Genomic DNA, 71,522 nt, shown 5'->3' on the forward strand with positions numbered 1-71,522 from the left:
CTGCTCCTGCCCCCAGACCACCACCTCCCTCCTCCAAACTTCAGAGCCCTCGGGGACATGGCAATTTGACCTCTGAGCACCAGTGTTCACAGGGTATCGCGGTGCCAGCTATTCCCAAAACACCTGGCTGCACAAGCAGAGCAGGAGAACAAGCCAACATCCTTCCCAGAATAGCTCCAGCCAAATCTGTACAAGCGAATCGCTGACCCAGGGACCCCTGGAGTCAATGAGCTCTTTCGGCTGCGGAATCTCACACTGAGCACATAACCTTTACTTTTGCTGCGTTTCTGCTGGGTTTAACCATTCCACTGTAGTGCAAAATGGGGCTCTGATGGTGCCTGAGGAGCAGGTGGAGGGGGTCAATGTGGAAACATTTGCAGAAAAACTGCCTGTTCCAGGTCGTTTTTACCAGCATTTCGCATTTCCCTGGGTTACTTTCTGAAGATGGTTTAATTTCCTATGCGATGCCTGTATTTTGCTTGCATCTCTCCTTTTCAGCCCCCCTCAATGATATTCTGGTGCCTGCCTTCTCAACGGTAATAATAGCTGCAATATATTTAATAGCTACCCACTGCCAGCCTCTCTCAGCCTTCTCCATGGATTCCCCAAGGTGCCAGATGCATAATGCATTTCCCAGCTAGAAATCAGACCTCGCCAGGATCTGCCCTCTCAGAAAAAACTCCTTCCTGGCAGGTTCCCCAGCTCTGTGGGAATTAGCAGAGGCACACAGAGGTGGTTTCCTTTCTCTGCTTGGGTGTGAAGTGCAAGGCTTGGAGCTGCATCAGCTGCTGCAGACAAACAAGGCTGCCCCGCACCCAAAGCAGTGCCAGAACTGCGTGTCCTCCCTGCAGAGTCCCTGATGGGACACATCATCCTGTCCTCAGCCATCTCAGCCACTGGGGAGAGGAGCTGCAGGGATGGAGATGGGTGATGGGAGGGAGATTTTGGTATGAGAAACAGGAAAATGAAGAAAACTCTGCGGCAAGAGCCTAATTGCAGAAAATCTGTGAGATATTCCCAGAACTAACCCAACTAACACCTGTCAGAGGCCCTGGTCTGACCAGCTTTGCACTCTATCCTAAAAAAAAGCTGGATGTGACAGTCATGGGGGGGTGACATTCATCTTAAATTTTAATTCTTCAGGAAGAAGCAACTAATTTCGTCATTTATTTGACTTTCTATGCAAGCAAAGGATGATTTAATGCAATTTGCTTGTGTGAATTCCTGCATCTCCTGGTGTCCTTCAGGACAGGCTTGTTTTCAGAGGAGAAACTCATCAAATGACTCGATGAAGGTTAAATAATAATAATAATAAAGAAAAAGAAAAAAAGGGATAAGAAAAGGCCATGGTGGAGCTGGGAAATGAACCCAGGAATGCTGACTTTGAACTACATGAAACCAGTTGCACTACTGTAGCATACTAGGTAGTTTTGCTTGATTTTCAGCCACAGCTTTAAAGTTTGGCCAACAAAGTTAAGAAGTCAGGAAGGGGGTAATTTTTATTCTTCAGATGAGAAGATTGAGAAATCTAAGAGCCTGATGCTCACAATAACTTATTATTGCTCTTTATTTGATGGAGTGACTCATATAGCACATAGCTTCAGGAGCAGGTTTGGGGAAAGCTAGAGCAGAAAACACAGCCAGCTGTAAAAAGCTAGCCATTTCCTACACAGCATCGACTTCAAAAGAATAAAATAGATGTCTTCTCTTTTCTGTCCAAAAAGTCACTGCAGAAGCAGCTTTCTTTTGTTATCTCCCAATAAATGTGTCTCTGTAATAGTGGAATTTACTGCTGGGGGTGTGTGTTTCTCACCGCTGCTTCCCCTTACAAAGGAGCTAATCTATCTTGTGCTGGGAGAAGGCAAATGATGTCATGTTTCCTGTATTTCAGCCTCCTTTCCAGCTGCTGCAGAAAGGCAGGGCTCGAGGTAAACATTTCACTCTGCAAGGGCAGAGCAGGAGCTGCTGCCTCTGCCTGGGCAGGGTGGGTGCTCCAGGAGCAGAATGACGGTCATGGCATTTCTGGCACCTCCACGCCAGCCTGGCTTGGCTTTTCCTGCTGCTTGCCCCCTCGATGGGCAGCCCAAGCGCATGGGATGGACGGGAGGCAGCATTCCCATCCCCATCCCCATCCCCATGCCCTGCTCTGGTGGGGCTGAAGCCCAGCAAGGTGGGGCACTGCCCTTGGCACAGCCCCGTGCCCCGAGTTTGCCAAGCACCGCCTGAGCTGGTTCTCCTTCCAGCAGGAGAGCCCTTGACATTCATTAAGGCTAAATTCACTCTCACATTTTAATCAATGAGATGGAAAAAACCAACAAAACAGGAATGCATAAGCAAGTCTGACTTCTTTTTTTTTCCCCCCTTTCTATCAGCAGTCTAACAAGCCCAGGATAACACCCGCCCGCGTGCCGGATTCGCCCAGGCAATTATCACCAATGCAGATTGGATAATTATGCATGCAAAGGCCCGTCTGGTACCTGCCACACGCAATGACTCAATCCGTGTGCAGGTGCATGTGCTGCCTCCTCCCTCCTGCCGCCCACCCGGGGCAGCAGCTCTGCCCATCACGTCCCTGCCCACCCCCGTGTCCCCAAGGAGCGCTGGTGGCCGTGCTGTGCTCTCAGCCCTGGAGGCTCCTTGGCCTTCTGGGACCCTCTGTGCTGGGTGGTGGCAGATTCTGCAGGTTTTCCACTAACCCCCCTCCAGAGGCAGTGCTGAAGGAGGGGTGCAATCCAAAGCCTGGCTTTTCCCCACAGACAACAGACCTTCCTGTGTGGATTTACCCCCAAGAGTCCTGTCCCTTCCCCAGGATTGCTGCCTGCAGCCCCACGGCTCTGCTGCCTGCAGTTCTCCACTCTGTAATTCTGTCCTCTGCCTGTGCACCAGCAGAATATGACTTTCTTCATATATTATACCTTGAGTGCAATACAAGAAAATAAAAATGAGTAACAGCTTGTTTCCCAGCCCTGGATGGAGCAAAAATTTTGATGAATGGGCAGACTACTTGCATGAAAAAGAGCATGAATAATTTGTAATGAATAATATTCAAGTGTTACCTTTTTTTTCCACTCATAAATTGCTTGCAAATTTTTCCCCCCCGAGCTGTTAGTCACCAGAGCAAATTCAGAGCAGCTTGTTGGAAGCATTTGTTTTCTGCTGCTCTGAGCTGTGGCTAGATGTGCTGGTCACTCTGATGGATGGGGAAACTCATCCTGGCATGGTTCTTCAGGTGATACTTTGTGATTTCCAGGGCTTTGCATGTATTTTTTGTCACAAGCAATGGCAGATGCTGAAAAAGCTGTTTGTTTGCTACTGTTAGTAATTTATAAATTATTGCTTCCACAGGTCTTAACCAATATTGACAGAGACCCGGGTTAAGAATGAATTATGTTATGAAAAATATATGTAGATATTTATGCTGCTGGAGAGGCACAGTTCACCATTTCCCCCCATTTTCCTGGAGTTTTGCTGTTAAAAAATAACACCCCTCTATTTGTGGAGAGGTTTTGCGGAGGTGGTGGGTGAGGAAGGGAGCAATGGGGCATGGGTGAGGTATTCCTCACCTGTGGCACTACTTTTCCTCGTTTTATTAATACAGCAGGCTGCCTCTCCTGACCTGCTCCCTCGTGGAACATCTGGGAGTTCAATTTCATCCTTCCACCCCCCTGCCTGTCCTCAGGTTTGGGGAGGGACACATGATGGGTTACACAGGGGTAAGCTCTGTCTTTTCCATGTTTTCAGCTTTCCTCCCACCAGGCCAGTGTGGGACAGACTGTGGGGATGTGGGAGAGGTGTCCCCACTCTGTCCCCCTGTCCCTGTACATCCCTGCCCTGTGCTGGCAGCTTCACCCAGGGGAAGGACAGAGGTCAGCCCTGACCAGTGGGTGATGATTTCCCTGTGAGCTGCATCTCACCTGACATTTTTCACTTTGAAATTCGAATGGTTCTGAAGAAAACCTTTGCATCTGTGTAACCCTGCCCTGGCCTGGCTTCTCGGGGGGAGCTGAGGCCAGGAGAGGGTGAGGAATGTGCCAGGGGTGGCAGTGTCCTGACCAAGGTGCCCTGACCCATGTTCTGGGCATCATGAGGACACTGCAGTCTAAGTTATTTTGGGATCTCTCCCCCACCTCTCCCATTTTCTAGTCCTTTTCCACTGACCTCTTCTAATCAGCTGAGATATTTTCCTGTTTTCTTTTTTCCTTGAACTCAAAGCAGTATGAAGGAATGACCTCTCTTCCATGCACATGATTGCATTTTAAACTTTAATAGCTTCCATACCCTTTTCTAGGATGTGCTCTGCTCAGCTGAAGCTCTGTACATTGCACTCACATTCAGGGAGCAGCCAGAAGATGATGGCAAAGTACAGTTTCTGGATCAGATCTCCTCCTGCATGATGGACACTTCAAATTTAAGCTACACCTCTTTCTAAGCTGAACATATGCGAGGTTGAGGTTCCTCTGATAGAGCGTTTATTGACATTGTGCAGCTGTAAAGAGATCGGGTTTGCCTATAAAAAATCGGAACGTAATGTAATTAATGCTAATTAAGAGATATCTTAATAATGTGCAGTGATTTCTTAATAGATGCCAAGAGAATAGGCTTAAGGGGAGATAGGGAAACACACCCACAGACCTGCTTTGGCTCTGTCACAATCCCTCCTCTGAAGTGCAGAGGAATGTTTGATTTCTGGGTGTGTGTGTCTGGCATTGGAAACCCCAGCAGCCGAGATTACAGCAGTTCTGCTTATCCTAAACCGGGTATGGGGTTTTTGGATATCCCGAGTCTAATGACTGATTTCCTCTTAGCACCTCGTTACTGATCATGGCTTCTCTCGAAGTACAGGGAGATGGCTTTGGGTACATGAATGACCTGGGAAGAGTGCTTTGCTGACATGGATCCCACCCAGAACAGAGAAGTTAGAGCCCAGACTTCTTCCTGGTTGTGAGAAACGTGATTAGCTCCTGGGTGGATACCTCTGTTATGAACTTTGATGTTATGAACTTTGATGTGACTGTAGCTGTTCAAAGTGGGGTGAAAAAGAAGTGTGAGAAGTCTGCAAAAATCAGAAGAAGAGCTTTTAGCTTATAGATGTTGTCTTTTTCTCTCGTGGTGGAGTTGTTTCTACTCAGAGGTAATTAACTACATCTAGGACAGAGATGAGCTGGAATCCAACTTGCAGTGGATAAAACACTGGAGAGGTAAGCTGGCCCCCACAAGCTCCTCCAGAGCACCTCGAAGAAGTGGCTGGCTTTGCTTCCAGCCCCTGCTGAGTTCAGTGGCATCCCAGCCCTCACCAGCAGCCCAGCGCTGCTTCTCCTTTTACTGCTGTTCCCTGATTACATCAGGTTCAGCCCCTTGGGATTGCTTTTGATGTAAATCCAGCCGGGAGGGCGTGTTGGGGTGGGAAGTGAGGATATGAGCTGGAACCCCACCTTCCAGCGTGAAAGCCTAGCGCGGGGTTAGCGGCAGCAGACGATTCTCTGTGACCTCTGCTTCCTCTGCCATGAGAGTTTGCATTGTGCAGCCATGAATACATAATTCATTGCCACCCACCGGGGAAGTGCCCTGCTAGCACGGCACAGACATCCTCAGCCCGGCACCGCAGGAAGAAAGGAGGTGCTGATACGGGATTTAAAGACACACAGCTCTGCAGGAGGGATGTGGGAGACGGATTCTGAGTGGGAATGGAGCAATATGCCTGTTTGGCTGGATTTTTTTTTTTTTTTTAATGTAAGCATTCAATACTACTGGTGGTTTTCCATTATTTCAAACCACCTTTACCTCTTTTTTTTCCCCTCTGCAAACCGGAAAGCAGAAGAGCTGAGTCACCCCTCGAGAAGACATTTCCCACCACAAATGTTCTGCCATGTGATCCTGGCATCTCTTGCTGCTGGAGGAGGTCCTGCGTCACTCCCAGGCCTGGGTGAGGATGAGATTCCTCCAGTGGCATTGCTACGGCAAAGGCAAACTCCCTGCCTAGTCTTTGCTGCAGAACACGGAAATCCTCTCTGTTTGGAAGCATCCCTGCCTGCACTGAGACCTTGCCTTTGAAAGGTGATAATGTGAAAAGTATCCTGCAACGTTTTGCAATGAAGATCTATTTGCATTTGTTATCTGGGAGCCGTCCATCATTTCTAACTCCGTGACTTCTGGGTGACTCTTCTGTGCTTCTCTCTGGCACTGTGTGCCAGCTTCATGCCAATAATCTTGGATGACAGTTATAGAGGTCTGAATTCATCCCTCATTTCTGTTATATATTGCCTGTGATTTAAAGCCACTTAAATATATATTGCCTGTGATATAAAGTCACTTAATTCTCTTGTTCTTCATCTGTAACATGATCCTGCGTTTTTCCTCCCTGTCATCTGCCTGCTCTCTCTGCATCAGAGGGTGGTCCAGGCAGGGCTCTCTGGGGTGCAGGTGTCTCAGCAGACTCTTTGGAACCAATAAAGTACTTTAGGTGATTAACTTCTGGATTTGGAACTAAAGATATTTCAATTTTTCCCAGCTCACTGCTAACCAGACTGAGATCTTCATGAGATTTTCTGCAATATTTAAATCCCAATTTCTTGACTTCACTGATTTTGTGAGAATCTTGGCTCCTGGGTTCTCTGGATTTTTTTTTTTTTTTTGTCTTGTCTTTTAAAAGAACATCACTAGCACCAGAGCAAAAAAAGAATCTGAGAGAGATGTCCCCAGATGACTGGAATTTGCTATTTCTTCAAATACAAAGAAATTTGGGCTGATATTGTGACTTTCCCCAGGCTCAACTCCTCAGTCTTGTGCATGGGGATGGACCTGTGCAGAACCAGCATTGGAGCCAGGAGAGAAGCTGCTTTTCCGTTCTAGCTTGGAGCAGGGAGTCCCTTGGAGCTGACACTCTCCACACAAAATCTGAGTCTCAGCAGTTTCCTTTGGACAGCCTGCTGCTGTAGAGTTTGTATCTTAATAGATATTTCTCTGTTGTTGCCTGCTGCTACAATGCATATATTGGGTATTAAGAAATTCCATCTGGGAAAAGTGATATATACATATTTAATAAAAGTATTTTAGAGCCCAGAAAAGTCAAATCTCTCCATTCAGGCATCCCTCTGTGTGTTCCAAAACTGCCACAAGAGTTAAAGCAAGTTATGCATGCGTGATCTCCTGTATTAAAGGAGCTACATTCATATCTTCCATTCTCAGCCTCCGCCTCCTCCTATTCAATTTACAGTCTAGACTCTTCAAAAATGCTTTGTTATTGGTTGGCTTTTTTTTCTCTTGTGGGGAAAGGGCACTTGTGAGACAATGCTCTCAACTGGAGATTACAAAGAGTTGTTGCATGTTGGTGCATGATAACAGAAGAGGTTCCAGCAAGCCCCAATATGTAATAACTGCAAAGGCATAAATTGCATATGATTAAACCTTTGATGGTGGGCTGTTAGGAATTCCCAGTGCAGCGTGCCATGCTGCCTTTTACATCAGCCCTTACAAGAGCTCTCCCAGACTCGTTGGCTCCAAGGGGTTAATTATACATTATGGATTAAAACAACGAAGGATGCTCGTTAATACTCAAATCATTGCATGGCAGCCCTGGGTGACTCCCTCACTGCTGCTGCCAATTTGCAACACTCACCTGGGGCAAGACAGGAAAAGCTTGTCATTTCTCACCCCTTCCACTCTCTTTCCCTCCTCCTTGCTGTTTTTTTTTTTTTTTTCTCCATCTGCAACATCAATTTGCTTGTCAGGGTAGGTGACAGGTGAACAGCCTACCTGATTATTGAAATTGTAAGGTCAAAAGCAATTGGATCAATCTGCCATGGATGGCAATTTATGGCCAGTGCTGGCCCAGGCATGTACAGCTGAGGGAAAGGTGAGGCTGGCAGGGGAATCCTGATGGGAGTGATAAAGCAGGGGCTGATAAAGAGGGTCAGGGGGCCCGGGTTCCTTTCTTGGGGGGAAGTGCTTCATCCCTTGGTTTTCAGCCACAGCATTGGCTGGGGAACCTTGATGGTGTTCTCTGATGTACCAAGGAGCTGCTGGTTGTTGGCCCCTCCATTTTTTCCTTCTGACTCCAGAAGCTTGAGTGCCTTTTATCTGGCAGAAATCCATGTGGACATCAGAGAGGTGAGCTGAGATAATGTGTCTGTCTAAATGTCAGGTATTAAGTGGAGATGTTAGGCCATGAGGAACACTTCTAGAACTTCTGAGTTCTCTCTTGTTGCAGAAGACTTTAACAAGCTGAGTTAACATCTATAAACCTAGCATGAAGTTATTTCTTCAGCAGTTGCAGGCTTCGTAATTTTGTTCTGGAATAAAATTAAACTCTCTAGAAACTCTATTCTCAGTTTCCCCTCCTGCTCTGGGTAAAACCCACCCCACTGTATGATCACAAATTTGGACTTGTGCTCTCTGTTTATCCTGATAAGCTTTCCTACCTTCACCCTGAAGGGCACCAGCTTATCTGAGCTAGTGAGGCTCCCTAAACACTCACTCCAGATTTTGTGCTGGGCAAGTCTGGGATGCTCCATGTGAAACTGGAGTTGAGCAGCTGAATGATGCAGAAAACCTTGGTAGTAAATGTTGCATCCCAGGCCTTTCCTTTTCTCTCCCTTAGAATGGTGTGGGATTTGTCTGGAAATCTGCTGCCCTGGTCCTGGGGAGCCCCTCTGCTGTGGGTGTGTGTCTGCTGCTTGTGCTGCCTGCTGGCTCTGAACAGGAGTGATTTTCCTTATGCAGTTCACAGGATGGCTCTATATTGGTGTCTGTGTGGTTCCAGAGAGGATGAATTGAGTGCCAGTGTGTGAGGATCCCAGGGAATAGCTGGGGAGTGAGAATTAATCTTCTGGAAGTCAAGCTAATTGAGCAGTGATGGTGTTTCCGTGTCCACATCCCCACGCAGCAACTAATCCCTGCCAAAACCCTGGCACAGCCTGTCTTAGAGTCTTTTTTACAGACTGAAAGAATGTTTGATGGCTTAAGGAAGGGGAAAAATAAACAAACAAGAAAACACCCCAACTGGGGGGCAGCATATAGTAAATAAGACTTTGACCTTATCTGAAATACTTCCGTGCACTGAATCTAGCCAAGGACTCTTGAATAAAACAAACCTGAAGTTTCTAGGCCAAGTAGGTTTTGAGATATGGCTCCACGATAAATTGCTAGAGGAATATTTCAAAGGCTGAATTGCACCTCATTTTTCAAAGTCCCATATCTCACAAACACCTTGTCTGATCTGCCACAAACTTTGTCAATAAACTAAACCCTGACTACTGATTGTGTATGCAAAGTTGTGAGCAAAAAAAACCTGCATGAATCTTCACTGCTATCTTAAACACCCCCCTTTGAGGATACATCCCCTCCTCCCTTCAATACTGGCAGAGATTTTGGGGTTAATTAAAAAAAAAAATCAATAACCTTGTTTTCCTAGTAATCTGTTGCATGACATTATAAGGATTCAAATTATTTAATCATTTAATAACAGACTAAAGAAACTTTGCATGTCTATGCTTATGATTATTATTTCTTTTAGCATTGCTTGCTTCTAGTCTTCCTTTGGCTCCTAAGGAACTAGAGGAATCATAGATTTAATTTTTTTTATAGCTAGATCCTGCCTGGAGCCCCTCAGTTTTTCAGGGATAAAAAATTTCAATTACATATCATGAAATTAACAATTTCTCAGACTTAGGTATTTAATCCACATTCTTCTGTGTGACACTTGCAATAAATTTACAGAGAAATCATTGAGGAAATACCCACTTCACTGAAACATGAAGGAGGAATTTGGGATGTTCTCTTTTAAGATCTCAATAATCTGTTAATATGTTTCAATTCAACATTTCTAAAGAAACAAAAGTAACTGAGTTGTTGGAAGTGTTTTCATGTCCAACTATTTCAGCACTTGCATTAACACTCAAATTGAAATTCTATCCATCCTCATTATACAGATATAATCAATATCAGTAATTTCGAAGTTAGGGAATATCTTCATTAATATCCCCTGTTAAGTGGGCTTTAAAATCCATCGAGTTATTATCCAGCTATTATTTTGTCACAGTATGAGATTTACAAGTAATTTTTCAGTGTGTTGCTATGCCTTGCTAACCCACACCAAGCTGATAAACACCTAAGAAATCAGTGAATAAACAAGCATCACTTAAAATGCCTTTTTTTTTTTTTTGAACAGACATTATTTTTTTTTTCAAGCTGCTGCTTAATAGCAGCACTTCTAAGAAGAGCCATCACTCCGCATTCATCTAAAATACTATTGTGCTTATTTCTTTTTTTCTTAATGCGAGTTTCCTTTTCTCCCAGTTGGAGCTGCTGGGCTAACCCTGTCGCTGCTGATCCTCCCAGCGATGCTCCAGGTGTGGAGGTGGGACACAAACACCAGTTGCTGGAGATGCTGTGGAGCAGATTCAAGCTATAAAACCCACACTGGTGGGCAATGGCTGTTCAGAAGCTGGGCTGAAATAAAGGTGTTGGTGCTCAGGGGTCAGGGCTCTCCTCTGTGCTGTTGAGGTCCAACTGTTGCAGGATTAGAAGTGAAAACCACGGGGGAGGATTGCTGGTGAAGGCTCTGAGCAGCACGCTGGGGTTTGCTGCTGCCACCACCAAAAGCTCCTTCAGGTTCCCCTTGGGCTGCAGCAGCTGCAGAGTGACCATATGTGGTAGCAGAGGGGACCATGCTGGCAGGGTGCATCTGGAAATTTGTGTGGGAAACTGTCCGGCACTGCTGGTGAGATCCAAGGAAACCCCTGATGGAGTGAGTGTGTGGTTTTGAGGGAAAGCTATGTGTGAGTGGGACTCTGGTGACGGCCCCATCCATCACAAGCCCCAGCTCTTATCTCTGCAGTGCGTAAGAGAGATGGTTTATGAAAAAGCTCTGGGTGATTATTTGTTTTTTCTTCTCCTCTGCATATGTGTCAGGAGTTGCTTGGAGCAAGCTTTGTGTCTGTTGGTGGCATGTGAAACAGTATCTTCCAGGAAACTTCAGAAATATTTTATGAAGTGTAGTAATAAAAATATCCATGTGGTGCAGCCCATGCAAAACACTTTTGGCTTGGAGCAGTGTATGCAGTTTCTGTAGTGCACAATGCTTCCACGAGAAACACTTGCAGATGGATTTCATCTCCCTGTTATTTTAATATCCATTACTCAACCCCAGAAAGCTTTCCTGGGGTGGGTGTAGTAGCAGTTATCTGTGGCAGACCCTTCCAGCTCGGATCAGGGCTGGCCCTGCCAGGTTGCATCCAGCTCAGTGCTCCTGGCTCTGCTCCTGAAGATCCCCCAGCAGCTGATCCCATTGACTGGGGGTTGTGGGGCCCCTCTGAAGGGCTGGAGCTCCTGATGGGATGTGCAGGACTGTGGGAAAACCCCTCCGAGGGTGGTGGGAAAATCCTGCAAGGGAGGCTTTGCTTCCTGGGAGGACTCTACCAGAGGGATGGTCTGGACCACCTTTGAAGAGGAAAAGATTAGAATGCACTCAAGATGTATCAGCTAATTAACAGAGCTCAGATATGGGGTTTGCTTTGTAGCTTCTGCTGCCATGGCCTGTGAGAGTTTGCTACATGCTCGATAAGGATCCTCCTGTGGCAGCAAGTGCCAGCTCTTTCTGCTGGTCTTTTGAGGTCTATGAGATTTGGCAGGATGTGAGCAAGGCTAGTATGGCCAAAGGACAAACTGGGCAGTTGTTCAGGGTTGGCATTTCTGGATCTGATGAGGGATTGCATGCAAATTACCACTAATAAATGTTAATTACTGGGAGAGTACATATTTCGCTTGATTCCTTTTTGGCAGTTTGTGCAACGGTGTTTTTATATACATGCTACTTGAAACATTTGATTTAAAAAATAATAATCCCCTGTAATTACAATGGCTTTATTAAAGGTTGCAGGGCTTATATGATCTCTGCAGTAAAACTTTATGAATTCTTCTATCTAGATCAGTGATCTCCTGGCTCTTGCTCCAAAAGAGCAGGGTTTGCTAACCACTCATGGATTTATTTGCCAGCCTTTCCTAGTTTGGATCCCATGATTTCTAGTAACTGGAGATCATGAGGTCTGAATATTTTTGCCCAGGATGTCTGTGGGTGGAAGCCCAATTGTCAGCTTGACTTAGTCTAGGTGGTGACAGTGGAGGTGACTTCCCTCTGTACGGCTCAGCTCCCCATGATTTGCCTCACGAGCAGCTGGGACATCAGCTGAGTTTGAGCCAAGCTGCAGTGGGGATTCTCCCTGATCCTTGGGCATGGCCAGGCAGCCAAGTGCATCCCCAAGATGCAGAGGCAGCAAGGACCTGCTGCTCATGGTGCTGTGGGGGGCAGGAGGGGCACTGCAGTACCTTAAGCTCTAGTGGGTGCCAAGGTGTTGCTTCCAGCTCTGCTTTTGTGATTTTTGTGGCAAACCCAAGCCATGGCTCTGCTTTAAGAACTGGGATGACTCAGCTGTCTCAGCTGGTCAGACAAGATGCCTCACAGTCCAAGACCTTTTGTGCCCAGACTCAAAAGGATGATGAGGTTTAGGTTACCCTTCAGGGAACAGTGGCTGTACATCACCAACTCAGCATTGTGGGTGGGCAGGAGGAAAGTTCTGCCCTCAGAAAAGTTCTGCTCCCAGCCTTCCAGCACAGCCCCTTCTAAAAAACCTGTGCCCCAAACTTGCTGTTTTTCTGTTTAACTGTGTGACCTGAGAGCACCCCAGCTGTGTTGGCTTAACCGGGCTTATTTCTGTGGTCTGTTTAAGCAGTTATGTTTCCTTTTCATAACTCATCTGGAGGAACATCTGACTTTGTGAAGCTCTCTGTGGTGAGCTCGCCCTGGGCAGCTCTGCAGACAGGTCACACGTTGTGTTTGGCCGTGTTGGCACTGAGGAACACGCCAGTGACAGCAATTCAGAGCCCTTGTGCCCATTTCCACTGGAGCTACAATCACTGGCTCGGGGACAAGTTTCCTGTCCTGACTCATAGTTGCTGACTCATTTTTAATTTTATCTCCTTTGGAAAGGAAGTGGCACTTGGTCTCAGGTTTCTTTTGTTATTATTTTTGACGTATGGCAAAGTTTAATAGCTTTTGGTTCACACTTTATTTTTGCTATTAACACTCTTCCAGTTTCAGGCTGGCTGCTGCAACAGCACAATTGCATGCTGGGCTCTGAGCTGGGGTGACTTGTTGGAGTAACTTTGGAGTGTTTTGATATAGCAGTTCCTGTCTGTCTTTCCTCATCTCTGGCCTAGGATAGATAATCTGGGAAGATTTTTATAACCTACAAAACGTATCCATCCCAAGCATGCATTCAAAGGACTTTTTTCTTTCCCCACAGCAGGAGCCCGTGTATCCTTTATGGGCTTCTTCATTCACACCAATGACTTTTTTTTTTTTCTTTTTTTTGCATTTTAGCAACACTGAGAACTTGGACATATTTGCCCTTAAAAGAATTACCCAGCTCATGCTTTGATTAATGACAGTACTGATGGTGAATGGACTTCTCTGTTGCCAGTCGGGTGGGAGAAAGCAGTAAAGCCCCGCTCAGATGAGTCTTGCCTGGTGATTTGGGGCACTGTATTTCCATGGTGCTGTGTTACTGCCAGAGGATACAGTGCTGGAGCTCAGCAAGTGAGTGGAAACACTTTCTTGGTTCAATGAACCCTGCATCAGGCACATAAAGCTCAGTCGCTCCGGGAGGCCACCATGGAATTTACCTCTGTAGTTCAACACGGTGTATTTTTCAAATGGCAGCCGTTTTCTTCTTTTTGTTAGTGTTGGAGGCACGAGGCACTGAATTCTCACTCCCTTTGGGCTTGTAGCTGAGATAAGGTGTGTAGGTTTTACTGTTGCTCTCAGATAGTAGGTAAACTGCTCGAGATGCCTAAAATGGGAATATGCTAAGTACTCAGGAGTGAAGAGCCCTGAGCTCGAGGGAAAGTGCTTGGGAAGTGGAATAATTCAGCGAGCGGCAGAGCCAGAGGCTGAGCTGTGCCCCAGCTTTACCGCAGAGCCGGCTGTGGGCAGGACGAGCAGGGATGGTGCAAACAGCAGATGGAGGGAAGCGCAGATGGCAGCAGCCAAGGTGAGCGCATGTGGGGGTGAGAGGACAGCCTGGCTCCTTCCCAAAGGACTTGGGTGCTTCCCAGACTACCCTAAGTTGCTAAAAAGCCTGGCTTGGCTGCCAGCTTCCCTCCGCCTTGCTCCGGTGGTGGGAGCGGGATGGGACCCTCCGTGCGCGGGCATCTCCCGCGGCTGCTCAGCGCCTTCCCAGCAGCCGCGGCTGGAATGCTTTGGAAGGACCATTCCTGTGATTTGCACAGCGCCTGGCTCCCGGCCAGCAGCAGCAGCAGCTTTTCTTTCCTGGCTAATCGCTGATAAAACAGGAAGACCTTGATCATCCCTTTTGACATGAATAACGATGTTATCTCCTGTGATGTATGACCCAGAGCCAGATAACGTCCTCTGGCAGGCCTTTTTTCTCATGAGATGTAAAATACAATGATTATGTTACAAGGGGGAGATAAAGTGGCACAATCTTCACTAGTTCAAATAACTAATTGAAGCAGGAACTAGTGGAAATGGCTTCCTTTGTTCCCCAGCCATTGTTGATATAACAGTGCTTATAATGAAAGCTGAAACTGTTGCCCTCTTTTTCTTTTTTTTTTTTTCCTTCTCTATATTTTTTTCCTTTTCAACTCAAGTGCCTTCAGTTGTGTTTCCCTCTCCCTGTTTCCCTGGGGGAGCTGAGGACAGCGCTGATTTCTAGCAGGGGGTCCTGTTTTCCAGCAAGTCTTCTGTGTGTGTTAGGAGGATGAAATCAATAAGTAGCGCTCATTCTTTGTCTCCCCAGAGGACTTTTGAGAACAGAAAAATTGAGACCAGTGCTCTCTAAACCATAATTACACTTTTTTAAAATTTTATTTGCCTTTTTTTTTTTTTTTTTTTTTTTTAGCAACAAACTTAATTACCTGGCAGGAATGGTGGCCAGGGATATATTGGTATTTCAGTGAGTGCACAACGCTTACCGCAATTGAGTTCAAATATTAAAAAAAAAAACCAACAACAATGAAACAACCCAGCCCTAAAGCAGGCTGTTGTAAAAAGCAGGAGGGGTGAGAGCAGAGTTTCACACAAGGAGTGGTGCTGCACAGTTATGATGTGCACACAATGATTAAAGGTGTTGGGAGGTTGCAGAGCATGGTTTGATCACGAAAAAAAGCTGTGATGCTTTTCCTCCCAGGTGGGCCAAATGAGCCTTTTTGAACCAAAACTGGCTTCAAACATGAAACAAGAATTCCTTGTTTTAAGAAGCCTGAACATATTCCTTAAAATGATTTAGTAATGTCCACACCACACAGAGGCCAGCATTAAAGATGAGCTTGCTATCGAGGGCTGTGGGTTTGCAGCTGCGGCGGGGGTTGCACTGCTGAGCAACAGGCTGTGCTCTGATGACTTGATAACCTGCACAGATGAAGTCAATAGAGATGTAGCCTATCATGTGCCAGAGAGACACAGAATTTAAGAGACTTGCTCACATTCGCAGATGACTGTACCAGTTTCGTAGTGAAATTAGACTTCAGCTCTCGTGATCCCATTACAGCGTCAGCAGTCTAGCTGATGTCTCTCAGAATCACTGAACTTTAATCTTTACCAGCATTCATTTTATGGCACTTTTGGCAAAACATGTGACTTGTGTGATGCGTGCTCGTTCCAGCTCTTTGTCCTTGGATTGTAAGAGGCTGCAAAGGCAGAAGGTCTGCAGCTGGTTCTCCCTTTCCTGGGTCCAGTCCTGTAAACTTCACCTCCCACAAGCTCCCACAGCTCCAGTGCCCAAAAACCTTGTCTTGAGACCAAACAGGTGAGGTAAAGGTCACCCTCAGCTATCTGAGTGTCTGGGCTTTGCAAGGTATTTGAAGGACCCAACTTTGTATTTTATTGATCATAAGACGGTTTGGGTTGGAAAGGACCTTCAAGATCACAGAGTTCCAATGCCCCTGCCATGGGAAGGGATGGCTTCCAGTAGACCTGGTGCTGGAAGCTGCTCCCATCCAGGCTGTCCTTGGCCAATGGCTCATTATGGGGGCACGAGTTTCGGATTTTGCCCACGGGTTATGTGTAGCAGTGGAGCCTTTCACAGCTGGAGTTGTGGCCTCCCTGGTGGGAGATGTGTTAGGGCTGCAGAAGGATGTTTTTACCTGCAGATTCCACCTTTCACTTGCTTCCAGACGACCCTCTTCATGGAGTTTTTTTTTTTTTGGGTCAGTGTAGGGAGGACCCTGGCAGTGCAGCAGCAGCTCCCCCTGGGCATGAACTGCTTTGGTGTCCATCAGCCTCCCTGCTGCAGAGATTGTGCTGTTTGCTGTCCTGAAGCAGATGCAGGACAGGCCAAACACTGAATGGGTTCAAAATCTGTTTGCAGCTGAAGTTATGCTCCGAAAATGTTGCAGAAGCAGCGTGAAGGAAGCTCAGAGCTGGGCACCTGGGTGCTATTTATGACTGAGCTACTGTGTGACCTTGAGCAGCTCCCTGCACCTCTGAGTCACAGCCCTGCCTCCCCAGCAGCCGAGTGGGATGGTAACACCTACTTCATTTGCAAGGGCATCGTGTGGTGCAATTTTGCAACTAATTGAATGTAGGAAAAGAGCTTTTCCCCCTCACATAAAGGCTGCACTGCAATGGTCTACCCTCCCAAAGCTTCCGTGCAGGCTGGGAGTGTGGCTGAACTCGTTGGCTTCTAGGGGGTGCTTTGTTCCCTGTAAGCGTAGGAGGAAATATTTGCAGAATTGGGACTCCTGTGAAAAGTTTTATGAGTTACCACATGGCCACTGTGCAAATCAATTACTGTAGTAGGCCTGTAATGAGACTAACCCACAAAACAGTTACTGATTCTACAGCAACTTGAGCAGATGCCAAAAAATGTGGCCAATAATTAGTGCTGGCCTGACAGATCCAGGGTTTTAGGCAGCGTTTGCTCAGTGCGGGGCTCACAACACAGCTGATCTGGAGATGGCCCCGCTTCTGAGGTCAGATTAGCTGTTGTTTTTTAAAATATTTGGTTTGTGTCAGTCTTTTTGAGAAACCTGGTTTAAAACCTTTCAGGTGTAAGTATAAAGCTTAAAAGCTTTTCCACAGCTCCACCCTTAAGAATGGGTTTAATCCTTTTAACAAAGCTCTGATCTGACAGTTTATTTCGCTCTAGGCTTTAGCTTCTGTGGTTGCAGCCAAAACCTGACAAGTTCTTCTTGTTAATTCTGAATGTATTATCCAGTGACAAATGTATCTCCCACTTATATGTGACACTGAGAATGAAATGCATATGATCAAATTTCTTATAGCTGGAGTGGGGCTGGTTGTTAAGAACATCTCCATATCTTTGCAGTATGACAGTCAATCTAAACCCATTCTTTTTCAGCAGCATATCTCAGCCTAGTTTGGGATACTCATGATGGGTTGCAATCTGCTGCCATACTCTGCAAAGATTAAAGAAAGGCTAAAAATAAACCTGTCACTTTCCCTGGACACTTTCTTGTGAAATGCAGAGAGATACCTCACTAGAATGCAGAATAAATTCATATAGAATTTTTTATGCTGTGGTTTTTTTATGGACAGATGGAGTCAGTGTCGTTTCTGATTTCTCATTTCTAAATGCAGTGGTGTTATGTACAGCCTTCCACCTGAAAGCTTGTCTTGGAAGCCAAAAGAGAATGAAATAGATTTTTACAAGAAAGCCAAAAAATCCTTAATTCTTTTAAATTTGCCAATATACAGGATACATATAACGTATTTAATGAACTCTGCTCAGAAAGTATTGGCATGATGATGAAATTTATTTTCTGCATTGTAGTCTGTCTCAGGAGGTTGGAGTTTTTTCCTTGTAAGATTGATCTTTTGCTAGCGTAGTAACACCTCAGGAGGAGGATGATGACTGCATGCCATGGTTTGACAGCCAGATCCCTGCCCACACTCCGTGTGACCCTGTCCTGCACTTAATCCGCCTTAAGCAGATCTCCTCCTGCAGGACATCTTCTGTGTGTTTGACTGGACCCATAACCCTGCTGCTTTCACCCAGTCCTTGAGTTTCCTCACTGTTCCCGGGCTTTCCTGACCTGGTGATTACCAAGGACGCAAGGGTTCAATCTCTTCTCAGTGTTTATCTGAGAGCAGCTGCACCTTCTGAGTGACTGTCCCATTTCCTGTCCCCCCAAACCGTGCAGGGAGCTTCTCTGTGGCTTTTGCAAATCGACCTGCGGAGGAGAAATGCTGATGGCAGGATGTCTCTGGGCAGCGCCGGCCCGTGTCCCCACAGCCAGCATGCGCGGGTGATGGCGAAAGTCAATTTCCTGTTAAATTAGCTCGACTGTTTCTCTAAGAAAGGTGGAATTTTAATGAAAGTGCTTATTAATGGATGAGCCCAGAGGGAAGTGGGTTTGTGGTGAGGCCTGAACTTTATAGGGAAAGCTTTACCTCGTAAAAGGCCACAAAAGATGCTTACAGGCCTGAGCCGGGCCTGCTCGGGAAGGGACTGCTTGTTCAGGGGACAGTCTTCCTTTTCCCATAAAACATGCATTAAGGGTGCCAACTAAGTTGGTTCTCTTTTATATCAGTCACAAAAACAGTAGGAGGTTTAGTTCCTGTCAAATTTTATGGGCCATTTACAAGGAGGCCTTCCCCAAAGTATTTCACAGGCCAAATAAAAATAAATGGCACTGAAAAATTTTATAACACAATGCACGAACTGTTGTGGCAGTGGGAGAACATGTGCTGGAGACCTTGTCTCCTTCCCCCGTGCAGAGGAATTATAATGGAATTTTAATTATTCTACCTTTAATAGGCTTTTTCATTTTCGAGCATTACTGTAGTCTCATGGTTGCCTTTGGGAGGGAGGGATTGTGACTTGATACAGAGATGAGAAAATGTGATAGAGGTACAGTTTCATGGCCCTGGAGAGTGGCATCTGCTCTGCAGAGAGATAAAGGAAACCACAGGAGGCAGGGAGTGATGACTTGCAGAGGGCTGGTGTCTCTGGGTTTGATGTCCGATGTTTGGGCATCCTGTCTGAGAGCCCGGAGATGGGCAGAGAGAGGGAGACGTGGGCACACGAGTGCCTATGAGCTCGTAAGTCTGGGGTCTCTAAAAAAACTTGGCTTAAACTGGGGGTTTGGTTCATGGTGATGTGGCTGTGCTGCTGCTGGGGAGGTACTTCATCCTGTAACTTCATTTTTCTGGTCAACACAGGAGGACAAAGGGAAGGAGCCAATTTTCCTCGATGCTGGGAACAGATAAAATATTCAGAGAGGAATAGTGTGGCTTAGCTTACAGTGAGAAGCCTGTTAACAGGAGTAGCTGCAGTTCCCAGTTTACAAGCTGCACTTCTGTCGGGGGAGGAAAGCAGCACCTAAAAACCCGTGTGGAGAGGGAGCAGCTCTGGGGAAGGTTTTTAATAGGCGTGGGCTGAGCAGTCTACGCTGCCGGGGCTGCTTCACAGCTCCCTCCCTGAACTGCTGAACTCTGCATCTCTGTGCTGAGTTTACCACACCAACAGCTTTATCGGAGGAGTGAAACAACAGCTTGCTTCCATGGGAAGGGAGAGGAGCAACCTACCCCTCAGCAATCAAATGGGCAGCAAGGAAAGATGCTCTTGAAAGGGTTTCTCTTCCCCCCCTTGTGCGTGTGTTCTTGGCAGCCCTGCTCAGCAGAGGTCGGGGGTTCAGGCAGAAATGCAATCACACCACTGCTGCTTCAGATGGCACATTTGATAAAAGATTAACAGTCAAATCCCCTCGCTGGCCTTCCAATATGAGAACTGCTGTTGTTTTGTTAATTATTGTTCGTCATGAGGGTGGTCCAGCACTGGAGCTGGGGCCCTGAGGGCATGTGGGATCTCCATCCTCGGGGATGCTCAGGCTGACTGTGTGGTTGCTGTGGTGCTGTATCTGTTCTGGTTCAAAGTCGAGTTACCAAACAGGACATGGCATTGAAAGGAGCCCCTGAGGTAAACAGGGCTATAAACCAGTGATGTCGATCATTTTGCATAACAATGACATTGTTCCCCTCTCCTCATATACCTGTGGCTTCATGACTTTGAGTCAAAGCTTTAAGACAGATTTACACTAATGCAGAAGATCTGAATGCTGTGAACACACAATTGCTTTCTAGTTTGGGTGTCAGGCTACAAGAAAAAATTACCGACTAGTAATGTAAGAGAAAAGGCATTGTACTTGAGAAGTGACTAACTAGATTAATTTAACTTCTAATTTGTGCCGGGTACCATCAAAGTAGCAAAAGTGTTGTTAATCTTCCTGCTCTGAATGAGCTGTCTCCTAACAGGGAGGTGTGAGGGAGGGAGATGCCTATTAAATGCTTTTAATTTAGTGAAGAAAGTGTCAGTATTACCCAAGGAGAAAGTCCTGCCTTTTATTCTCTCCCAAATGGTGTCTGCTTGAAGACGTGGCAACACCCTGTCTGCCCGGGCCCTCCTCGAGCTGGAGGAGTTCAGGGGTGTTGGTTCAGGGGTGTTTGCAGCGGTGCTGGGGCCACAGTGTGGTGTTAGCACTGCAGAAGCGTTTCATGTTTGGGGCATTGGCTGGATGCTGAACCTCAGGTGTGCTGCGGTCAGACAGCTGCTGCTGGGAAGGGCTTATTGTGCAGAGGACATCAGCAGCCTCTGAGCAGCCCCGATGCCAGGTGTTCCCCCAGCTCCCTGCAGATGCTGGGAGATGGAGATGTTTGTTATCCTGCCGCTGTTCTTCTTCCTGCTAAGCTCATCGTCTCCCTGGCACTGACAGGCAGAGGAATGACATTTTCCACTCTCCAAGATAGTCAATATTAACAAATAGACAAGAATTTAGGGCCTTCCTGCCGCGCTCACACAGCCCCATCAATGAAAAAGGGCTGCGTGCCTCTAAAAAGAATTAGAACCGAACCTGCAAGAAGTGGCTGGGTGGGAAGTTGCCTCCTTCTTCCTCACTGCCTGTGTATTTGTGGGAGAAGACTGACGGTTCTGCCTGTTTTATAGCCCTGTCTGCATCTAACCAACACTTCTGCCACAGCAGCATCTTTTTTTTTTTTTTTTAACTAAAAATTTAGTAATTGTTTTACTAATTTACAGCATACATGAATCGGAGGATAAATAACATTATCACCTAGCAGATCATCTAGTGAATATTTTTGCTGCACGTCAGCTGGGTGCATCAGGGCTCGTGGTGGCCCTTGCACAGCATCTCCCTCATGGGGAAGAACAGTCCCCTTGATTGTGATGTGTTTTGCTGAAAGCAGCCAAGTAACTCAAGGACCTTAATTTTGCAGTCTTTACTCTCATGGTTAGCTTTGTAATTAAATTGAGTACGACAGAGTAAAAAAAAACCACCACCACAAACAAACAGAACAAAGAAAAGAAAAAAACAAACAGAACAAACAAAGGAAAAACCAAACAAAACACAACTCAAACCCAAACTGAGCCAACCCAGCCCTCCAAGAAACAAACTCCTGCTTTTACAGAGGAATTATTTTTAACTGTATTTTCACTTTGCTAAAGCGTCTGGCAAAACTATTTGCTTGTCAGTAAATTGCTAAAAAGTTGTTCTCTGCTGGCAGAATGAATTTACTTTACTTTTGTGTGTGTGTATTTAAAGAAAAGCATTTAAAGAGAAAAGTTGCAATTTTTAATGAAAACCAACTTTTTTTACTGAAGAAGTTTTTCTCACCACAAACATTTGTAAAATCTGAGAGTTCTTGATTGCTGAGCATATTTATCAGGCTTAGAGTCTACTCATGTGAGTAGAGGTCACAGGATCAGGTTTTTCTAGGTGACTCATCTCTCCTGCCCACAGGAAGCAATACCTTTAAGGCTTGTGCCCAACTGGGCAAGATCTGAGAAGGGCTGTTTGTGCTGCTACCAAAAAAAAAAATCCAAACAAAAAACAAAAAACCAAAAAAACAAAAAAAAAAACCCAAAAAAAAACCACCCCCAAACAAAAAACCAAACCAAAAAAAAACCCCAAAAAAACACCAAAAAAACCACAGACCCAAAACATGTTGGGAGTTAATTTGAGTTAATATAATCTCCGTAATCACTGAATTTATTGCCCAGGAAAACTTGAGGCCTTTCAGTCTCTCCATGATTTGTGGACTTCGACAGGCAGGTGCTAATCACTCCCATACAGCTGAGCCACAACTTGCTGGCCTCTTCTGTAAAGCATTCCAGCTTTCCTCAGTGCCCTCTTGCATGTGCTGCTTTACAAGGAAACTGTAAATTACAATTTAAGCAGCACGCAATATATTATTTTCTTAGTTGATAGCGGGTTGTTTTATGGGGGGAGCACATTACCGAGAGGTGCCTGGGGGCACGTGGCTCCTGGTGTCCTGCCCTTCTGCGCCTCAGGTTGTGCACTGATAGGAACATACAGCCCTCATTGATAATCAGGCTGCAAAGGGCTCTGTTGAGTAATTGCAGCATTAGTCTTCCCCTAAATGAAGCTTCAAAGTAATTTCAGCTTTTTATAATTACAGAGCCAGCGGACTGTAACAATTTCCAAATGTTTTGGAGCTGATTTTAAAGCTGATCTGCAACATGTAGTTAAAATAAGTCTCAAAGGCCCAGATCCTTTGTTTTTAAGTAAAAACCTGTTGGGGAAATCCTCACTGATGCATGTAAGATTTACACTGACCACAAACTGGCCTGGATAAAGGGGCACCACCAAATGGGTTGGGGGAAAGAGGGAGAGGAGGTGCAGAGAGGATACACAGACATAACCAGAGTTTTGATATTAGGAATACTATATTGACAATTTTGATGCAAGCTTTATTAGAAAAATACAGTTTTCCTCTTTCTTTTTATATATCTCAGTGGATGGTTTGGAAGCAAAGACCATTCATTGACTAAAAGCACCTCATCTTTTAGGAGGTTTAGATGGTTTATGAGGTTTCTGTGCTCCACATGTAAAGGAGAGTTTGTGGATCAAGGCTTCAGAGGTAGTGAAGTGCTTATAGCTGGTGATGAGTACCTTAAGGGCATTCTCAAAAGCACCTGGACAAGCTGACTCATTGATTCTTGGTATTTGTGCATAAATAAACCTGAAAACTGGGCCTGAGGGACGCAGAGGGTGGCCATCACCTCAGTTGTCTCATTGTGGTGACCTAGGCTTAATGTCTTTCCCAGTAAAGCTTTTCATGGCTGAATGTGAGGCTGGATATATTCATGCACTTGACATTCATCCAGTGAACAGCTCTCAACTGCTTTTCAGGGATGTAAGGCTTCAATTACCACATCTAGGATTATAAAAAATAGATTGTGATCTCCATTGTTTCTCAAACTGCCTGAAAGCTGTAGGAAATATTCTGGGAGAGAGCTTAGGAACCATTAGAAGAATACCTGGAAAAGAAGGGGGGAAAAATGATGTAACTGATTCTGGCCTGGCAGCTATTTAAATTAAGAGTCTGACATGTGGTGTGGGGAGGGAATTGAGGAGGTTCCTGGCCAGCTCAAGGGAACGAGATCAGGTTAAAAATCTTTGCACTGGAAATAAAACATAGGAGTGGGACAAAGGAGTAACGTGGAAATGGCAGCTGGCTGCAGAACTAAGTACAACTAGCAAAATTTTTTCTTCCCATTTTGAGGGTATTATAGCAGGGCAGTGCTGTTGAGCTCTATTTCTCCTGCTTTGTACATAACACCTTGAAAATCATGTGTGAAATGCCTTTGCCTCCTTCTCTTCGAGTCTCCCTTGCCTCCCTTGCATCATTTTGAGATTGGAACTCAGGGAAATATCATCCTGCTTCTCTGTGTATATTTTCAATGTGGAAAGAAACTTTTATTGGAAACAAGAGTCTTATTTAAAATAGGAGAGAGAGCAAAGAATTTTTATCCTTTCATGAAGTTGATCCAACCCTTCAAAGTGTTTTGGTAATTGTGTTTATGGCTAAAAGATTGATTATTTAAGTCTGTGCTAGAGTATACTTTTTGGTATGAAGTAATGGCTCATGACAAACCAGTTCAGGAATGCTTTTGAGTTTTTCAGGAATTTTTTTAAACTGGATGAGGAGTGGAGAGTGTGAGGCACTAAGTTTAGCATTTCAAAACATCTGGATCTGCTCTGTGGTTTATTTTTTAATGTGTTTTCCATGAGTCTAGTTAAACAACCACATGGCTTGATGGCAAAATGAATGCAAGTGTAGTGTTTGGAAAGGGACCCTGGATGAAAGTTCTCTTGCTAACTAGAGTCAAGTATATGCTCTTGTTTCTGGTTAGGTTGTGTGGATTCACAGAGAGCCCATCTTGGCTGCTGCTGTTCCTTTCCTCTGCCAAAAGCTGCTAAACATAAAGCAGGCAAAGGAAGTACTAAATTACAGAACACCTAATCTTTAGTCCTTTGTTTAATCTCAAATGAGTATCCCAGATCTCATAACTAGAAACGAGGCCAGCGCACAAGGCCAAGCACAAGATGCTCCAGAACCTGCACTGGAGCAGAGGGTCTCCTGTGGCTGCAGGAGCAGAGGGGGATGATTCTGAAAATGACTTTTTTAGCCTGTGCTGTCACAGTGCTGCTGAGAGCTCTGCTTCTGATGGGCTGCCAACACACCAGCAAAGTGTAGCTGGTACTGGTCCCTATTTAAATGCTATTAATTTTGGGCACACTGAAGGTTTTTGGTTTGGTTTTATTTTTGTTAGTACTAAAATAGATATGGTTGTATTGTGGTGAAATTGTTCATTGCTGATAGACACGGTCGGAGGTAAGGACCTAACTTAGCTCTGCTTGCAAGTGATCTCTAGTCATCGCTCTTTGTCCTCCCCCTTGACATACTTTTTCTCTCTCCCATTTATTTCCCTCCCTTTCCCCTCTTCCAACCATGTGTTTTTCTTCTGTTGCTGCTTTCATCTTGGCCCAAATGCTGTTAAGGCCCCGATGCTGCATTTGTGTCAGGAGCTGGCTGAGGTACAACTGGGGGCAGCTTCTGAGGACCGCAGGGCCCATTTAACTCCACAAGAAGTTTAGAGCCTTCCCTAAAAATCCCTGTCACTCCCTGCCATTCTGTCCTAACAGTGACATGCGGTGGCAGCAGGATGCAACAGAGGCAGTGCCACTTTCTCCTGCAGACATGTGAACACCTTAGAGGGTCTCAGTGTGTCTCATGTCCCTGCACTGGCTCTCTCTGAGCATTTTGTTGACTCTTAACTCCACAGAGTTGGGCACAGGCCAGTGCAGGCTGAGGGTGGAGAGAGGCACATAGGCAAAAGGTAAACTTTATAAGTTAAAGATAGGGGGTTTTTTGGTTTTACAGCATATGGCACTAAACATTCTTGTTCTACTGAAATTATTACAATGAATTATCCTCTCTGTTCTTTTTCTGTGTCATGCTGTTCTCTCAATCATTTCCTGCATTATATGCACATGCCAAACCACTGCAAGTGCTTCTGTTGACATCCTACCTTAAAGAAGTATTCTGAAGTATCTTCTGTGCTTGCAGGCAGTCTACATGCTTGGAAAATAAGGGATGTTGGTGTGCAGATGTAAAAAAGGACACTGTAGATGGAGCCAAGGATGGTGCTATTTGTCTTCAGTGACTTGTACAGATTCTGGAGCTGAGGAGTAGAAGGGTTAACCACTCTGTGTATTAAGGCTACAAAAAGCTTTTCAACCAGGAACATAAATTACTGAAGCTGCTATTCACAAAGACACATATGAGACATAAAACAACTGCCACAGCTTTTCACATGTCTTATTGTACTTCATCTCATGGTGATGGCTGGAGTGCTCTGGGACTACTTTTCAAAGTATTCTCCTTTGTATCTCAAGAATACACAATGGCTCAGCCTTGACATCCATCTTCATATGTAAGGAGACTGATAGGTCACCAGTGACATAGCTGTAAACACGTTATCAAGCATTTTCTGATTGCTTCCAAGCAAGTGCTCTTGTCCTGCACAAGCATTTAGATGTTCCCTTCCTGATTATCTTACTAGATTTTTATTTATTCTGAATTACGGCAAAAGCAATCAATATACACTTTTTTCCCACTTTGTGATTTGCAGCGAGTCAGTGTTTCCAGCGACTGCTGGATTCCCTCATTCCCAGGAGGGCCCTACTCTGAAGTGAATATGCAGAAATCACAGTCCTAGAGAGCTGCTGAGGTCCAGGTCTGGAGGGATAATACTCAACAAATCAGATATTCATGCACTTCTGTCCTCTCCTTTTAGAAGCAGCTAGATGCTGCCGTGGTCTTTACCAAGCTGAACTGAACAAACAAGGAATTAACCTTGCTGGACCAGGATTTTTTGTTCCCTTCCCAGTTGCCATTTAGCCAGGGCAATCACCAGTTTGCCAGCCTTCTGCCTGTCTTGCATTTATGGCTGGCAAGTTGCAAAGCTGGTGTGTGTGTGTATGCAAAATTGCTGACCATCAAGCTGAGATCTGCTGGAAAATGGGCTCTGGGAAACCTTACGCCAAGAAGAAAAATATCTTAGTGAGTTTAATATTTAGGACTCAGCTAAAGAGCTTGTACTTCCCCCCATGCCTCTGAGCTGAAAAGAAGCCCAGTCTCCTGTAGAAAGTGAAGTTAAAAGGCAGGGCAGGGCTCCTGTTTGTGTTGTGGCAGACAGTTCTGTCTGCTTGGGTTTGTATCAACAGACACAAATTGTTGACTTCACCTCTGGGTGTTTATCTCCTCTGTGCAGGCTGTATTTGCTCTTGTTGTCAGCTCTGGGAGGGCTGACAGAACCTGGGATCTGGGGGTACCCAGCTGGGGAGAGCCCAGATCTGCAGTGCAGGGCTGGGGAATGGGGACTTAAGCAGGGGAGCACTTGTGTGTAAATATTTGCTTTCTCAGACCAGGAGCTCTGCAAGAAACAAGTCTCAGAGCACATATAAACATCCAGCCCTTGCAGCTCTGAAGCTGGTTGGCTTCAGCAATGCCCAGCTGTGCTTGTACTAATATTAAATATAAGAACTAGGGTTTTGCCAGACTCGTCCCTCAGGCTAGCCCTGTTTTTTAACAGCTTTGCAGTGAACTGTCCTTCCCCCACACCTTTTTTCTTTTTTTTTTTTCCCCTTACCATAAAGTAAATCAAAACTGGGGTTAGCCACAGTTAAGTGACCATGAAATGCTCAGAGCTAATCCTAAGGCTCTGGTCCTTTCAGGCATTAGCCCTGCTGTGACTCTGTAGCAATCTCTTCTAGCTCTGCAGTTTTCAAAATTACCATACTCGTGTCCAAACCCAGGATCAGAAGAGGTACATTTACTCCCCCACATCAGTTCCCTCAGTCAACTTCTGTGTATCTGCATGAACCAGAAACAAATCTCCCTCTTCCACCGTTTCCCCCAGGTTTTCATTTCTCTGAAGTGAGGTATGCTAACACCTGCTGACACAGATACACTTCCAACTTTTGGAGTCCACAAATGCAGCAGTGAACGACCAGCCTCCCTAACCCCAGCACTTGGATTCAGAGGAACCTTATCTGGAGCATGGACAGATGACCTCTCCCTGCATTGCAGAATAAGCTTTTTATCTTTCATATATTATTTCCTGTCTTATGTGTTGATATGGCTCAGGCACAAACTTTACTCTTAAGTGCTGACACATTGCAAGGGTCAGGATGAAATCTGTGTTTGTCCTCATCCTGGAGAGATTAGCTACTTGTTCACATTGGTAACATATCTACTTCTACAATTTTGGGTGGCAGAGCTGATTTTGTGGGTTTCTGCTCAGCGAGACCCAGTTTCCAGCAGATTTACCATGCCCTGCAATGCTCAGTGGTGAATTCTGCCTCTGCTTCTCCCAATATCTGAGGACGCAATAAGACTGAAACAATGACTCAAAGCTCACAGATTTTTGCTGGGGTGTTCGGGGAAGAAATCCTTGGGGATGTTTTTTGTCTTGATGCTGGAGTGCCTTCACTAAAGAACAGAACCAGAGGATACAAAAAAATTATATAATGTTGCTCTAGCTCTTGTTTAGAGTTTTGTGCTGCTGCCTGGGAGGAGTTTAAAGCTGAATAATGTTGAGATGGGGCAGCACAGTGAGGGTGTGAGATGGGGAAGGCTTTTTCACTTCCACAGACCGTCCAGATGCTTCCTGTCTGCAGGGGTGGCTGGTTCTCCAGGAGGATGATGAGGGATCACTGTGAGGAGCTTCTAAGAAGGCTACTGAGTTAATGATCACGTAGCTGTAAAAGCCAGGGAGCATTTCCACCATGCTGAGCACTGAGTTGAGGTGGCTTTTTTGGAACAGGCTCAGCTGGTAGTATGAGAACATGATGAAAATAAACAAGGTATTGTGTGGAGATTTGGTTAGGGAGTTGAAAGTCAATTCACCCACAATTCATCTGCTGCATTTGTGACAGGCGAATAAAATAAAATACCTCGAGAAAGAGCTTAAGGTCATTTTTTTTTCTGGGCTAAAGAGACTAAATCAGAAGACTACACCTTTCATGGAAGGCAGTCAAGCTCTTTTTCATCAAACATTTGGATGTCAACATGAGCAGCTTGAGCCTATGTAAGATTATAGACTTTTTCACGTGTCAGTCAAAATATCCTGGGGAGAAAAATGTCACATTCTTCCTCTGTGTTACTGGCACTCATGTTTTGTAAAACACATAGCTTTTTATTTAAAATAGATCTGCAGATATAAAAGCTGAACAGAAAATATTAGGAAGTTGGCTGGTCTCTAGAAGAGATGCCTGCTGAGAATGTAAAATTAATTTGCTGCATGTGAAAAATGCTGGCAGTGGGGACAGATGACAGGGAAGGTGTCTGAAAGAGAACAGCATGGGTATGTCTCCTCTGCCTTGCAAAGCAAAATAGTCCAGTTCTGTTCACAAAGGACTGTTTCTGGGCTAAGCTGGTAACCTGATCTTTGTTCCTTTCACACTGGTTTACTCTTTCGCTAGTCTCTCTTCCAGCACAAAACACTTCTGTGTGTCTTACATAAAGACAGAGATCCTGGTGTTTGTGAATGGTAGGTGCCTCCCTCAGTTGCTGAATGATATTGCTGGTCTCTCCAAGATGCTCAGGGCCCCTGGGTGACATGTTTGTCCATGTTTCCCCCATAGAAGAACCATTCTGACTTAGTTCAGAGATCCATCTTTAACAGAAGCAGAAAAATTTAGGATGTTCTTGGGGTGAATTACTTGTTCCTCCAATTAAATGAACCGAAGCATCGACATTTTTCCATGTGCGGGAAAATTGCATAAGGTGTTCAGGAGCACAGCAGGACCAGCACCGAGCTTTCCTCTCAGCTCTGACATCTCTAGTGTCTTGTTCCTCTTGCACCCAACTGCAGTTGCCTCAGGTGAAGGGCCCTGCTGGTGCAGGATTGCTTTCAGGACGTGGTTTGACTGTTTGGCTCTGATGTTCGGTGTGAGAAGAGAAAAGATGTATCTGTATCTCTGCGATGCTCAGCTGAATTTCACTTCTGGGTTTTGCAGCAGGCAGTGATTTTCCTGGTCTTCACCAGACTGACACACGGAACACGTGGAGAGAGATGGGTGCTTAATTGCCAGTTTGAGAAAGAATGAGTAAGGAAAAGCACATCCCTATTTTGTTTTCAGAGGATTTGAGGTGCATGCTTCAACCTACCTCCACCAATAGCACCTGTGGGGTCCAGCCTGGAGGCAAGGAACCAGGAGATCCAAACTGTAGTTTCAGGATCCTTAAGTCTTCTGGGTTGAACTGAACATTGCTTCAAATTGATTGTTAAATCAGGGCGTGTGGGCGTAGCTCGTTCCATTATAATCCCCACAAATTGCTTTGTAATCGAAAGCTTTTGTTCCAGTGTCAAGTGGTTAAGCACCAAGTAAGAAGATCTATTTTACAAGACTAGACAAGATCTGACAGACAGCGGAAACTTAACTTTCAACAAATATAACAATCAACATGAGAGAACCAAAAGGTCCTCATTAAGCACTGCTGTTCTTAATTAATTGGTCCTTCAGATTTACTTCTTTAAAGCTGCTAACAGCCTTAAGCCTTTCCTAGATTAATTACAAAAGACGAGCAAATCACAATAATGAGTTTAGCCTCAGGCTCTTGCCAGGCCTCTGACCTATGTGTGTAGGTTTGCTCCATGCTGGGTAGACTGGGGGAAGCAATTTGCCTTCTTGTCTTGTTTCTGAATCATAATTTCTAGCAGGAAGTGGTTTTTTTAAATTTTTTTTTTATTTTCTTCAGTTGTTGGAAAGTGTAATTTTCTTTCCCCTGATAGATTCTTGTCACTTAGTTTAAAATGATCCCTCTGCTGTAACGACTCCCACTTGGGCTGGAAACCCTCCTTCACCAACAACAGCTCAGTCAGTGATGATGACTTTCAAGGCTTGTAATTCTTGGCTTATGAGGCCTACAGACTCGGGGAAGTATCATTAAAAATGAATCATGCTGCTCCCCTGGGGATGTGCCTGCTTCCCGGGATGCACATTAATGTGAATCCATCACCCCTCCCCTGCTGCAGAGGGCTGGGAAGTCACCAGTGCAGTGTAGGAATGAATTTCACAGAGGAACACGTGTGTTGTACCTACTGATGTACGGAGAGAGACTTTCTGTTCCTGCCTGTAAGAGCGGAGCCACGGCTGCACCAAGCAGCTGGTGCTCCTGAGGTGCTCCCTGATCGGATCCACCCTTTTATCCGTAGCTCAGGCTTTTGGGGCCATCCTTATTCCCTTCCTCCTCCCATTTCACCCACCACTCACCTTGATTTGGATGAGTGGTAATCACAGTGCAATGGGAAAGTTTGTTTCCCTTGCCTCAGTTTCCCTACCTGTAGAATGGCAGTGTACCCATCCCTTGGAGCTCAGCTACATGTCTTGACTTACTCATTCTGTAAATTGCTTTGAGATCTTAGGCTGATGAGGAGATAAGGGAAAATTATTGCAGTTTGTGCTCTTGATTAGATAATCATCTGCTTAATTTCCTGTGAGTTCAGTGAGGCACCTAAGAATTATGCTAAACTGTGGTTGAAGAAGTGACATCATCCCAGCGCTGTACCGTTTGACAAAACTGACTGTAGCCATGGATAACCACTAAAAAATGCTGCTCTAAGACAATCTGCTGTGCCCCTCCACGGTGCCCTTCCCAGCAGTGAAATGAAGTGGGAGGTCCTGGGGTGAGGGCACATGGTCCCTCCACAAACCTCAGCCCAGAAGCAGAGTGCAGCTTTGCTGCCAAGAGGAGAATCCACTGCAAAGGTTCTTTCTTAGCACAGCAGTGCTGTGTTGGCACAATGTGCTGCTGGGTATTTTCTTCCTGAAAAAAAAGGCAACATGAATTTTTCATTGAAATTTTTGGGTTCCCTCTTCCCGCTTACCTGCCCTCTGTCTCACTGCTGCTGGACGCAAGTTTAAAAGATGTTTTATTTATTTATTTATTTATTTATTTAAATGCCCTTAAGTTGTCTTTTTTCAGGCCAGAACAGACACAGATGAGCTCCTGTGTGCTGAACTGCTGGGCATTGCTTTATTGCTACCTGGAAGCTGTAGAGTAGCATCAGCTCACTGCTGTGTGCTAGCTAATAAATCTGTGCTAGTTTTTTTGCTTAAAAAAAAAAAAATTCCCATCTGCTCTGGCAAAAGTGTGCAAACTAGTGATTTTTTTACACCTTAAATTGTGAGTAGCTACACTGAAGAGAATCCCCCTTTGGAAGAGGCTTTGCTCACCTCTAGGACAGTTGGTATCAGCAATGCCACAGTCAGACATCAGGAGGGAGTCACAACTCAGGCTGGCTGCTTCCCCCTCCCTCTGACTCCACAGTGAAAATCCTGGCCAACAGTTCATCCATTTCCCTTTTATTGCTCTGACAAAAAGAAAAGGATCCTTATCTCTCTAAACTAGAAGTGGAATGGGAAGCAAGCAGAGGCCTTCCTCTTCCTTCTACTTATCATCTCTTTGTCCCTCTAAATTTGTCCCTGTCCCTGGACCTTAACCTCCCACTCCAAGGGCAGGACAGGACAGGCTGATAAGCCCTCTCTGAAACCACTGGTATTGAAGCAATTATTCAGCAGCTGCAGCCCTTTGCAGCTGAGCAGAGATTGCCATCTCTGTTCATGGGAACACTGTCCTCGTGCCTCCCTAATGCATCCTGGCCTCCAGACCTTATTTATGGCACCTTCTGGCTGAGCTCCAAAGTGACACAGCTTGGGGATCTTTACTGTGGTTTCTTTGGACTCTGTCCTCAAAACCAAGGTAGTTTTGTTTGTTTGTTTTTTCCCCTTCACTATCTCCAGCTGCTCGTGCTGAATTGTGTTCACAGGACAGCAGCACTCCTCACTCCAGAGAGCTGGTCCTGTGTGTTTGCTGTCCTTGGGGAATAAATGCAGTGTGACAGAGGCAGATGAATGCTGCCGAGAGCTGCTCTGCTCCACATGTGCTAATACTGCCTTAGTTAGCAGGCTCCATTCATGGCTAATTTGAATGCACTCGGGGAAATGTGTCTGCAATATTTCTATGGATTTTTAAAAAAATTATCTCTTTGTAGTTTCCAGGCAGAAATCATTGCAAAAAGCAGATTTTTACACTTTAAGTTTTGTCAACTTAGCCCAGAAGTGTGATTGGTCCCTGAGACTGGGATTGCAACCTCAAATACTTGCATTCACCCTCAATTCAGAGTTGGAAAAAAACCTTTTTCGGTGTTAGTTTCCTCTGCTGGACAGAGAAAAGCCCCATGGGACTATAAAACATTTCAGCAGAGAGTTTAAAAATATCGATATATGCAGCAGAGAGCCAAAAAACCGCCAAAAACTTTTAAACACAAAGGTCCCAGTGGTAGTGATGGTGGTGGTGCTGCCAATGTGCAACTGACAGAAAATAAAAGTGGTTTTGGAACATTTTTTTCAAAAAAAAAAGCAGCTTTCATTTGCACCTGGCATGACCTAGACCTGTGCCTCTTTCAGTGGTGCAGCTCCCCCAGACACGTGGGATCGAGGAGGGGCAGGGCAGTGGGAGGATCAGGTCTTTTTTCTGAGTTATGGATTTAGCAATAAACAATAACGATTTCCCCTTCATATAAGCACCAGTAGGGGAAACAAAACAAACCCTTTGCCTCATTTCCTGTTGTGTTTTGAGGTTTTTTACCAACACTGAAAACCACAGTTCATTACGGGAAGTTTTAGTGGTCTGGGTCTGTCAGTGTTTTAAATCAGTATTTGGCATCAGCAAATGAGACACTTTTCCCTTGAAGTTGGAGGGGAGTTTCACTCTTTTATGTGTGTTTTGTTTGAGAAACGGTGTATTCGCATTTCTTGTCGAGTTCCTAATTTATAAGCACTGTGTAAAGCTGTGCTAACAAAACCCGCTATGTTTTGAACAGTTTTCCTTCAAGCTGGATGAATAACACTTCACCATTAACCTGCTGCTTGCCAGGGGCTGGGGAGTGTGGCAGTCACTGGTCTGCTGTCAGCTCAGTTTAACATCACAGCCTCTTTGTAGATGAGTTTTCATCAGTGAATTTGTTCTGGAGGGGGAGATATGATATGAGCTTGAGATGCTGATATATTTTTATGGAGTGAGTAGGTTTTTATTCTCCATCTGGGATATTGGGATGGTGTGTGAGGGGGTACAAATGCATGGGTTAACAGTGTGATGCCCCTTCAAAACCCAGCAGGAGCTGACAGAGAAATGAAACACAACTTTTTAGTTTTTGCTCCCCGGTTCCCAGTCTTTAAAAGGAGCAGGAGCGACGGTATTAATCTGATTTTGTGGAATACCCTGAGATGCTCAGATAAGAATAAGCACAAGAATGGCAGTGATGCCACAATGGCTGTGTCCCTCATCAGTTGTGCTCCTCTCTGGGCAGTCGGGCTTTGAGCTAAGCCCAGCCTCCATGAGAGCCGTGCAGTGTGAGAAACCCTGATTTTGTAGAGTTATTCACATGAACTGGCCTGCTTCCAGCTTACTGTACAAAGCCTAAGAGAAGTCCACCAGGAGGACTGACCCTGCTGTACCTGGGAGGATCCACATCCCTCTGGTGGGTTGTTGGCCATGCCAGCAGAGGACAGCTGAGAGCCTGTCCCAATTTGTCAACTTCTGTGTGGGCCATACAGATGTGGAGGCAGTTCTTCAGCCACACCATCTCACTCCTCACATCAAGCACAGCCTCAGAAGAAGCTGTGTCTGGGTCAGAGCCTCCAGCAATACAGAGCTGAGAGTTGTTTAGAGAAGATGAAAGTGAGTGTTGCCTCCCTGTCCCTTTGGAGGAGCAGGCTCTGGAGTGAGGTGGCTTTGCTGCTGTCCTGTCTCTCCATGGAGACTGTGTGAGCCCCCAGGGAATGTGCTCTGGTGCCATGGGTTAAGTGTTTTAGAGTATGGGAGGCCTAAAACAAATGGGCTGAATGTTCCCATGTGCCACCAAGATCCATTTAATTCGGTAGCACAGAGGGAACTGTGCTTTGGCACCTTCCCCACCTCCACCAGCTTCTCACAGAAGGGATTAACACAGGATTTAATTAATAAGCAGAGTGACTTTTTTTTCTTTCCTTTTTTTTTTTTTTTCCCTTTGGCATGGTGTGTCCTCCCTGGACATTGCCCTGTGCTGTTCAGGCTAATACCCCTTTACCTGGGCACAGGGAAAGCTACACTTGGCCCTCTGTAGCCATGGCATGTAAAGGTGTGAATACAGGTCCAGCAATCCCATCTCACCTCCTGGAAGGGATGTGGCCAGTCTACAGATGAGGAAAGCAGCAAACAGGAGGAGGGAAAGGTCACACTCTAAACCTCATGCTTTCTGTGATACTTTTCTTTGATCCTTCTGCTTTAAAAGGGAATAATGCAAATTTATAACATCCCACACCCCTTGAAGTCGCAACAGGCTTAAAAACCCCACAAGTTTTCCAGCTGAAACTTGCACGGTCCTTGGCTTTGGTGCCAGATAACATGTTGCTATGCCACACACTGCCAAGGAATCTGAGTGCAGGGACACTAAAGATGCCACACAGAAGGCTCTGCATGCTTGCTGTGTTTTTCCATAGCAACAAAAACGCCTGATTACAGCACATTCATATGCTCTATATAATGAGTATCCCATAGGAAATTTATCACCGTGCATCCTGCATCATAATTAGAAATCAGGCTGGGGCAACTGAAGCTAATTCCCCAGGCGTGGGATGTGTTTGGTGTGGAGAGGGCAGCAGGGTGCAGAGAGGGGAGGGTGAGAGGCAGCTCTGCTGAGTGCCTGGCCCTGATGCTTGTTGCCAAATTTCACAGCTAATTCTGAAATATTTGTGCTGTCCCTCCTGGCAGTGTGTGTGTGAATGAGGAGAGGTGTTTTTGAGGGTTTTCTTTTCTCTTGTTTAAAAATTTATAAAAACCCTCCAAACTTTCCAGCCTAATTTCTCTTCTGGTCCCCTCTGGCAGGGAGAAATTGAAACCAGCAGTGTTTAGAGTTTAGTTCCATAGGCAAAGTGCGTTCTCCTGAGGGGTTTCTGCCGTGGCTTGGTCCAATTGTTGCTGCCATATCACTTACAAATATTCTTAACTACTTCTGACAAATTCAGTGGTGGTCTAATGAAAAATAAAATACGCAGGCAAAGTTTCAACTGGGAAAATTTAATAAAGGATTTTATTCACCTGACAAATTCAATCAATTTTCACCAAATAAAGCAACATTCGGCCTCAAGGCTGGGAGTTCAATGCATGTGCAGTGTGTACATCCTTACAGGTTCAATGGATTTGGGTTTTGTGGCTAGTGCTGAGTTCAAAATGAAATGCTACCAGCAGGTCAAAAGCTGTTTTGTAGCACAGCAATTGTGTTAGGTGTTCATACAGTTCAGGCAGTGATGATAGCTATTAAGGGATCTACTTATATTTGCCATCAGCACTGCATTAAGGTTCTTTCTGATATGATGAGATCTGTTCAGGTTCAGGTAATGAAATTGTCTTTCTTCTCCATTAACCAGTGTCACTTCAGTTTATGAAAAAATGCTGCCCTTGACTGTAGCCTGATCTGAGCCCACAGACTTTCACCCTACCTCCAAGGACACAATTTGGTCACCACTGGTAAGTGGAATACCAAGGGGAGACACAATGTATACAACATTGAAGCCATACATAAATATCTTAATAATAACTATGACTTTGTAGTTAAATCAATTGTCTTTGCACCCAGAGGTCATTTTCTGAGGCCTCAGTGAGCTCATGGTCAAAAGCAGGTTGGAAATTGTGCAAAGGAGGGATTTTCCACACTGAGATTTGCCATGTTACATCACCTGCTGTTGCAGGGGCACGTGGGAGTGAATCAGGTGCCCCAATGTAGGTGTCTTGTGATGTTTTTGATGCTCTGCAGCATTTGAGACATGGCCATACTGCTGGAATCCAGGATGCAGGAGATCTGTGCCCATTCCAACCGGTGCAGTCGAATGTTGAAGCGGCAAGAGATGCTTGTCAGCTACTTGAACTGCTCCCTTCTACATAGAAATAATGATCTTTATTCAATGAATAGGCTAATTTAATACCCCAGAGATTGAACTGACTTTAGGCATGATACTTTATATTTCAGTGACATTATTTAGGATGGGCTCACAGAAGTTCACGAGGCTTCTAGTTCTTCCTATCTGTGCTAAAAAAACCAAGACAAACCCCATGCTGCCAAATGGAACTGCATTTTGCCTGTGTAATGGCTCTAAGTGATGCAGTTACAGCCTTGTGAGAGTGTAATGTTTCAGACCACTGCTACGGAACAATGCACTGTGTGTGTGTGAAGCAATCACTGAGACTTCCTTCATCTCAATTCCCCTCACCTCCCTACTCAGACATAGCCCAGGTTTGGATTTGGGGCATGCAAAGGGCAGTCTGCACATAACCTTTGCAATGACATGAAGATTGCTGTGCCCACTTTGCTGTTTCATGGGTGTTGGAGTGCGCACAGAGCTCTCTTGCGGGTTGCTGTCATTATTGTGACTCTCATTGCAGTTTTCATCTTTGGAAATGACTGATTCACCTGGTGGTTTGAGGGAAAAGAAGCAATGCCACATTTCTGGGACTGGCATTGCAAATGCTCTGGTAAATGAACTGTTTTTTATTTGCCATCAACTGGGTCTTTTAGCTTGGACTTGCTCTGCTGATAGACCAGTCCTATCACAAGCACAGCACTTTGTTCCCATATTCCCCAGTCTGGAACAAGGAAAATGCAGTAAAGCCTCTTTATGCCTTTCCAGGAGAATGCCAACGTTTGCAACAGTCCCACAGCTCCACAGCATTAATGAAATCACTGGATGGTGTACTATGAATTGAAGTGGCCAAAACACTCTGTTGTAACCTTTGAATTAAGTGCTGCTCATCACAGCCCAGAGGTGAGGCAGCGGGACAAATGGCCTGGCAGCCAGCCCAGAAGCCCAGTGGGCATTTGCTGGGCACCAAATGGCTGTGTGTGCTCTTTGTCCAAATGTTCTGTCTGCAAAAAGCTCTGTTTCACAGTGCCTGCCCCTGAGGAAGCTTTTTTCTGTCTCAGGAGAGGATGCTACAGCAGTTCTGTGCCATTTGTTACCTGCTTGCTCCCTGAAGTGGCCAGATTAGGTAGAAGCGTGTTTTCATCAGGAGGAGAAGCTGCAGAGAGCGCTGATGTCTTGTTTGGCAAGGGTGGGAAAGCAGGGGTTTTAGGCAGGTTCTCAGGCAAGGGACAATGGTTACAAGTGGCTGTCATGTGGAGGGGAAGAGTGATTTCCACCCTCAGGTTATTTCCCGTTGTGGGAGGGGGCAACAGGCTTCCTACTGTTTGATGTCAAATCCTGCTGTGATGTATTGTAACTGTACACAGGTCTAAAAGCTCTTCTTTCCACAATGCTGTGAAGCTTCAAGTAAATTTTATTCATTTTGGGGGGAATTTTCTTGATTACAGACAACAAGAAGTCTATTCCTGTTGGTTGGCACAATTCCTGCCAAAGATCCAGGCAGTGAGGCAGATCCCTGGGGGCTTTTCCAGGCTTGTGCTGCAACTTGATCTGCTGAACTTGCAGTGACCGAGGGATTATGTCCCTGGTGCTCCCTGGGTTAGGTTTTCCTCTGGAAGTCAGGTGGTGGTGTTCTTAATAAAGCATGGCCAGGGCAGGGTGTTACAGTGGCATCCTGTGCTGGTTTAGGGTGGCTGGACTGACAGACCAAATCCTTCAGCACTCATTGTAGTGCCCATCCGGGCAGCAGAGCAGGTTTTAAAACCATCTACACATGAAACGAGCTTGGTGCAGCAAGAATAGATCAGAGCAGGAAAAGAGAGATGAGTAAGGAGGAGGGAATGGGAAATGGGCTGATGTGTCTTTGGAGGGAGGAAAAGGAATGTGTAAAACAGACACAGGAGCAGTAGATCAAAGCAGCCCAGTGGGAAGAGGAGAAAGAGCAAACTAGTTATTGCATGAACAAAAATATCATCATGGCTGAGACATGAAGGGAATGACAGGAGGAAAAGAACAGAGATTGAGAGTAAAAAGAAACATTTTCCTCTTAGAAAATAATAGAGGAGTAATAAAAGATAGGAGTGGGAGGTGAAAGGGAATTAGATGAAGAGGAGGAAGGCTGGAAATAAAGACATTCTAAAATGGTGACTGTATGACCCCAGGGGAAGAGCAACAGCTTGGAGATGTATCTTGAAATTCACTTTGGGTAGCACATCATGAAGCTCAAGCTCAGGCAGGAGCCCTTTTCTTTTGGCAAAGAACAACCTGTGCCCACATGAACGTCAGACTGGTGTTGACGCAGGTGGGGGCTAAGAAGCGAGTCTGTGGCTGGAGCCCTGGAACAGGGTCTTGTTCAAGGGAAAGAAAAGAGCCCAGGGAAGCACAACCAAGCTGCTGAGGTTCAGTGAACCAGGCAGCATGTGATGACATTTCCTTTAAAAGCCTGCCTTGTGATGAGCTTGCTGCAGGGTAAGCCCAGGCGCTGGCAGCCTGCAGCGGAGCAGTGCTGGCCGCGCAGCACCCTGTGGGACGTGCCTGGGCTCCCTGCCCTCACTGAAGCTTTCATACAGACTCACTTCTAGCAGCTCCTGCCTGGCTCTTCCTGCCTCTGGCTGCCTGCTCAGGGTGGTCAGAGCCTGCCCTTTTGGCAGCTGGAGCTGCTCCTCCTCGTGCTGCCCGTGTCCCGCGGGCTCTGAGGGTGGATGTGTCCCTCCTTCGTTGTCCTCGGTGCCCATTGCTCAGTGGAGCAGTTTGCTTCCTCCCCAGCTGTAAGTGGCATTGTTAGTTCTTTGGCTCTAATAATCTTCATTTGAAGCTCTAATGGATATCCACACAGATAACATGCTAATTTATTAGTTCAGCTCAACTGGGCTGCAGGATGAAAAATGATTGCGGAAGACTTTTAATAAAATTCAAAGGGATTTTATAGGTCTCAAGCCACTTTTAAAATGCAAGAAAAAGCCAAGAGTATTACTTTGTTAACCCACATAATTCTATCCTGCCTAATGAGGTCTGGAGCTAATCTTCAGTGCTCTGCCCTGGGATCAGAATTATTGGAGCAGGTAAACACTGCAAAGTACCACACTGCATCTCTGAGTTGGGTTGCATTGTCACTGTGACTTTCTGTTCCTTCCCTTTTATGAACTTTTCATAAAGCTCAGAATAGAGATGATTATGTAAAAACAAAGAGCTGGTTTCCTGTAGTGAGTGGCATGCAGCAGCCTCCTTTCCTCTCTTCTGCTGGGGTTGAGGCAGTGAAGAGAAGCACAGCGTGTTGGCTTGGGGCAGAGCACAAATCTTGACTTTCGGGCTGCTTTTCCAAAGGGATGTAGAGAGATCAGCCCATGACATCCACCACTCAGCTGTGAAACTCGTGCTACAAGCTCAGCTTAGGCAATGTAGTTCTTTTCCAAGTTCACATTTCTTACCCATTTCTGCAGAACTATTTTGTGTTTGGGGGAGACAAAGGGTGGGCTCTGAGAAATGTAGGAGAGAAATGTTCACTTAAACCTGTTCAGGGGAGTAAAATCTTCTAACCTGAATGTGGAAAGATTGTTTATTCTCCCCTATGCATATGGTTTGGTTTTTTTTTTTCTGACAGAGACATCAATGCGGTTTGACAGTCAGTGTTAGAGGGCAGAAAATACAGAGCAGGACTACCAATTACTCTACACTGGTGACCCCACTTGATTCAGGGGAGTTACCCATCCACACCATCTCAGAACTTGCTTCCCATTTGAGAATCCATAATAAACTCTGTCCCTGTCAGTAGTATTTGAGCTCAGACCTTGTCACTAAAACCAAACAGAGCATTAACAGAGTCAGGCATGTTGAAGGTTCCATGAGCTGGCCATGCAGTTCCCCACACCTGTATTGGTTGTGAAGAAAAATATTTTGATCTGCATTAAAAACAAGGCAATTGAATGCCAGCTCTCAAAATGGTTTGGAGAAGCTTTTCTGGTTTCCAGAAAATTGCACTGTGTCACAGCAGGTGCCACTTTGCTGTTTTCACAAGGTGTGCAATGCCATAACCAACCACAAAGCAAGCCCACATGAGTAGAGTTTGTCATGATGCTTACTAGTCTAATGCAGCAGCACGTGTCCTGTGTTCAGGGCAGGTTTTGTTCAGATTTAAAACAATTATGACATTAGTAATCCTTTTCTTGAGTGTGTGTAAGCAGTGCTTGTCACAGTCATCAGCAAAGCCCAGTCACAGATGTGGTTTGGATGCTGGAGAGAGTTTTGTTCAACCAAGTGACCTCGTGATTCACTCTGGTCCCATTACTCAGTGATTATAGTGTGACCTGGGGAATATTAGCCACAGTCATAGCAGGGGAGGTTAAGGTGACCACTTAGCAGGAAAATGTAGCTTTCAGGGTATAATCTGTTTACAAGCATTTAATTGCAGTAAATGAGCCAGGCAGAAGGTGAGGAGGATCTGAAACACAGAGGAATAATAAATTGACTCATGTTTATTTAAGCATTTATATCTTCTGAAGCTGGGCTTAGCCTGAGGATGCTAAGGGATTAAGGCATGCTTGCAAAGCCCCTTGTCTTCTGCTTCCTACTTTTCCCCTATAATGCCAAATCCTCTGTCCCTTTCCAGTGGGATCTATGCACTTGTACAAATTTTTTTTTTTTGCTTAGAATATTCTCCCCTGTCATCTGCACTGTTCAGTCCTGTACATCTCACTCCCTCTCCCAACCTATTCCTTGTGTTTCAGTAAATGCTGCTCTTTCAAGCTGGTTTACCTTCCTCCACTTCCCTTTAATTTGAATGTAGAATTATCTGTCTCCATGCCTGAGTGTGTAAACTGGGTTGTATCACTTCAGGCCAGCTGAAAGCTGTACTTTCCAGAAGGGTTCAATTAATTAAACAAATCCCAACGCCAATTTCATCTTGACCTAAGTTCTAAAATACTTGACATAAAATGTATCATTTTCTGCAGTTTTCCTCTTGATGAATCCACATTTAATATTAAACTAAAATCTAAATTAGGTTTTTTTTTTTTTCCTTGTAAAATGTCAACATTTTCATTCTGAAAAATGTTGAAACAAAATGTTCTGACACCTTGGAAAATCCATCTCTTCCCATACCAATCTACCATCCAAAAACCTATCATTAATGTTTTATCCATGAAAATAACCTAATCAGCAGTTGTGGGAAAGCTTCATCTCCTTTTAGTTCCACAACTCATGGGACTGCAGACCCACTTGCATTTTTGGATTGCCCTTGGACGGAAGCCGGAGCTGGCTGTGGTGGAACATGATAAATGGGAGATGTGGCCTGGCAGGGGGTCACATCTGGCCTGGGGTGGCTCTTGCACCCCAGAATAGCTGGTTTTGGATGAGGGTGTAAGAGCTTCACCTACATGTGATTGATGGGCTGCACCTGGGGTACAAGAGCCTGGTTTGGCTCAGTTTGGGGCCATCCTGCCTTTCCTAGTGAAGCTTGTAGGGTGACTCCAGCTCTGCTATGGCCCCACTCAGACAGGCACCACCCTGGGCTGATGGTTTGTCTTCATCCTTGGCCATTCCCACAGAGGTACCTGGGCTGGGCTGCTCCTGCAGCTGCCCTGCCTTTTACCCCATGGGGCAAGAGCCTTTGTTTCCCTGAGCAAGGCCTTGGGGATCAAGCCCCAGAAGATGCTCTTGACCCAGTAACTGCAGACCCACAATAATGTTTTACCTGTCCAGGTAAGGAAATATTGCTGTCCTTGCTTTCTGGATGCAGAAAGGAAGTGTATTTTCCTAGTTCTTGCTGATTTTCAGCACTTTCTTTCATTTTTACGACTCATTATGGTTCTCATTTTCTGGTTACAGTCAAAGAATATGCTTTGACCACGATTCTCTCATTCCCACAGCTGAAGGGCCCAGCATGGACTGTGCTGCACTATCCTGCCCCCTCCCTCCATCCCAGGCTTCCCACTTGGGCTCCTGCTGCTGTGCTGGGAGAGTTTCTGGCTGGGCCCCTCACCGCCCTGCTCAGGCATGCAGGGCACAGAGCAGCAGCTTGTTTTCCAGTGCCCTACAAGAGGTGTGTTTGCTGCCCAGCAAAGCCCAGTAACACCTCGGAGGCTGCAGGGACGTGTCCTGGGCTTCTCATTTCAGCTCCAAGCCCCCCTTTCGTGCCCACTGTGCGAGACAAAAGTGGAATGAGCAGCGAGAGCTGTCAGGCGTGTTAGTTATGATCCCATCAGCCCTGTTTATGATCTCATGATTCAAGTCTCTGGCGTGGGGAGCAGTGGTGCTGCTGGGCTTGTTTTAACAAGCTCTTGCAGGACAGCTGCTGGAGGCAGCTCCACCAGAGAGGCAAAAGCCTGGCAGCTGTCAGGGGAGCAGAGCAAGGTGACCTGCCAGGTGTCTTGTTCCTGAGATTTATCCCAGACCTGGGCTGACTTCCTGCCTTGACATTGTCCTCTGTGGTTTTTGCTGTCTCTGCACTTGGGGATGAGGCTGGGAGGACTCACCACTGAGGAGATTTCCCTGTGGGCCGCAGTGTGTGGGTGCTTCACACGTGGGGTGTGTGACACAAACTGCCAGGGCTAGCACGCTGTGCATCCTGGCACCCAGAAAATGTGCATTAGGGTGGGTGTGTGCATGTCCCATTTGTCTCCATTTATCAATAATTAACCATCACAACCCCCCAGCCAGCCTGTGGGACACAGTTCTGTTATATGGCTCCATGCTGGCCAGCCAGAGCTGGGAGTAGCACTATCCAGGGATGCAAAACATCAATCACTGCAGTCCATTCCCCACGTCTGGTGTCTCAAGCCTGGGGACTCTTCCAACATCTTGAGTTATCCCAGTGTTTAGTTCAGTTTCTATTAAAGCTCATGAAAAGATTCCCATAACTGCAATTGGACTTCCTCGTTTGACTTTCACTTTCTAAAGAACAGATTAATTTCGTGGGATCTGCAGTGGAAAACTCAGCTGTGCCAAGAAATGTAGACAGCTTTGCAGGAGCAGACATTTCAAATTGCTGGGCTACAAACAACTTGGAGCAACTTGTAAAGCCATGTGAAATGAAAACAGTTTTCCAGCTAATCTGCAAGTGGAAAAAAAAACCTCCCAGTGTTAAGAGGAACAGTTTTTTGGCTTGGGCTGTGATTTCAGCAGGTTTAAGATGATTTAAGTGGGGGCTTCTGGAAACTCTGTGCACTGTTTTGTACAGAGTTTGGTTCTTGTGCTGCTCCTTTGGTGTCAACTGTGTTCAGACAGGGCAGAGACCATCAGCCCCCGTGGGGTGGTTTCCCATTGAGGATGGGGGGTTGGGAAAAGATTTTTTTCTGGAGCAAAGTAACTTCAACGTGCTCGTGCAGGTTGGCATGCTTGTCATATAGAAAGGATGGTGCTAATGAAGGGAATTACCTGAGAAAGTGCAAAGTATGAATTTCAGACCACTGTGACTGTTCCCTGCTTTACATCCTGTGGTGAAGCAGATGCTCCCCAAAAGCCCTGGGCCAGGCAGGTGCCCGGGTGTGCCTGCACTGCTGGCCTGGGTGCAGAAGTGACCCAGGTGTGTCAGGCTGCTGCCTCCCGGGTGCTAAAGTCCAGCCTTGAGGTCTGCAGTGTCAAAGGGTAGGGAAGGGAAGAGAAGTGAAACAAAAAACCAGAAGCTGAGCGAGTATTTTAAAGAAATGGGTGACTCTCTCATGATGCACGGGGCCATGACCGGGCTGAAGGCAGTGCCTTGCTCTGATTTCCCTGATTCCAGGACGTGACTTCTTTCAGTTCCTTCTAGACACTTGAGAATAGGGAAGAGTGCAGAAGGGCTGTGGTGGGCCTCAAATTCACCTTCAGGAACAACTGCTTGGCCCGACCTATAGGATGCAGCTGCCCTGCTGCCCAGGAGGCAGAAACTCTTCAAATTCAGAGAAAGTTTATCTGAACAGCAAAAGGCCCTGGGAAGAGCATATGTCAAAGCTGGGTAACGATTTCCCACTGCCTTACAAGGTGCGTGGGTGTAAGTGTCAGAGATAATTTCTGAGGCTTGGTGAAGGTCATCTCAGCTTTAATGTGATTCCTCTGGTGGGGTTTGAATTCTTCTTGTGAGCAAAGTCCCACAGCTACACATGGGGAAACTCAGCTGTGCTGTCTGGCAGAGCACGGCTGTGGCTTTGTCTCCGCGTTTAGGAAATAAAGGATATCCAAAGGCTGTGAAGGAAAACTGTGCAAGAATTGGGCATTTTGTTATTTGAATGTGTTTGAGAAAGGGAAGCAGTACTTTGCCCCTGTGTAGTAGGCCCTTTGAGGGTCGATATCTACCTAAAATAGTTAGAAGATTATTTTATATCTTTAGATATTCCTGCAGAGAGGTACCAGGAGCAGCCCTGTGAAGGACAAAATTTAGAGGTGTCATTTCTCTTAGCAGACATCCAGTTTGCCTTAAAGTATTTCCCTAGCATTTACATGAGCACTTTCCCCTTTATTTATTTGTTTGTTTGTTTGTTTATTGTCTGCCTAATGGTTTCAGCCTTATCACAAAGAATGATAGCAGCACATCACCGCAGGAGAGCTTGCAGCTGCTATTGCAGTCCCAAGTAAGTAGTAAATAGCTCACTCAGAAAAAATAAATGCTACTCTTATCAGTCTGTCCATGGCACCCATATGTCCAATTTGGGATTGATCACTCATGCAGAAAAGCTAATAACACTGAGTATTCTGCTTTCAGACTCCACAGGCAGAGACAGGTTATGTGACCTCTGTTTGCCCCACAAGCCTGGTATTGGGCTGCTTCATCCATTGCCAAAATTTTGTTTTAAGGAGGAAGCAGATGTGGAGCACAATGAAGGGAACTGGATAAAGAATTTCAGGCCTGGTTAAGAGAACTCTAAATGTGAGGAGATTCAGCTTTCACCTTATACACCACAGACTAGGCACAATTCCTCTTCGTGGTCTCTGTGTCAGACCTGAGGACGAGAACAAACACTTTTGTCCTGGAGGAAATAAAGAAAAACAAAAATCCCATTGCTCAGAGTTTTACTGGGCAAAGGATTTTGTAAAAATCAGAACGTCTACAAGATTTGGCTCTTCTGACTGGAAGCTGAATGGTTAAATGGCCAAATAATCCCTACCCAGAGCCTTTGTTTCTTGATTTTACTAGACAGGGAGAGGTTCAGACCTTCAGGTGTTTGTTGTTTGTAGCGAGGAGTTGTGGTTGGTGGTTTCTATCTGCTGTTACGGACAGGAACCTTCATGATCCTGGGCTGTCCAAAACCCTCTCATGTGTTTCTTGCTTGTTCAATCTGCTCATATGGATTTAGGGTATTTTTGAGCTCTGAAATGACATGTGAGTCAGGTGGGAATTTACGCTGTGGTGTTTAAAGAAAGAAAGAAAACAAACAAACAAAGCTCTGCTCTCAGCTCTGCCAGAAATGGAAGTAAATAATACACCTGTATCAGCAGTTTGTTTGACAACATAACTACAGGTTGGTGACAACTGTTAAAAAAAATGAAAAAAAGACATTTTGGTTATATGTTAGCATCTTCAGGAATTAGAAAAAAAAAAAATACTGGGAAAGCAGATATAGCCTGGATCTTTGCAAATGTTCTGTAACAGCACAGGGCTAAAATCTTCTCTTAAGGTACTTAAAACCCAGGATCATATTGTCTTTATTATAACAATATCCCAATGCTGAGAGTAGGAAAATCCAGAGTGACAGGTGCTTATAGCTCTGCAAGGACCAGGGTGCTGCGGGAGGAGGCACAAAGGCACAAGGTGTGAATTGAAAATAAAGATGCTATTTCCAGCTGTAATAATCCCCTAAAATTTCACCATGTGCAGTGCAGTGCTTGGCCTCAGTAAATGGCCAGACTCTGACCTGGCCACGTGCTATCCAACAGTGGTGGAAAATGAAACAAAAGAGCCCAGTCTGCACGGTAATTATCACAGGAGAGGTGTTCTGGGTGTTGGCCTGCCCTTCCTTCAGGCTCAGGGAATCTCTGCCAAAGGGAAGAGCAGCGTGAGCTCCCTGGAGCTGGGATGGGCACTGCTAAACTGAGCAGCTCTGTGGTGGGACAAACTGTGTGTCTTGGCTCTTGCAGGGCTGTGCTGGAGTTGTGGAGACCTCCCTGTGCAGAGAGGGAGCCTTGCCAGCACCTGGCTGTCCTCAGCATCCATTCACAGACCTGAAATCCCAGTTTAATTCCATAAGGGTGAGTGTAAGGTATTTTCAGTTTACCCATTCTGGACAACTTTTTGCTGCTGAAGTAGACAGAAGTGCTTTGTAGAGGTTTATAATAGCTCTCAACCTAAGTGTTTCTATTGGATTCAAAGAGCTAATTATCCCTTTAAAATGCCTTTCCAAAATTGTTTTCAGACTTCTCCTCCATTTTAACTGAACCCAAATTTGAGTGTCTCATGTATTTGTAAGAGGTGCCATAGGACACCTTCTCAAAAAGAAACACCAGCCAACAGCTGATGCCACAAAGATGTCACGATCAAAGGCAGCATCTCGGGACATTTAGTCTTTTTGGGCTGAGTATATTCTATTCTCGTAACGTTTCCCTTAGACTTCGTTGGTTTGTTTTCCATTGGGCTAAATGGCTTGGATGTACCGAGGACCTGGCCTTTTTCATATGGAAAAGAAAGATTTAGCACAAAGATTTATCTTCATGAGCTAGGGGAAAATTTCCTTCTTTTTGATGGACCCAGCCCTTTAAAGCCTCGGAAAGGAAACCAAATATCTTTAATTCCCAGGAGGTGTCTCAGAGGATCAGAGCTAAAACATTACTCTCTGAACTATTAGATACAGAGACCTCTGCATGACCCTTTGTGTTTCAGAGTCTCAAGGCTGTGGATTCTCCAGAAGAACCTATTTCTTCTACAACCAGAGGCTGAACAAGAGTGCACCATTACAGAGGTTTAAATAAACCACATAAGGTCAGCTGGCTGCTTAAATCCTTGCAACTAGGTCTGTAGATATTTTTGCTTTGTTTCTAGGCGAGCTCAGAGTCCCAGTGCCAAAGGGCAACATGTAAATTGTGCTGTTATTCTGAAGCATGCAAGGTAATAAATGGTGCTGTCAATTGTTTTCACTCAAGTGACAGATTTATTCTCTTCAAGATGAATGACCAGGAATGGCTATTATTGCAAAAAATTCACCGTGTATCATCTTGTGCCTGTTGTTTAACAAATAATGCTAAGTCTAATTGCCTTCCTCTGTGGCCAACCACCTATGAGTTAATGTTTTTTATTTTTTTATTGAAGACATGTAATTTACCATTGCTTTTGATGTGCCATCTGATTGAATGTCTCTGTGAATCACATCTGCAATCTAGCACTGGTGTCCCAAAGGAATACCCCTTATCCCATTGTTTCCTCGTGAGCCGGGTAAAAACAGTCTTAATTTTTTTTTTCTTTATACACAAACTATTCAGCTTCTGCTTCCCGATTTCTAGGTTGACATTCCTGCTCCTGGCAGATGCACTAATGTTTAATAAATCAGCTGCATGAGGGAATGTATGATGTTTTATAGTACTAGAAATAGGGGGTTTAAATCTCAGTAGCACTTTTCCCAGAGTAAACATGGAATTAGCCTGGAATCTGATCCTGCAGTTCTGCCCAAAATCCCCTGGAATCCAACTGCAGCCCTTTTTGATAGCACCCTGTTTTTCAGCAAGAAAACTCGGCAGCTGATACACTTCAGGATACAAACATAATTGCTTAAAGATTTTTTAGTGATTCAGCAATGCCTGTTTTTCTACAAGTCTGTGTTCCATTTTTTTCCCCGAGTCAACATTGCAATGTTTGTAATGTTTTAGGAGGTTGGAAAATAGCATCTAAACCGTAAAGCTTACATAAAGCTTGCACTTCAACAACATGTTTTAGAAAGAGCTGATTGCAGACAAATGTTGAAGTTAAGGCCTTGCTTCCCTAGAAAACAATGCAGCTTCATGTGCCAAAAAGAAGGTGATGGGGGGAGCAAAGGTAAAACTTCTATCAGCAAAAGTCTTAATTTTTGTAGCTATTGAAGTCTGTTGTGGTTGAGACTGCAGTGAAGTGGACCCAAAAAGGTCATCAGAGATGTGAAGAGGTGACAGAGGTAGCTTGTGGGCCACCCTCTGCCCCAGGCACTGCACTTCAAGATTCCCCTGTTACAAAGAACTGTAGAAATGCAAGTTTTGTGCTGGTGGGATGGGCTGAATTAGACACACAGTGATTTACTCTAAAATTATTCCGAACGCTCATATCATTGAACTCTCCTCCTCATGAAATGGTTGATACTACTGGTTGAGGTATTTGTTGCTTTCGGTTGTGTTTTTATGATAGTATGAAACTGGATCAGTCATCCTGGTGTAAGTTACAGCAGTGTGACTTTTCCGTGCAGATAGATTTTGAGCCAACTCTTAAGGCCAGGGCTTTTATTTGCATTTCTTTATTACAATAATGCTCCATTAATGGGTTTTCTCAAGCAGCAAAAGCCTGGGTCTGGTTTGCCAGTAGGTGGGTGTTTAGAAGAGGAAATGAGATGGGGAAATAAAAATAGGGGATACAGGTAGGAGAGGAACTGTGACTTGCCTTGCAGTCATTCAGAAGCCAGTGGAGGCACTGAGGACAGTCCCAGTTGTCCTTGGGGCTGGGAGTGGAGCCAGGTGAGGGGTGTCTGAGACCCCAGCAGTGGGACAGGGATCCCAGCATCCTGAGGGGCTCTGTTGGGGATGCTCTCTCGACACACTGTTATTCTCCAGTTAAAGCAATTTGCCCATAAACCCTGAGCACAGAGTGCTTTGTTCTGTTAAAACAAATATCCAGGAAATTCAGCTACAAACTTTTGCTATCACTTAGCTCTTATCTTGCTCTACTGCAATAACTATTTGATGACCTCAACAGAGGCCTTGAATCCAGTAATCAGTTCTTCAATTTTGCAACAAAATTCGTTCTTTTTTTTTTCTAAACAACTACAAGTAACAGGAGGTTGTCTTGGCCTTTTATCTGTTTTGACATATGAGAGCCTAGACCTCCTCCTCTGCATGCTGATCTGCTCTTGCAGGGTCTGGGAGGAGGATGTGGCTTGGCTCTCCAGACTCCTGCCTCAGCTGGGACTCGCTGTCTCATGCAACTGCCTGCCAAAGCAAAGGAAGGAATTGCATTCCTTGCCTGAAAGGCAACAGAGGCTGGTTGGTTTTCATCAGAGCTGCCACCAAGAGGTTCAGCTGGTTGATTTGCATAGGTAATTTTTAGCTCCTGTTTAGCCTGAACAGGAGTGATTTGGAGAGCAAATGATCTGAGTGATTGACTCGAGGCAATATTCACCCTGGTGCTTTAGCCCCAAGAAGCCGATGATGCTGGTACCTTTTTGCTGCAGCTGTAAGCCTCTGTTTGGTGTGGAATGGGTTAAAATGCAGCCCGTGACTGCAAAGCATTTGTCTGAGGACTGGGACCGTTCTTATCTTTACAGTGAAATATTATCCCTTCATGGTTAACAACCAGCAGCAAACCTGCTCATTGTGGAAGCAGTTTGGCATAATTAGCCGGTTAAAGAAGTCTGCCTATTGATTAACTGAACTAAATGACCCATAATCAAGAGCCCAGCTGTGGAGCTAATCTATTTGGTGGTGTTCTCCTTCCCCTCACAGGTTTGGAAGCTGCAGGTCTCTTGGCTGTCTGGGGAGGTGAACAGACTTGGTCTCAAAGAGTTTAAGGTTAAAGGACTTCTTAAGCACTGCTCTTTCCTCTGCTGGGCCCACTGAAATAATCAGGAAATATTTTCACTGACTTTACTGGGTGTTAGAATAGGCCCCCCAAATCCTCATCCTCTCCTGCATGGTGGAAAGCTTTTGGCTGTGTGTGTTTCTGGCACAGGAAGGAGATTCTTTCTCCATGTTATTTCCTTTAACCTCTAAAAGCTTTCAGCCATCCACACTGGAAGCTGCCGGTGACAGAGTTTGTTGTGCTGGCATCCTCAGCCTGAACCAGTGGAGGAGCAATTCAAGAAATAAAGACTTGGATCTTGGTTCTTGCTCTGGTCACACAAACATGAGGGAGGTATCTGCTGATAATGTGGAGGTTGCTGTGCAAGGAACAGAGGTATCTGGTGAATGTGGCAGGGGGATGCAGGGACTCTCCTTTGGGCTGGGGACTTGGTGCTTTTTGCTTCATCTCTGTTCTGCTTCAGGTCTTTCTGCGTCCTCGTGGCCCCCAGTCTGGAGGGGCATTTTCTAGGCACCCCTGTGCTGGGTTGAGCTGTGTGTTTGGAAGCTGGACTGGTGTCCCAGCTGTAAAGCACCCCTCTGTGAACCTGGCCCCAAAGGTGGTCTATGACAATTGTGCAAGGGGTATTGCTGGAGCTCAGGAAGAATGTTTTAAGTAATTGCAAGAGAGCTTGTATGAGAGCCTGACTGAGGATAAAACCCTGCAGCTGCCTTTTAAACTTGATTTTATCCCATTCTGGCCTTTCATCCTTCATTTTGCACACATTGCTATGAGGGAATAGTTAGTTACCTCCTATTAATATCTCGAGATGTTCATGCAATGTCTACGCAGCAGAGCTGGCTCCTGCTGAGTATCTGACCATGATCCAGGAGGTTTCTTTGATCCTGATGGTGGGAAGCAGGGAGACAGTGGGCTATTCTTCCCTGAGCTACAAGAAAATCACGGTGAAATTCACATCACCTCGCCCCACCCCAGCTGAAAATCCCTGGAGCAGCTCACACATTTGTCTACCTGTTAAACCCTTTAAAAGGAAGTGAAATAACTCCCTGCAAAGATGCCAGAGACAGCACAGACCTGCATGACATCTCACCAGGATTCCCCTACACTCATATCCAAAACCTCCAGTGAGGGATCAGACCCTGCGGAAGGCAGGGATCACTGAAATGTGTGGGCTGGCTTTCTGCCGGCCACTAAGGCAGCCCTCATGTTGGGAAGAGATGTCTCCTCTCCTCTTCTTACTCCTTGCTACATTTGCTGCTTTTAAAAAGTTTGGATTTGGTCAGTGCCTCATAAGCACTTTTGCTTTGGCGGTGAGAGAGCAGCTGCTTCCAGGAGCTTGAAGAATCCCCAGCTAATCTTGAACTTCAAAGCTTCTATTATTTACATATATATATACAATTATTATTAGATTTATATATAAAATCTGCTTATTTAATGTACATATTATTAAAGGGGCTCTGACTGTATCAGCAATCGCTTCTTAGCAGATTGTGTTATGCTTCATGTGTCACCACAGAGGATGCAGATAATCTGAAAAGTGCCTTGCTTGCACACCAGAGCTTTAATAGCTATAACAAGACAATTAGTACATCGTTCCACTTGAACTTTAATGTAATAATTGGCAGTAAGTAATTCCCCTCTGATGTGATACACAGCCCGTGTTGTGAACCAATATCAGAGCAGCCCTGTGTAGGAAAGGAAAAATAAAAGTCACAGCTGCTGATTATGACCAAAGGGGTGGATTTGGGGATGATGTTCCACAGTGATGGATGTGGTGTGGATGTTGGACGTGGCCCTGGAGCACTGTGAGGACTTTCCCTGGATGTGACAGCCTGATCTGCTGTGTCTCTGCATCTCTGGATGTATTGCGCCCAGAGTGGGATGTATTGCACAGTGCCTCATGGGAGGGAACACATTTACGCCCAGGTGTGGTACTGAGAGATGCAGACGAGGCTCTTCTTTCATTCTCCCTGCCCACACAGAGAATGGCTTTGAAAAAAGGGACATTGGGATGGCAGAGATGTTTTTTGACAGTCAATGAATCAGAGCCTTGGCAGAGGCCAGCACATCCTGGAGCACAATAAGGACTGCCTCTTTCTCAGCATGACCCCAGACACTTCTGAATTTCCAAACATGTTTCTGGTCCTCTCTTGCAGTGAGGTCAGTGGGGAAATACAGGTTGTAATGCAGCTTTGTGATTTGAAGTTTGGTGTCTAAATTGTGCTCTAATATATCAGGGAAAAGCATTTGTTTGCCAAGATGGATCAAGTGGATGCCAGCAGATTGCTTCCTCTGTGTCCAGGACCTGAGCCCTGCTGCCCGTGCCTGGTCCTGGCTTTGTGGAAAAAACACTGCTTGTGTCGGGAAAGCTCTTCCAGGCTGCCCTAATGATGTTCACATGAAAAGGAAGGAGGAGGGAGGAAACATCTTAACCCATGTCAGGTATGATCTCTCCGGTGATCACATCCTGTCCGATCCCCGCTGCTGGGTCTCTGAAGTGTGCGTGGTTGGTGTGTGTTTTCTAGAGCTCTGCGTTCAGTTCTGTGCAGTGCACAGGTACAAAAGGCTGCTTACCATGGGAGTTTGTGATCTGGAGAAAACAGGAAATGACATCTGGGCAGTACTACAGAACATGGGTTTTCATTGACCCCATGGTATTGAACAGAAGTCATTTGCAGTGTTTTCTAGGACCAGATGTGTTATTAATGAATTAACCTAGTTTTTGCAGATTTTTATGATGTGGGCTCCATGTAATTGTTTCCAACCAAGAAAGACAAGGAATGTGCCTCCTAAACTTCTGAGATAGTAATCAAATGTAGACCGTGATAGCAGTTAGAGTTTCCCATGGGATGGTTATTTGACATGCACATCAGAGTAATGCTGGCAGAAAGCAGGGTCCCCAGTGCTGGTTTTGAGGCTGTAGCATGAGGGGTGACACTTCTGGAGCCCCCTGCTCAGTGGGGAGTGGGGACAGTTTGCTCAGGCCACGATGAAGGGGAAGGTGTTGACATTTATGTGACAGGATCTGGGGAATTTCAGGACTTGACATCCAAGTCCCTCATGAGGAGGTTCTCTGCAGAGCCGATGCTGAGAACAGTAAAATTCCTCCTCCAGCACAGGCAGGCGTGGATGGAGGAAGGGTCTGCAGTTCTCACAGCCCCTGGCAGGAACAGCACGGCAGTCCTGGGCAGAGCTGCAGTCCAGTGCATCTCCCCTCCCCTGTGCCTGCAGATGGAGGCTCTGGCTGCACTCCTGCCAAAACTCCCAGTGACTAAGTGAAATATTTCCCATCCAGGCGTGGCAGGACTCGCTGTGCCGAGCAGTGGATCAGGGGGTGCACATCAGGTGTGACAGTGAGCAGGGCCATGGGAAGAGGAACGTGTTGGGGGCTCCAGGCACTGCTCTCCTTCCACCCAAATTCCTTTGGCAGCTGGATCTCCTGCCGCTCCTGTTCATAAGAAGCAAATGACTTCTCAGATTTATTAGTTACCTCCAGGTGCAATTTATCAATCCCAGGCTGGGCCCTGCCCAGGCAGCTGGGGAGAAGCTTGTGTCTTTGATTAATGTGCTCTCCCCCACAATGGTGGCAGATTTCTTACTGGGTTTTAATTCTAACAGATTCTTAAAAATAACAAGAAGCATATTCAGCGAGCTGTTTAAGAGGATGCAGAGCTGAAGCACAGTTCATTCTCTAAAGCTTTGAAGTATTTACAGAAGGGGTTGAGGGGATCTTCATGGAAGCTGGGAGGGTAAAGGAGGAACTTTAAAGGAGGGTGAATTGAAATGGGTGGAAAAAAGGAACAATTACAACAGCTCATAGTGGAAACAGGAGACTGAGGGGTTTCAAAGTAGAAATGAAACAATGGGAGTGAGACTTCAATATGAATAAGCAAAAAATGTTAAAGACTGGGCTCTTGCAAACCCAGGGGATTCCTTTAGCCAACACAATTTTTGTGTCTGGAAGAGTTGTGAAAGGATAGAGGAACATAAAGTGGGATAAATCAGAAATACTAGGAAGGTAAGAGGAAAATGGGAAGCCCCCAAACCATGAGCTGCAGTATGGAAAACCTCTGAGGCTTCACTGCAGCCAATCCCCTAATGCATCATGATGATGCCTTTTCCCATCTTTTTTTTCTTCACCTTTTAGCCACAGCTTAAAATGAAAACATTACATATAGACCTGCCTCTTGGATACTGAGCCAACAAGAGCTCTTGATCTTTTGACCCTTTTTTCAGATGGAAATGTATTAACTTTCCCTTCCTTTTCAACAATGCCAAAGCTGTTTTCTCACAGTTCGGGGTGTGTGCTGGAAACCAGTTTGCTGTTTTCCAGTGGGATGGGGATGCTGCTTCAGGATGGTTTGGAAAAGCTCCACCAGCATCATCTTGTCCCCTCTGTACCTGAGTTGGCTGCTGACAGCCCTCCTAGATGCAGCAGCTTAGATTTCAGTGTGACAAAGTGTTTTCACACCCTTTGGTAAGGAGGAACATCATAACCCAGTTAAAGGGCAGGATGCTCTAAGCTTTCAATGCATATTTATACCGTCTATTTTAAGTATCTACTTTCAGATCTTTCTATATGGTCAGTGCAAAAAAAAAAAAAAAAAACAAAAAAAGAAAAAAAAGAAAAAGATCCACATCTCTGGAAGGTGACTCATGACACCTAAAATAGACTCCTCTTCTCAGACATCCTCTCTCTGCACTAATTATAGCAGGAGGCTGGAGATGTTTAGCACAGTTTCAGCACGTGAAGGTTGATGCTGCAGGAGAGAGCAGCAATACCAGCTTTGTTTTCCCAGATGCTGGCCGTGGGGTGCCTGGAATGAGTTGTGTGCAGGTTATCTGCAGCCCAGGTCCCTGGTTTATGGTCTCCCTGCCCTGTTTCCCTTTGCTCCAGAGAAAGGTGGTGAAGCCCAGGCAGGTACTCCCAGGCCCGTTCAGGCTGATGATCTGCTCTGTTTCTGGTAATGCTGTGCATGGTAGAGGGAGTGTGGTCACAATTCCCACCCAGCTCACGCTGGGACTGCTGCAGGGCGCTGTAGGAAGTGGGATGAAATGCCTGCAGCTCCCTCAAAAGGCCTCTGGAGAGGAAACCCACTGTGGTCTCCCCTTGTGTCACGGCAGCTGTGACAGCGCCAAGCTGGCTCTGAGAAGGGCACACAACCACAGTCACATGTGGGAGTTATCCCGAGCCTTGGGGCTGCCATTCCCTGGCTTTCCTGCTGATGGGAAAAGTGCAAAACAGTGGGACTGATGGTGAGCGTGGGGGGGATTTGCCCCACCCTGTTCATCCTTCAGAGCAGGGTTGGCAAGGCTCAGAGTGGCACAGCCCCGAGTTTCTCCCTCCCCTCGCCCCCACTTTGCACAGCCATCTTTGGAGCCACAGTTGAAAATTAAGCCCAGAGTTGGCCATTTGTAAACCAAGCTGACAGGAAATTGCTGGCTTTGTGCTGAAGAAGTCATTACCTTAAGCTTTATTGCCGTGTGCAGAGTTTACTCGTGACAAAGTAAATGCGCAGAGCTGTCTGTAAATAGGGCTGGGATATTGCTGCGTTAACAGCTCCTGGTAAGCCATCAATCAGCAGAGCAGTGTGCAAGGAACCATTAAAAGCCACCGAGTCTCTCCCGCACGCACATGCCCCGGAGCTCTGCACCCCACTGCCGGGTCCTTCCCTGGCCGGGCACAGCTCCCTTCTCCTTTGAGTTTCACAGGATGTTTTGCAGCCTTGTCACCAGGGATGTGATGCCACCTGGGAGCGGGGAACGCTGTTCCCACCTGGAAGAGCTCGACTGCAGGAGGTGTGATCTTAGGTCCCTCTGCCACTGTGGCTGGAACAGCAGCGCTGCAGAGCCGGTGAGAGAGCCTGGTTTGGGGTTTTGAGTCTGTCCATTAACGTTATGGCTGTGAAAGGGGAGACAGCTTTGCTTTCAGTAAGGCCAACATGAATCTCATTTAAAATAAATGAGGCAGCGAGATGCACCACTCGTGCTGTTTGAACTGCAGGAGAAGCTGTGCTGGGGGGAAACGGATGTACTGAAAATAAGTTGGTGTGTGTCTAAATGATCTTGGTGGTGCCTTGAAGGAGCATCTCCCCTCCTGCTGCTGCTCCCCTGTCACTGGTGAGGAGCTGCTGGCAAGCAGACAGTTCTGGCTGTGGAGTGGCTGAGCTCTCAGCTCACAGAGCTCTGGCAAGTGGGAAATTAGGGGTTTTGGCTTATCTGTGTTTTCTCAGGGTGGCCGACAACCTGCCTTACTTGTCTGAGCACTTCAGGAAGTCTGGAACTTTTTATGTTGTTCTTCCCTCAGAGTCAGCCCCCTACTTCTGATGCCATTTTGATTTTTGCCAAAATTGTGGCAGCCTAGTGCAGGCACTTGTTTCTGGTCTTTTCTGGCCTCTGCCACTTGTGGGAGCGATAAAGTCAGACAGGGAATAAAATCTCATCACTTGGGGGTCACCAGAGGGGCAGCCTGGAGGAATTTTCCAGGCATTGGCTGTGCAGGGCTGGATTGCTGCAGTACTGCAAGGGGCAGCCACGGAGCAAGACAGAGCCCTGTGTTTGCTGTGTACAGCCACTGCTTCCTCTGGGGCAGCAGAGCTGGGGCTTCTGCAGGTGTGACACCTTGGGGTGGTGTGGGGAGGGAAAGGGAGGGCTGGCAGGTGGCAGCAGAAATCAGAGGATGCTGCAGATTTCCTCCCTCTCGCAGCTTGTGCCCCCGCAGTGCCCGGAAGCTGTGAGGATTTGTTTGGGTTGATAATCCCCTGCTTGCCCAGGATGAAATCCTGACGCTGACGGGATGTGGGGCTGCTCCCACCACTTGGCCGGGAGGGGAACGCACAGAGCTGAGCATGGGAGTGCCCAGGGCTCTGTTTGGTGCTGAGGAAGGGATTCATTCCCCTCTCACTCTTCAGCTGTCCTGGTGCTGCGGGGCAGTCCCTTTGGCACACAGAGGGCACGGCACCCAGCTGTACCTCTGGGGTGATTTTCTGCATCCCGGGGCTCTGGGAGCGGGGCTGCTCTCACAGCCAGGCACCTGGCTCTGCCTGGGAAGTGAGCCATGGAGAACTCGGCCCAGTGTGTGCAAACTTCCTGCTGACACAGAACTTTTGACCCACGGCAACCCGGCTCCCATGGTGCCAACCTCGGAGCTGTGTCCCCCTGTGCAGCCTCTCTCCTCCTATGTTCAGGGATGTGGTGCCAGCAACCTCCCATCCACCCCTTAGCAGAGAGTCCTCTGGAGCCTCTGCTGAGCTGAGGGATCTCTCCAGTCACTGTTGGCAGGGCCCACAAGGAGCTTTGAGGGACCCAAAGCAGAGCTGGGAGGTGGTGGCACTGATAACCAGGTGACAGCCGCCCAAGTTGCTCAGCTCCGCGGGGTGTGGGAAGGACAGGCAGCAGCTCCTGACCCCACCCAGGGCAGGGACATGGGCTGGCTGGTGCCAGCAGCCAGGGCTGTGTTGTGCTCCCTGCCCAGCTCCAACGCTGCTTCCCTGGGAAATGCTGCCCAGGAAGGGTTGCCCTGGGGGATGTGATGGCAGGAGCTGCTGGGGAACCTTCGCATCACACTCTTTAAATCAAAACATGCTTACCTTTCTCTTCCAAAACTCAGCTCTGTAGGAATAAGGATCCTGATTTTACACATTTGAAACTGCAGTTGTAACCTTAAAACAGAACTGCTTTTTCAAATTTCAAACTTCAACTGATTCTTACCAAAACTGCTTGGAGTATAACCCTGGTGCTCTGTGGCTGCTGGGTGAAACTAGTTTGGGGTGGTGGGTCTGGGTTGCTGAGGAGGTCAGGAAACCTGTTCCCAGGGTTGGGGTCCGAGTGATCTGCAAAGACTCCTTCCCTTGAGGAATATCTAGTGCTGATTCTGAAGGCTGAGCTCACGCTGCAGCCTTTTGTTCAGTTGAGGTTACTCAAATCATCTCTCTCCTTTACGTGGATGTTTATTTTTGTGAACCTTTGAGGAACTGAATTGTCTCGGAGGCTGTTATCTCTCTGTCAAATTTGGCTGAAATTGCTCAATGAGTTCAAAGTTGTTGAGAGAGACACAGCCAGTGTGAATGTATGAGCCATAGGAAATCAGACTGACAGGCTGAAATGAGAAACACTTTAAAACTGTCAAAACAAAAAGTCTTCCCAGTGGTCTGGCCTGACTTGTCCAGATTATTGGTTCCAAAGGCATCCCAAGAACCTGCCAGCTATCCAACCCTGAGGAGCTTCTGAGAGCCCCACTTTGGAAAGCATGGCATTAACTGCTGACAGCAGAAAGGACCCTTGGGATTAGCAAGAGATTTGCCACCGGCTTTTCCTGTGGCCTCTCAAATCTGAGAGAGTGAAGCCCATGGTGAGATGCACATCTGTACCATTACCAACCACCCCCAGGGGTGATGGCACACCAGACTCATTTGATTTGTGTTTCCTTTTGCCAAATGACTTGAATTGAAAAGGGATCTGACACCAGTTAATTAGAGTAGGGGCAGGTTAGAAAAATAGTTGCAATAATGAATCTGCTTTTACTGATCCCTGCTGCTGCTCCAGGAGTGCTATCACAGCCATTCACAGGGTGGTTAATCTTTCAGCAAGTGCTTTGAGCGTTTTGTGCAGGGAGCTACGCACCATCAAAAAGAACGAATGACCCTGTTTCTCTTCCCTATCGTGGCTATCAACCAGAGCTGTCTTTGGCAGAGCTTGTAGGTTGATTTCTGGTTGAACATTAGAGGCGGAATTCATCTGTCCAAATGTAGACATCTAATTGTGAATGTCTACATCTGAGTTACTTGTCTAGACTTGTTTATAGGAAAGAAATGGGCACCCCAAGGACATGAGTCATTGTGTGCTGGAGTAAATGTCTAAAATAGGTCAGATGAATCACTCTGTAAATGGGCCCTTTTCTCTGCTGTGACTATAAAGGGAGCCCAGAGTCTTCATGAGGGGGACAGAGATGCCTCTGAAGTACAGTGAGATGCATCCCAGCTCAGATACATTTCTGGGTATGCATAGTCTGCTGCTCTTATGTTTGCACATCGTCCTGACATCCTCTGTCCTCTTCTTGCTCTTCCCTTTATAAATTTACCTGTGGCTGAGGTGCCATTTTATTCTTGTAGCATCTACTGCAGGATGACTCCCAAGTACCTGCTTTTCCTTTCTCAGTCATCAGACTGGAGTCACCTTTGTTCCAAACCTATGTCAGGGCCTGGAGCTCTGCTCTGTCCTCTGGTGAATCCCTCCTTTCCCACTGCCCTGAAACACTGGGGATCTGCTTTCCCTGCAGTCAGTATGTTCCCTCTTCAGACCATCCACAAGAGCCACCTGCACACATCTCAGGTGCCCTTGTATTCCCCAGGCCAGCACAACCTGCTCTGATTTACTCCAAATTTCCTTAAACTTCTGGCAAGCTGACAGAGTCCCTTCCTAGGCTTTGATTATTGCCTTTTTCCATCTGTGCTGCATCTGCTCTGGGGGGGCACTGCCTCCTGAGAGGGACTCACAGCAGCTCAGTGCCACCCCTGCTGAGGTGAATTGCCAGAACTGATGGTGTTGGTGCTCAGTCTCTGCTGGGGGGTCAGGGTATCAGCCTCAAGCTCCTTCACAGATTTATTCCCATTTCATTTCTGTTTGCTGAACAAAAGAAATGCATAATACTTACAAATCCTTCCAAATAGGCTTGGAGCCTAGTTCTAGATGTAGCATTATTTTAACAAAACCAGTGCTGTGCTGATAAATGGGATAGTGGGAGGAGGGAAAGAAACTATTTATAACACAGAGTGCAGGAGATGAGGGAGGGAAGAAAACTGAAGAGTGCAGATAAGATTTTTTGCTGCAGGTGTTTTCTCAAGTTTTGGCTTGGAGACAAAGGGAAACCCACAGACCATCCAGATAAGCCCATTAAGTTAGCTGAGCACTGTTTCATTACTCGGTAGTGTTATCTAGGCCCTCTGGCCTCAACAAAATCCCAGCTTTATTCTTTCCTCAAATACTATTTTATTAAAAAATCCTCTCTGTGTGAGAGGACTTTTAAAAAAGCGAATTTTAAAAAATATATTAGAACATGGGAATTTTCAAATGCTGGCAAGCTGCACCCTTGTGTGAACGTGAATAGGACATGATATGCCTGCTGTCTCTTGCCTCACTGCTGCTGAGACTTCCCTTTTCCTTTCTCAGCTGGGATCAAGCCCTGGATCCATAGGTTTGGCTTTGACCAGGTGGGATTTAGCATCCAGAGCTGATGGGAGCTGAGGAACGTGGGACCAGATAAGGGGGGCTGTGAATGTTTGTGAGAAGAAGTTGTCCTCTCCCCTGGGACCTGAGCAATGAGGAGGTTGTGAGGCAGCAACCACTGCTCTGGGAAGCAGCTGGGACTGGGAGCTGTGCAGTGAGGGGCACCAGCCCTTCTGAGTGGGCTGGCTGAGTGTTTTAGAGGGGAACCCAGCTGATCTGCCTGGCAGGGAAGTTAAATTACGTTCCAAAGTACACATACTCCTGAGAAGCAGGCACGCAGGAGCACTTGCTGGAGATGAAAGCCGATGGAACATGCAAACTGAAACCACAGTGAGCCTCTCTCTGCTCTGAACCGTTCCCCACTAGGAAATTCCTGGCCTGAGCAGCCTTTCTGTTTGCTCTGCAGAGCATGGGCCATTTGAAGGTGGCTGTGTGGCAGGAGGTGCTCCGGGAGGCTGCTCCCTTCTCAGCACTCACTGCTAACAGTAAACAGAGCAGGGATGACTCAGAGGTGCTTTCCCTTCCACCACCGAGGTTCAAGATCGGACCACGTCAGTGTGGAGTGAACATCCCTGGTGTTCCTCTGATGGTGTCCAGTGCCCTGGGGAGTGGCCTGGTCCTGCCTGGTTCCCTGCAGGCTGTCACCTGTGACACCCACGGTGTAGAAAGAGCTGTCCTGACCCTCTGACCAGACAGGCTGACATTTGCCTGCAGTACTGCCCAGTGTAAGGTCATTCCTTCCACTGGATAATGATGCCTGTGAGGACAGAATGTCTCTGCTCTTACACTGTTCCACACCTCTTTGTCTAACTCAGCTCTTGTGATACCTGACAGTCCCTCTGTGTTTTCTTCTCATATCCAGAGTTAACCTCACAACTAAAGCTCAGCAAATCTCTTTAAATCCAGTTGTTCCTGGAAGCTTTCTCCCTGCAATGATACCTGTGTGTGCCATTGTCCTGCAAATACTGAGTCAGAGATTTTCCCTGACGCTAAGAAATGTCATTACTAAAACTCAAGCAGATGGTGGAATGGGATTGAGGTAATATTACAGAGATTTTCACGGGGTGTCATGTATTTTCTGCAATTATGAAACATTCGAATGGCTCACATGAGGAGGCTACAAACCCTCCATCTTGGGAAGGTTTTTGAAAAAAGTGAATGTTTTTCAGGGATGAGTTTGTTACCCAGCCTTTCCCTGGGGAAGGAGATGAACTGTGTGGTTTCCTGAGGTCTAGTCCCAGGAAACCCAACCAAGAAACTTGCCAGATGCTGAAAGTGCATGTAAGGTTTAGCAACGGAGAGGAAATGTTCAAAGAAAAAACGTATCTCAAATTCAGAGCTGCTTTCTCAGCAGTACTGCTGAGTTTGATTAGAACAAATCCTGCCACACTTGGCATTTGAAATGCTTGAGTAACAAATGATACCTACTTCCCAGGGCAGGAGGAAATCAGAGTGCAAAAGAAATCAGCCTCCTTGGGGCAGAGCATGTGGGAGTTTGCTTTGTATTGTCTGACCCACACTGGGGCCAAGTACAAACAACACTTGAAATTTGCTCCCAGCACTTAGTTATTGCTTAAAAACAAAAACGATATTAGATGGGGAGCAGTGGCTAGGCTCAATCTGATCCCAGGGTAATTTGCATTAAATGGTTCCCAATTCTTTCTTTAATATTGTTCTCCTGCCTAGCCTGTGTGTGCAGCTCTGCTGGAGGAGTGAGCAGCACATGGCAGCAGAAGCTGAGCCAGCCAATAAAAGTGATGTGGCAGAGGGAAAGAGAGGAATGTTACAAACAATCCCTGTTTTGGCTGATAAAGGCATCCTCAGGAAGCTTGCAAGTTGTAGGAGTCTGTCATTTTGCCGAGCTGGGGAGAGGAATGGAAAAAGAAAATGCAGAAAAAAGGCATTTCCCCATTTGATTCAATTTCCATAATATTCTAGTACTCGTTCTAGTTTTGCACAATGTGAGGCAGAGATCCAGGTCTCCTCACCCAGGTCTGCTATTGCTCTGAGAGGGATGCAGGACTTGCAGCCTCCTCTTACTGTGGTCTCCAGCTCTGGAAAGCTGACCTGGAGTGAAGTGGGGGAAGAGGAGGCTGCTGCAGCTGGTGTAACCTTATTTGCCAGCTGGTTGTATTTGCCCAAAACAGGTGCCATGCTCTCAGAAGGATGTCCTTTCTGAAGTTCTGATGTTATTTAACAGGCCCAGACCGTTGTGGTCAGTGAAGTCACATCCTGGAGTGTCACATTGCACACCACAAGAAGCCACCAGTGGAGCTCTCCATGCAGCCCAGCAGTGCCAGGCAGGGCCCTTGCTGGGTGCCAAGGCTGCTCTGTCAGGATGAGTGGTTTTCACCCACTTCAAACTCTGTGAGTGGTGATGCCGCAGTGTAAGAAATCCCCCACCATGGCACAGGGGTCAGAGCACAGCCAGAGCGGAGCTTGAACATTAAAGGCTTCATTTGTACACCCCGTACATTCCTTGTTTGTGAAACATCCAAACTCCTACGAGCGGCCACCTGCGAGGCCTTGCTGCTGATGAGGTCCCTGCCTCTTTAATCTCAGGCATTTTTCACCAATTTCACACCACCCAACATGGAAATGATTCATGTGTGTCCCAGCTTCCTAAGACCACTTGACTTGGAGGCCCCAGGCCGGTGTAGAAGGTGAGTTGAAATGAATTTGTGTACTGTCTTCTGTCACTTGTTCTTCTGGATGTTTAATTTGGCTCCAGCTACAGTTAAATTCAGCCATGACCTCAGGTCAGCTCTCAGGAGCTTTCAGTGAGGCACTCAGGCTAACCCTGAGAGCCATTTCTTCCATGGCTCATCACAGACAGACAGAAGACTGGTCACCATGCCAGCCTGAATCCAAAGTGATCAAATCTCCAGCCATGTTGGTTCCTTTCACAGCAACAGAAAACATTTCTCTCTGCCCATCAGTGTGATGATGCTGTGCTGGGGACAGCAGGCTCTGAGCTGTGCTCATCTCAGATGTGTCACTGCAGCTCCTCTCTGGCTGAGACACCACTGTGGGGAGCTCCCACTGCCACCGGGGGAAGATGCACAGCAGTCTCCAGTGGCCACACGGCTCACCTCAGCCTCCCCTGTCACCTGCACGAGACAAAGGCAGTTGGAAGGCAGGGAAGAAAATAACAAACTGTTGAGCACATCGTAAATCCAAAGACGTGGCAGTGACAGGGCTGAGCTCGTTCATGCAGGAAATATTGTAAATGAAACCTCAGTGTTTGGATGCAACGTCTGCTGAGAAGAAAATATCTTTTGGTAGTTTGCACCTGCTAGATACAAAGAAAAGAAAGTGACAGGATTTCTTAATTTTGCAGGGATCTATTTTTTTCTTCAAAAGACAGCATATTTATAACTCTAGTAAAATTGCAAAATTGGTGTATTAAAAAAATCCTATAAAAGAAGAAGAAATTGATTTCTGGATCTGATCAGAGCAAAGCTCTTAATCTTTGCCCCTGTTTTATAGAATTGCTGCCTGGACATCTCCTCTATGGGCCCAGGACCTAATGCTTTTTCAGTCCAAACTGGATGGAAGACTGTCATGAAGGGGAAAGAATCTTATTTTCTCTTTCCCTGATTAAAAAAAAAAAAAAATAGAAAAAGATAAAGATATTCAGATCAATTGTTCTCCTCTTTTTAGTGTTTCTCAGGTGACAGGAGAAAGTGAAGACTGTTACAATCCCTTAACCATTTCACAACTGCAGGACTCAGGTGGGTCCAGAGGTGCAGAGATGTGAGCTGTTGATCTTTTTCCAAATCAGTCTCCTTGCTTCGTGATGTGAGCATGTAGCAGAAGGAATCTTACTTCATCTATAACTCGAAGGCTTTGAGGCTTTAAGTAGCAGCAGAAACAAGTTCCAAGAAAGGCCCTGGAGGTACCTACAGAGTCCCCTGTGATGGCACCCTGACTCACACAAAGCTTTGGTCCCCAAAGAAGATTGAGAAGCTTGAGGTTTAAAGAAAAACCCTAAACAATCAATTGGATCAGGTTTTATTAGAATAAAACCAGGGACGTTAAACTTTGAAAAATGGAGCAAATGCAAAGCAGCTGTTCCCACCTTCCTTGCCCACAGGTGGGTCTCTGCTCCCAGAACTGGTTGTTCTTCAATGACCATCTGAGCTGCAACAGAGAGCTCCTGCTGGGAAGGGGGTACCACGATGGCACACTTAGGAGCAGGGTATCTGGAAACTTGGCAAGGAACATCCTCTTCAGACTGGCATGTGATCGGGAGACAGTCGGGCAGCACCAAAAGAAGGGAAATGAGCATCCAGGGTTGTTTGCTGTGGCTGTAGGTGAGTCAGCCAGGTGCAGTGGTCATGCCTCAGCCTCTGTCTGTCCCCTTGCCTCTCTCCTGGCACCAAGGTCTCACAGGTGCCTCCAGCAGTGCCTCTGTGTTTCAGATACCTATTTGTTAATAAGGCTAGAAGCTTTGAAAGCTTTGAAAGGTCCTGTTTGACTTAATCCCTATTGATCACAGAGCCTTGATGTGAAGGAATTTTAAATTTCCAGCTGCTGACTGTTTAACAACTTCTGACTTCAAAAGCTCTAGGAGCCTTCTCCTTTTAAATACACTTTCCACTTAAGGAAAATATAGTCAGCCCCTCATTAATGTGTACTTCTCCCATAATTACACAAGTGTTTGTAGTGCAAACGCTCCGCTCTGTGCCATGTGCACATTCCTCATCCAGGAAATCAATAGGCAATAAGCAACATCCATTTCTGATCTTTATAGAAGTCATTTGCTGCAAGGGCAACTTTTACTCAGTTTGACAATGTAGATGCAAGATAGATGATCTTTAAAAACACCCAGGTCTCCTCAGCTGACAGCCCACTGTCCCCCAGTGAACCAGGGCGTATTTCCCAGTACCAGCTTGGCAGCTGGGAGGACGCCAGTGCTCCAAGCCACTGGCACCTCCTCCCTCCCAGCTGGAGCTGCCTGGGGGCTGGTCCCCAGGCAAGCTGAGAGCTGCCAGTGGGGCCTCTCAAGCACAGAGGGTGACAGTCTGAGTTACAGCCCTGAGTCAGGGAGCGTGAAGGAACCTGGAAATGATTATGGAGCATACGGGGGAGCCTGAGCAGTGGAGAGACTGCAGAAACCATGCTGATCCCCGGGGAGCTCAAACCATATAATTTACGCGGGTGTATGCCCGAACTTACCTTTACAGTCATGCTCTTGAAAAAGAGTTTACTTAAAAGGGAGGGGATACATAAATCTCTGGGGCTGAAAGAGCAGCTAAGCAGAGCCAGGTTTATAGGCAGAAATTTGCATGCCTTCAAATTCACACAGCTTTCCTGTGTGTTGCATGGCTGGGATGGAGGCAGTGAGAGGCTGGAAAATCTGTCAGCTCTGTCCTGCACTGGTCTGAGCTCTGTGTGACTGCAGGGACCACAGGGTGAGGTGATGCTCAATGGAAATCGATGTGAGCAGGTGTTAGTGCCTCCAGGAGACAGAGTTATTCTAGATGCAAATGCTTGGGGGATCTTTGTGAACGTTCTTGCATAAAACTGAGACTTGATACTTCTGAGGGTTTTGGGGTTTTTCTGGTTTTGTCAAAAAAGAAAGGAAAAATTCTCCCTTCCCCATGGCTCCCCTTCCCAGACCACTAGGGCAGCTGAAGAAAGTGAACTAAACATACATGCAAAGCAAATAACGTGCTCCTTCCAGCTTCTGAAACTGGTGGAGCGGGGTCCCAGACAAAACAGCTTTCTTCACTGGCCAGATCTGACTCAGCCTCCTTCTGCAGAAGCCGTGAGACATAGTGAAACCCTGCGGTCTCAAACTGTTTACAAAATGTACAGGAAGGCACTAGTCCAACTAACTTAATGCTGCTTTTTGGTACTGAGACACACTCAGCTGTGCAGCCTAAGACAGAAAACCAAACTCTGTGGGTGGAGTGAACTGGGAAGCTGCACCAAGTTACCCAGAGCTGCATGCAAGCCTGGGACCAGCACTGGGCATGTCAGGGATCTCCAGCAACCCCAAATTGCACTTGTTTTTGAAGGTGGCAGAGAGGACTGTTACTGAACTGATACTCAGGGGTTTTTTTCTCTGATTGTTATTTTCAGATCTCTGTGACCAAAAGGCAGTGGCACACAATCCAGAGGGTCTTCACCCCTGAAGCTGAATGCTGTGGTTCAGCACAATGTGATTGCTGCGCTTGATTTCAGAGCTGCAGGAGAGGAGGCTTCTCTGCAATAGATTGGAGAGGGAGAAACTTTCTGGGGTGACACACTGGATGATATCCTCAGAGTACATGGGACAGGGAGCTCTAACACTCATGCCAGTGCTGGCAGCTCAGTGACAGTCCTTGCAGGGACCAGGCTGTTTGTGTGTGTGCACCCCAGCCATGCACAGCTCCTGCATTGCTGCCGAGCAGCTCTACCCTCAAGGTCAAGTGTTCTTCTATCATGCAGCATTTTAATTGCCTTTGGATATCTTTCAAAACCTGAGCTTGTGTCTTGATGAAACTTTTGACAGGCAGTGAATAACAGGAGCATTATTAATTCATGTCAGATGGGACTGAAGCGTTTCTTGTTTATCCTTCCAAAACAGTAAATGAAGAAATGGACTTTTTCTTTGACCTTGGTTTTGATTTCTGCTGTAGATCCCCAAAGAGGAAAACATCTCTGTAGTAAGTGTCTTATTAACACAAAGCATTTGCAGCAGGAAGAACAGTGTGTTCTGGCCCAAACTTGCAGCTGTGGCCACCAGCTGTGACAGCCCTCCTGCTCCAGCTTTGTCTTTACTGCATTGTTTCAGAGGTGGCTTTGAAGAGCTGAGAGGAGAGCCCAGGAGAGGCTGGCTTAGAAACAACCTGCTGCAATCTATAGAAAAACTTCTGGATCTGTGAAGGGCTCCAGCAGCCCAGGGGATAACCTGATGCTTGGCTCCAGGGCCCTTGCAGGCAAGCCAGGGAATGCAGGGAAAATCTGGGTATCTGGTGAGTGGAGATGTATTTAGTAGCAGGAATGAAGTGTGTGCCTTCCAATGACATAAATTATAAAGACTTTGGCCAGACTCTAGACGTCCCACTGGAGATCATTACTGCTCTCTCCCTGTAACTTGGGGTCTTTCATACTTCAGTTTGGTTTTAGACGTTGGGAAGTGTTCAGAGATCTTTGGCATGGGTCTTGTATGGCCATTTCCCAAGTAGCTGTCTGCTCCTCAGGTTTTCTGAGACTGCTGGAGGCCTGTGCCAGTACTTGCAGTGCTGTCCTCTGAAACAAGGGCTGCAAAGACCATTTGGCACTGACTGCATAGGGGAATGCCTTACTGTCTGCTGATGATTTGTCTGACCTGCTCCTCTGCTTTGTCCACACGCTGCTGACTCTGCCCTTGGGAGCTAATTCAGAGCAGGTATCAGGAAGTGCTGCTCTCCTGGGGTCTCTATGCTGGTGGCCTGGCAGCTTGGGCTGAGAGGAAGCAGTTGTCTGCACCCTTTGGACTGCAGCTGCTCCTTACAGAGTTTGGGTGTTGTTCTGTTTGTGAGCTGGTCCTTGAATGTTCTTAGAATAAAATATAATATAAGAAAGTGAAAACACATTTGCCTCACCTCCACTCGTATAAAACCTGTTGTGTATGGCTTTCTCTCACATAACCCCCCTGACTCCAAGAACAAATGTCCCTAATTTCTTCTGGATGATAGCCTTTGTAGAGATTTAAAGGGCAATTTCTCTCTCCTCCTCTTAGCTCTCACAAAGTATTACAATAAGGAACTGCAGTGACAGACAATACTTAAAGGCATGGTTTAGAAGTGATTCATCTGCGAAACACGGTGTAGCATATTTTATTGTATTTTAGCTAGTAAAAGCTGTGCCTTCTAGCTCAGCTCTGTCATGCTGCATGGTAAATTACACTGATAGGAATCCCAGCCACACAGCTGAAAATAAGTACCCTCTATACAAGAGTTAATGTGGTAGATTTGTACTTAGACATGTATCTGTAAAATATTTAAGCTGCACGAGAAGGGCGTCTGTAGGAAGATATGATTACAGGATCACAGAAGCGCAGAACGGGCCTTTCATATTTTAAGGTTAAAGACCAATCATTAGGCTTTAGTGGCTGACACTGCATGGGGGGAGGAAGGGAGCCCTTTGAAAGGCTGAGTGGGGAACAGCCTGGGTCTTGTATCTGCTGCCCCAGCTGGGAGGATGCTGTTTTCACTGCTTCAGGGACCCTCTTATATCGCTGTCTTATGGTAGGAGGAGAGAGCTCCAGGAATTGCCTTCTTGTGGCAGCACATGCTTTATGCCTGCTACTATCCAAGTGGAAAAGCACAGCTGATCAGGAGCTGATCTTCTCAACTTTACAGCAGTACCTCGTCATCCCAGGGCTGTGAGCACCTTCCAAACACACACAGTTTTACAAGCTCTTCAGCATATCTGAGCAGTGCCTTGAAGCCTCTTGGCACAAAGGAGTTCAGTCTATAGTGCAACAGCCTTCGGGGAAGCAGAAAACCAGTGTCTGGGTCCTTCCTGCACTGGGGGTGATTTAGTCCTGCAGAGAGAAACACACACCTCTGTACCGTGGCTGCCAACCTTGAACCTTCTGTACTCTGGAGTCTTATCTGTTCTCATAGTGCTAGCAGTTTGCCAGCCAAGTGGAGAGGAGGACAAGTCCAGGTACTACAGTACAAGGTAAAGTCCTGGAAATTTTTGATTGCTGATTCCTAAATCACACCCAGTCTAATCACACCCAGTCTAAATAAGCTCCAATTCACTGAAGTGTTTTAGCAGCCTTCCCTTGACTTCACTGAGCTCTAAGCAGATGTTTAAACTTAAGTGCATGCTTGAGTTTTGCTGAATCATACAGCAATAAAATATGCGGAGCTGGTCTTTAATATAACCTCCTGATTCATGTGAAAACTGCACATTTCCCGCAAAGCCTACTTGGAGTTAATTAATGAGCATTAAGGACTCACATTTTTCTAGCGAAGAAGGGCCCCAAGGGATCACAGCAATTTGTGTTCATACCCTGAACGATACCAGTACAATCTTCCCATGGAGACAAAGCCTCGAGCACTCCCTCTGTGATAACCAAGCACTTACATTTGATGGATGGGTTTTGGCTGCCTCTGACACCCCCTGGGTCAGGCAGGAGGACCTGGCCTCTGACCCGTCCCTTTCATCCCCTCTGGCTGGAAGTGTGCCCACTGCATGGCTGATTTTGGGGGGGATGAGGGCAGCCTGCACCCTGGGAAAGCAAGGAAGGGAGTGGAGGAGCTGCCTTCTTGAATGTAAGTTCCCAACACTTCCTAAATCACAACAACTCCCCTTGCTGTTGTTACAGCTTCTCCACAAGCTTGACCAAAGGGGCCCGTGATCCGTGTCCACAGGACATGCCAGCCACAGGGAGCCCTGGCTGAAAATTTATTTTGGAGCAGTGTGAAATGAATCAGAGCAGCTGAGTGTGACACAGGGAAGCAGACTGAGTGCCACACTGGAGTCAGGGACTGCCAGCCCTATGGCAAAGCATCCCAGCACCTCATTAAGGTGGGACTCGAGCAGCCCCTGCCACAGGAGGGATGGGGGCACTCCTTCAGGACATAAAGACACAGATTCCCAAAGTGCCAGGAGCAGGGCTGGAGCTGAGTGCTGCAATGCAATTTTCTCGATGACCACTTTGTTTGTTTGGCAGCCAAGGTTTTACAGAAGTGACTCTCAGTGCCTGTGAGCTGCACAGCTCAGTGCTTTCAAGGAAGTCACAGGGAGTTCCAGGCTGGGGGGATCTCCTCCATCAGCAGATCATCTTGTGAGGCCCATCCCTATAGACTGAACAAGCTCCATCTTAAAACTACATAGGTTGGCTGTGGGATTTTTTATCCTGGATATTTACTCCCCACGACTGCTCTCCCAGGCCTGTTCCAGAAGCTTACTCTGCTGGTGAGAAACTGTTTAATTTCCACTCAGACTTATGTCAACATTGCCTGGTAGCTATTTCCCTTCTCTCTATTTATCCTCCTAGAAATCATTGCTCAGCCCCATTCCCAGCCCTGTGTGGTCCTCCTTCAGCTGGAAAAGCAGGGGAAAAGGAGTAGATTGTTATGGGAAGCACTGGAGCAATAAAATCGGTGGTTAAGATGTTTAGGAGGGGTGAGCCCAGCAAGGACACACACTTGGAACGCTGCTGGCAGGTGGGGCTGGGGGACAGGGATGTCCCAGGGAAAGGAGTTGTCTGTCCTCGATGGCTGAGGGCACCTTATGCTTGGTCTCCAACCAACTGCTCTGGCAAAGGATGTTCCAGATGCCTGCAGTTATGAGGAGCAGTAAAACAAGGTTGATCAGAAGGAGAATACTATGATATTTCATGAAGCACTTGAGCTGGACTTGAAACAGAGAAGTGTGTTCACCAGTTGTCAGCTATTTGGCCTGAGCAATGACACATTTCACCCTCTTTGTCCCCACAGTGGAAAAACAGGGTAATAATAGCCAGTCACCTCTCCCCAGGGTACTGGGAGGGTCAACGTCTGTAAAGGGTGTGGGCCATTTAAAGTAATAAAGAAATGCAAAGTATCATTATTATTAACCTTCCCGTGCCTCAGTTCCCCATTTGTAAACCTTCACCCAGCACATTTTGGTTGCCATTTCCTCAGGGGGCTTTGTCCAAGGAGATCTCAGTTGGAGCTGAGCTCTCCAGCTGCTGTCACTTGTAAACCTGGCCCACTTGCCAAAGATGCTGCCACGTGCTGAGATGGACCAGATTAAAGTGTGAAGCTGATGATCAGAGTCTTCACAGGCATTTATTTTTTCTTCTGTTATTGCTGAATTCTATGTACTTTTAGCGGTGCCCTTCTATTACTTGTCTTCTCTTTATTTTCCAGTTGGTTTCTTATATGAAGTTCAAAATAAATTTCTTGGAACGTTAAGGGAGTGCCTTGTAGAGGGTGTAATTTCACCCACCTCTGCAGTGACATTTCCCATCCTTCAGGACAGCAGAGGTGAACCTCCTCTTTCAGCAGCACAATTTCAGGTATGTAACCACCTCTGAGCCACTGAGCTGGAAGTAAAAGAAATGCGAGGCAGAAGGAGCAGGCGTCAGGAGATGCAGGCCTGGGGACAGAAAGCTGAGTAATGCCCCAGGCTTGGAGCTGCATGTTGATTTGCAGTGTGCTGCTGTAAGGAGGTGCAGCTTTTCTCCTGCACATTTCCTAAAATGTGATGTTACTGATCTTTGCAGTTGGTTCAAAGTGTGGGGAAAGGTTTTGTGGGTTTCAGGTCTGTTTGTTTATCTGCCTCATCTGAAGCCTGACTGCTCTCTTGCAGTGAAATGAGCCTTGTGTTTGGTGAGCCGTGT

The 71,522-nt window shown here is 46.3% G+C and overlaps 1 long non-coding RNA gene across 1 annotated transcript; it reads left to right on the forward strand.

Annotated features, from left to right (window-relative positions):
- The first annotated feature begins 7,950 nt into the window (after positions 1-7,950).
- On the forward strand, positions 7,951-47,548 carry LOC136298812 (uncharacterized). The gene is made up of 3 exons (XR_010723380.1): positions 7,951-8,106; positions 46,372-46,482; positions 47,111-47,548. It is a non-coding gene; the product is annotated as an uncharacterized lncRNA (long non-coding RNA).
- Positions 47,549-71,522: the final 23,974 nt, after the last annotated feature.

Source organism: Chamaea fasciata, unplaced genomic scaffold, assembly GCF_029207755.1.
Source record: "Chamaea fasciata isolate MVZ Bird 193981 ecotype frontalis unplaced genomic scaffold, bChaFas1.0.hap1 SCAF_18, whole genome shotgun sequence".
Classification (NCBI taxonomy): Eukaryota; Metazoa; Chordata; class Aves; order Passeriformes; family Sylviidae; genus Chamaea; species Chamaea fasciata.